Raw genomic sequence first — 72,089 nt, 5'->3', positions numbered from 1 at the left:
TGTAATCTTCTTGCTTTTACAGGATGCCATGATGGTAGCTTCTGATGTGTCTTATTAACCCAAGCTGATCTCCGAGGTTTCAAGACAGTTTATTTTTATTAGTTTAGTAGCACTGACAGTAAACCTTACAATATTGTTGTTTTTACAGAATGCCGTGATGGTAGCTTCTGATGTGTCTTATTAACCCAAGCTGATCTCTGAGGTTTCAAGACAGTTTATTTTTATTAGTTTAGTAGCACTGACAGTAAACCTTACAATATTGTTGTTTTTACAGAATGCCGTGATGGTAGCTTCTGATGTGTCTTATTAACCCAAGCTGATCTCCGAGGTTTCAAGACAGTTTATTTTTATTAGTTTAGTAGCACTGACAGTAAACCTTACAATATTGTTGTTTTTACAGAATGCCGTGATGGTAGCTTCTGATGTGTCTTATTAACCCAAGCTGATCTCCGAGGTTTCAAGACAGTTTATTTTTATTAGTTTAGTAGCACTGACAGTAAACCTTACAATATTGTTGTTTTTACAGAATGCCGTGATGGTAGCTTCTGATGTGTCTTATAAACCCAAGCTGATCTCCGAGGTTTCAAGACGTGACCCAAATCTTAATCGTGACAGCGACGCCCAGCTGAATGCACATGTAGCTGAGGATGGAAGTTTTGATTTAAAGGACATTGCTCGATCTGTGCTTACCAGAGAGATAGACAATGCAAGAAAGATGGCCGACACTCACTAATGTATCCACTATGGGCTAAAAGGGCCGTTTTACATGTGCCTGGATCATGAAAAACAGATGCATAAAAATATCGTTCTGTGGTTATCAACAGCAGTGTTTCTATATGCATGACACAGTTTTTGGTAACCATGTCAAAAATTATATACATGAAGAACAACCCTTATTCCATTTATGCCTATGGAATGATACTTTACTTGGGGTGAGTGGAAGGGGTGTGGGGGTGTTGGAAGGAATTTCCATTAAAATAGATATACCAGTAGGGTGCCTTTATTTCTTAAGTATTTATAGTATGCTACTAACAAAGGTTAGAGAAAACAATCGTCACATATTTTTGACTTTTTTGTTTTGTTTTGTCCCTCTCTCTCCCCCCCCCCCCCCCCACTCCTCATTCACACATTTTAATAATTTTAAGAAATGTCCCCACAAAGAATATGACAGTGTGAAGGATGAGGCGCCCTGAACGGACTCAGTTTTCACATGCTATCTTATTTCACAGTCTAGTTGATTCCATATGGAAGTGCCTAGTACAAAAAATATATGATCAATTTACTAAACAACAAAAATATTGTGAACAAAGAATTTTTAAAAGATACATGTGTATATGTTACAGTCAATCTGTGAAACCAGTCATTACGCGTAATGCCTAAACAAATCGGTCATTTCGTGAAGCGCCTGTGACCACCAGGTAATACGCGAAATGACTGAAAATTCCATGCATTTCACAAAATGACGACTGAAAATCATGGCCAGCCATTAAGCAAAATGACTAAAGTGCTATCTATAATACCACACCACTCAAGTCCTAATGTAACGCTTTATTTAAACTCAAATCAAATTATTTCAGAAGTTGTACATGAAGATGAAGTTGAATGTTACCAAGTAGTCCGTGTCAAATCATGAAAGTAACATATTGGTATAGAAAGGTCACTTGTTTTTGCACACAAGGCTACCATGACAACAGCTGGAACATTGAATTTTGGTTTTGAAACATTTGCATCAATTGGACTCACATCTCTTAGGACCAGCACAGTTACACCTAACATATACCTGTCCACCACAGTTGGATTCGTGATTAACAGCTTGGTGTAAGGTCGCTGACTTTGTACGGTTTACATCAGCATCAGTAAGTAAACGCTGGGGGGCACAAATCAAATTGATTGCGTGTAAACTTCTCTTTTAAAAAAATCCCTGCTTTCACACAAATTGCATACATATCGTTCTCATCGTGGTCTATGATTATTCCGAGAATATTTCGTGGGTCACCGCGTCCCCTATCCACAAGAGGGATAGGTACAGCTATGTTGTCTCCCACTTGTCCATTTCTTAGCTCCAGTCTACTCCTCTTGTTCATATGCTCAACCGGAGTCATCTGGGAGGAACTCGCACCATTTCTCTCATTTAAGATATTGTATATGCGAGCCTTGAGTAAATCAGCCGGGACAGCAACTGGAGCCGGACTCATCAGAGGTGGACCACCATATTCTGGTGTTGAATCTGAAACTAAATCAATCGTGGCTGAGAGCACTAGCATATCAGGATCAGGTTCACTGTCCCACTCATCTGGTTCCTGGCTAGGTTTTGGCATGACTTCATGACTGCTGCTTGGTACTGGTTCCTGACAGGTGTTTGGTACTGATTTGTGTATATCATCAGCATGAGGTGCAGTGATATGTTCTAAATGAATGAATGAATGAATGAATGTTTAACGACACCCCAGCACGAAAAATACATCGGCTATTGGGTGTCAAACTATGGTAATGCAAATAAATAAAGTGATGCTCAACATCAATATAAAAATTCAAGGTTTAAACAAAAACAGTGTAAAGAACTGTGCAAAAATACAAATACAAATATCACAGAATTTTACGGACACCGAATTTTACTCAAAACTTCAATTTGTGCTGTATTGGCCATTCTCAAAGAGAATGTTACACCCCTGCACCACGGTGAGGTCACAGCACGCGCAGGGGTGATATGTTCTAGGACGGTGGGTAAACTGGATACGGCACATATAAGATCATCCTCACTTTGCATCCGTACAGCTACCTCTGTTGGCAAAGACATTGGCTTCACATCCAAACATGGCAGCATATGGTGATCGCTGGATTCCAGAATGATAACTTGAATTCTTCTGGAATTGAACAAATTTTATGCCCACTGACCAATCATTTGTGCCATTATCTCCCATCCTGCATGGATATCCTTGTTTAATTTTCAGGGCTAAACTTTAACATCTTCAGTTCATGGCCAGAGAGAAAGGGAAATTAACATTTTGTAAATAAAATTGACCATAGATATTTTGTAGATATAAAAATGTTCCTTAATTTGCATAAATCCATTATGTCTAAAAACTTCTTGAAGATAAACTTTTTGGTCATATCACAAATACCAAGTAAGCTATTTTAGTGTTTTTAAAGTTTTGTCTGTAGATAATATCAAATTTTAAATGGGTATTTTCTTAATTTACATAAATCCAAGATGGCTGCCAAGATTCCAGAAGACAACCTTTTTGGTCCATTTAACATGTACTCAGCAAGCTATTTTAGTTATTTTAAAGTACAAAATATATTTCTTGTGTGTGGGAACCTTTTTGTAATCAAGGAATAATTATCCTCTAAATTTTTAGGTCTAAAGTCTGTTATGGAAGAACAGGCAGACTGTATAATTATTAAAACAGTAATAATCTTGACAGACACACACAATCATCATCATCTAGAAAAGCAATTAATATAATATTTTTAATAGGTTTTTTACCCAGAAGGCAGCTTTCCACATGTATCAACCATATGCAACAAACAACCTACCATAAGTACAAAACAAGACTAGGTGACAATTAAAACAGTTTAAATTCTAAAAATATTCTAAACATTGTAGCTTTAAGTATCAACAGAGAAATATTGTAGTATTAGAATTTATCAATGAATCACCACATCGCTAGTAGATGGGCATTGAATGTATTGAACTTTGTGTGTGTGTGTGTGTGTTTGTGTGTGTGTGTGTGTGTGTGTATATGGCGGGAAAACGACGCCTCCTATTGAAAGAGGGTTTTTAACAGATATTTTTAAACACCGTTGTGACGAGTGCGATGGGGTCGCTCCGAAAGTGATCGAAGGGTTTTTTCCGCTGGATTTATTTATAAACGTGTTGCAACACGTCTTTTGTTGACGAAAACCGCTCGAAACCGGTTCCAGTCGTTTTAGCCAATCGCAATCGCGCATTTCAACGAACGCGTTTGAATGTAGCCTACCTTATCGGTTTTATTCCACCCAGCAGCTAGTATAAAGCTTCCTCTTGCATATAGTAATTGTCATTTGTGTAAATGCATTCGAGATGAGCAAACAGTATTCGTGGATCATTGTGGCACACCCACGACGTGAACCATCTGAGAGAGTGATATCGGAGGATTCCCAGTGGTATAAAAGCAAGTCTGAAGCTGTCGACTCACTCAAACGTGTTATAGCTCGTGGTGTTGACATTCCAGATTGTTGGGGAGGACCATACTATTTTATAGTAAGTCTATCTGCGTACGTTGTAAATTATGACAGACTTGATTAACGAAACTGTGAGTTATTTTTCCCTTCTTAAGGATGGAACTATAAAACGAAGACGGCTGTATTGATTCAAGCATCACTCGAACAGGCAATACTCCAGAAAGGACTCATCAAACCTAAACCTAACAACATCATTTGGTGTTACACTGAATGGCAGCCACTTTACGATGCTATTCGTGAAACAATGCCCCAAGTCCAGTTTGTGAAAGGTATCCCCTACAACCTACAGGACGACAACTTCTTTGATGCACGCAACAACAATGTTTTAGTTCTGGATGATCACATGACCGAGGCCAAAGATGATAAACGTATTTCTCAGTTATTTACAAGAACTTCGCATCACAAGAATGTAGCTAACTTCCTGCTGTTACAAAACCTGTTTCCAAGAGGCAAGGAGTCACGTGATATTGCTCTCAACTCTCACTACGTGACCTTGTTTAATTCGCCCATTGATAGACATCAAGTAAACTTGTTTGCGAGAAGAATCTATCCAAATAACAGTGATCGTTTTATGTCGGTTTATGAGACTGCTGTTCAGAGACCTTATGGGAATCTAACCATAGACTTGCGACCATCAACTCACGACAATGAGAGACTTAAACCCAATGTTTTAGATTGCCCATCAGAAATCCAAAGAAGGCAGCTCACTCTACCTACAGACCATGAAAATAGTTATAACATTAATGCTTTAAATAACGTGTCGTCGCCGCCCTATAGTCAGATACATTCAGACACCCGACCCGTGGACACTGTTAATCCCGTGGATTCTGAAACCAAAAGCAATTTGGAAGTGGAATATACAGCCGAAGACGCGGGTGAATCCAGTAAGAAGCAGATCCCTTTGTTATGGCTACTGCTTGTACCGACTGCGGCGTTTTATTTGGCAATATGACGGATCTACAACGCCATATTAAAACATGGTGCCCAGAAAACGGATTTATGCCCTCCAGAAAACGCGCTAAGATTCATGACATTTTTGACACGCAGAAAGGAGGAGAAAAGCACATGTATGATAAAAGAGAACAAGAACTGACTGTAGAATGGCAGAATGTTGGCTTACAGCGAGTATGGGGTCGTATTCGTACCATGCATATAGAAGACATGAAAAGCAGACGTAAGAAATATATACAGCAAGGGAAGACACAAGAGTGGATAGACAGAAAACTGCAGCGACTGTGGGAAAACGATTGCTCAAAACACTGACTGTTGTTATTGAATTTACAAAGTATTTTTCAGAAGCACATTTATTTCGATCTATAATGGATAGTTTAAACAAAACTGACCCTCACACAGATCAAATGCTAATAAAGGACAAAATCAAGCTACTGCTGAAGCCCATCATGAAAGAAATAATACCGTATGTAGACCTGACGGAAGAAAGTGAATCGGAATCTGATCATTCAGATGTTTCTGAAATGAGTGAGCAGGAATAGAATACTTAAGTTTAAGCAATACATTTTTATGTTCACATTTGCACTGAGCATAGATCAGACCGGACATTAAAACCCCCAAACTTAGCAGTATGGCTGTGAAGAGGAAGCGATCAAACCTGATTCACATAATCAAATCACATCCAATCACGATGAAAAGTGAACAGAAGAAACCAGTCGTTTTGTTTGTGAAAAGACGGGCAGACCTTGGACCACCTGGGAAGAAGTTACTTGCAAAATACTAACACAATATGAACGTTTGTTGATGTACATGATCAAATGTAACATGTCTTTTGTGCTGTTTTTACAAATGCTCTGCAATAAATAATACGTACTACTTAAATGCATTTTTTTGTGAATTCTGTTATCGAATGCAGATTCTTAAACCTGAGTACAGACGTTCTACAGCATGCGTTCAACCAATTGCGAGGGTCCCCTCCCGTTAAAAAAAAAGAAAAAGTTCAGGGTTATATTTTCAAGTACCATGATTTTCATTTTTTTTTAAAATAATAATAATAATAATATTAATAATAATAATTATTATTATTATTATTATTATTATTATTATTATTTTAGTATTCTCTACACGTTGTGTGATACAGACGTTCTTAGTAACTCCGATTTCTCTGTAAACAAAATTGTAATCAGAACAGAAACTACCCACTCACTAGGGAAATGTACTTTACGTTTCTAGGTTAACACTTTCTAAATGTATTTTCTTTCCTTTAGAGTATAAAACATCAGTCGAACAGAAATATAGCAAATAGCCACGCACGGTAGACTAAACCGAATACGTTTTAGTGTTAAGTATGACCTAAAAATTCCGTGAGCAATGTGACAAACTTAATGATACAACAGTTTTCTCTTACCAAACGCTACACACATTTGGACAATGTATTATTTTGCCTTCGAGGATTTAAAAAAAAAAATTGGACCCTCCACTGCATTCATTTAAAGGTATTTTGCTCTGTTCAGAAATGTATTGCGAGTTATGGTCTTTAATGTGTCAAAAGACTATAATTTAGTCATTAATTTGTTTTATATAGGCAACCATTCCTAGTACACTTTAATGTACTTTGTAATAATATATAAAAATCACTAATATCTATAAGTTAAAATATTCTTTAAAGTAAGCTAGTGTCACGCATTCTGAATTTCTAGGTTACCACAAGTATTTCATCCTTTAAAAGTAAGACACAGTAAATTGCGAACAAAATACTGTTTGTATATAAATGTAGCAGAGTCTCGCTTGACACGCTCAACAGAATAGGTTTTATGTTTGAAGTATTAGTACTGTGGTCAATACGTACTTGCAAAAGAAACATACTCTCCTGATTGAAATTATATTACTTAAGGTCATAGATGACACCTGTTATTTCTATAGGTAAACCATCTCTCACAGACTTCACTAAATCTGGAGTTTCTATGGTATCGCGTTGAAATAGTCTCGCATGGTTGAAAATTCAGAATGTGTTTTATATTTGGAAAGTAAGCGTTTAATCCAAAAGTACTTTGACAAAGAAATATACTCCCATCACTGAAATTAAAAAAAATATTTGAGATTCAGATATCAGCTGTGATTTCTATAGTGAATAGAAACTTAACCATGACATAGCAATTTTTAAATGTATGTTAATAGTCCACAGAACGGCAACAAAATGTCAAGTCAGTAACTCGTGGGTACCGGTTTAAAGTTAAATCTCATTGGTCAATAGTAACCTGTCAATAATTTTGAAGTTGATAGTTATTGTTAACCGTTTCCAACAAAACTGGGGAACGCAAGTATTTTCACAGCACAGTATATAATTTTCAGTATCTTAAACAAATAAGGAAAAACTAGTATTTGCCATTCTTAATTTTAACATTAGATTGTCGTGTAGATATCCTTTCAAGAAAATTATTTTAATCAACTACTGTGCTGTATTTGGATTTTATACGGGCTTACCTAATGTTGTTTCAATTTGGATTACCTACTGTTGTTTCAATTTGGATTACCTACTGTTGTTTCAGTTTGGAATACATACTGTATTATCTGTTTATTATTATATCGGATTACTCTAGTTATATCACAAATAATGCCAATAAAGAAGTAACGATTTAAATTAATCTTGCAGTGTATAAGTAATGTGTATTATAAAGGTAGGAGTTACAGGGTCAGCTCTGGGTGAGAAAACAATTTTGCCAAATGATATTTAAATTAAAATTACATAAACCTTTTTCACCATTTTTAAAAACCATTTTAAATATAAAAAAATTTAAAGTATTTACCAATTTAAATAAATTTTTAATGTTTTAAAAATTATTTATGAATTTAAACAAAAACATTTAATGTTTCAAAAATTATTTTTCAATTTAAATAAAATATGTTAATGTTTCAAAAATTATTTTTCAATTTAAATAACATTTGTTAATGTTTTAAACAAATATTTTACCAATTCACAGTTGCCAGAATTGTCTGCTTTTCACTATGGTGCATTACTTTGCCGTATCCACCCATGATTACCTACTGCGGTGATTTTATATTTGGAATACCTACTCTGAATATGTACCAGGAAACACCCTAATTCATGCAAATAAAAAAATTAAAGTATTTCTTACAGTGTTTTGTTAGATATATAAAGAGGTATAACCAGAATTACCTGTGGGTACACAATTATACTGCTATCTAGTAAACTAGTATAAGACTAATGTTTAAAAATATAACAAACCAGCGTTTTGTGACACAATCTATTTATTTCAAAACGTTTGTATAACAACATATAAAGTGGATACATGATTGTGTACAATATTTAAATTCCACTATTTGCAATTTGAAATTCTACTGGTGACGAATCGATAATTTGACTAACAGGTCTAACATCTACGTAGTAATGTTGAAACACACTCGTTTGGTATGGGGGCATAGTAAACAGATCCAAAGCACTGGGTAAACCTTCCACAAAGTCTGTCTGTAAGGAGTGACATATTGTTTGTTGTTGTTGACGTTTATACAAATATATCTTTTTCACTAATAGCTGATTTGTACTTCGATGCGGGAGCTCGTTTTTTCTGTACTGTCATGCGTCTGACTTTTTTGCTTCTGACAATTCGATCACCAGATTTATGTTTTATGGTACGTTCCTGTTCAGCTTCGGCCTTTTCTACCACATCTTGTGTTTGTGACGTCACTTCTATTTTAGGTTTGTTCTTGTTGTCCACGTCACTGTTTACATGTCTCGGAATCATTGGAATCATATAAGAAAACCACTTATCCTTGTAATTCCCAACTCCAGATCCAACCTGCTTATTTGACTGCACAACATTCTTTGTTCTTTTATAAAAATACTTTAACCATTTATTCACATCAGGAACGTAAAGTTTTCAATCCATGGTAATTTACTCTAAAAACGGATAATGTCGTAATAGTAGTGTCACACTCGTGCTCTCTTTGATAAATGAGACTGGAGTGGCGGATGCAGCCTTTATATGTATTTCAACATAGGAACTCTCTGTCACTACAACAGGAATGTTCCACATTGTATTAAACTCATACCGTGGACCGTCTCGTAAATCAACACGTCTCAGTAGAGGTACAAAACTATCGCCTACTAGACTGCTGTCACACAAATTACACAACACGTCTGCTTGCAAATCGATCATACTTTGAATATCAGTTTCTCCAAAATTCAAATCCACAAGCGACACAATCCATACACCTTCAAACGTTAACCTCTGATTTAACTTTACTCGAAAATCATAGGGGTTATTGTCAGGAAACACTGATTTAGAGTCAGTACTCTTCAATATAATGTACTTCTCCATGTCTCACACAGTTTTCAGTTCTCCTCCTTCTACGTACGAATCGAAGCTAGGTGGCCACCCTAACCACCGAACCAAATAGTACACTTTTCCCTTTTCCTTCTTCTTTTTTAACACTTTTTCGATTTTCCACAGAATGTCTTGATTCTTATTCACTTTCTGAAGTTCGGCTGTGTAAAATATACCTTTCAGCACTTCGTCATGAAAATCACGCAGTCTATAAACTGGAATACTTTGTCGTCTACTTCTAGAATGTATTTTGAACAACTCTTCTGTCCACCTCAAGTCCTGCTCCTTAGTGAATGGTTTACGCAAATAGCTGATTCTCATTAAATCACCCACTTTAAATACAAATTTTGCTAATGGTTTCTTTACTTTAAGTTTCTTAACCATGGGTTCGACGTACAGATGACTCCAACTTTAATTTCGTTCGCTTTATTTACATCAACCGGTGCCCACAGTCCCAGGGACGAGTGAACTGTATTGTTATAATTGTGTACTAGATCTGCTAAAATGTCTATGTATTTTTGTGTACTGTTGTAAGTCGTAAAACGCGCGATAAGCCCCCGCCGCGTCCTAATACTTCTTTCTGCGAAATTACTTTTGATATCTTCATTCTGCGTGACAATCAGTTTAATGTTTTCTTTTGATAGAAACTGCTTGAATACACCTGCGAACTCTGTACCTTTGTCTACACGAACTTTCTTGGGTATACGTTCGTCTTTTAAAATTATTTTGAATCCTTCTAACACCGTCTCCGGTTTCTTGTTTACAGGGGTATGGCCCACAGGTATCTCGAAAGAATGTCAATAGCTATAAGCAAGTACCTAACTCCATCGTTGACTTTTGAATGGCGGCTGACGTCCATTAAATCCATGTCAAACATCTCATCTTTTTTGTTAACCCGTACTCGGAGACGCTTGAATGAACGGTTCACTGGTTTGTAAAGACTGTACGCATCTTCGTCGTTCAACCACTGTGTTACCGCTTTTAACTTGTACGTTTGTAAACCACGTCTCTTCAGAGAGTCGTGAAACTTCTTTGGTCCGTAGAAAGCTCCAGCGTCTCTCGGTTTTGTATAATATTTTTCAAGTCCTTTCTTGTTACGTTCATTCTTTTCAGTGTTAGGGTTCACTCTGGATGACATGACTGAACTAATGTATTCTGTGTCATTAATTTATACGCTCAGACGATCTTCTAAACGTAGTATTTTAAGTACTTGTTCTTTTAAAATGTTCATCCACTCTACAGTTTTAACGTTCATATCCAAATAGTCTTTGCATTGATACTGACACAAAACAAATTCTGGAGTGTTTAATAAAACTGGATCTGCATAAACAAGACGTAACCACCTGTCAGCAACGACATCTTCGTTCAGTTCAACCCATGCAGTTGTGTAATAGCGTTCGAGCATATCCTCGTGATTCAGTGTTTTACAGGTGTGAGTTTTCTCCTCGTCGAACATGCATCCCATACACATTTCTTTACAGAATCGCTGAACCAGTTTACACACTTAGGCATAACTCAGAGTTAACAAATTTTCCAAGCATTTTCTGTTATCAACTGTATCTACTTCATCCACAAGCACACGAGTTGGTCGTATTTTCTTGATTATTATTAGCTTGGTACTGGTAGTCAAATCGCAGAAGGATCGTTTGGCATCCATCTCACATTCAGTACGACTCTTAAACCAACAAGTTGATTTTTTCACTATTGATTCATTAAAACTGCATTCTGATCGTAAAACATATTTCCAGCTGAAGTAAACAGCCTGTTTCTTGTCGTTATAGTTCATCTTTGAACGCAATCGTTACAAATAATAAATAATTACACTTCTCTTTATGTTATAAAATATATTCAAATGCATTGTTTAAAAAGACTGGTTGCGATTGGTTAATAATAATAATAATAACAAATAAACCGGTTTCAACTGGTTTTCTATTCAAAAAATATTATTTCATCATTGCTAACAATAAACCTTTCAAAGCATATTTAGACAAAGGTCTTTGCACCCATCACCCTTGTCACAACTAAAAACCCAAGCCAACACAAAAGACTGACTCAAAATATTTATAAATAACACCACTTTAGTTCCCATTGAAAACGCGGATGTTCCCGCCCAAAATTTGAAAAATTGCCAGTCTTCCTCTCAACACAATAGGTGCATTTCTTTTGTTCCAAAATCAATTATTCGCTCCACTGAACCGGAAAACTCCATTACCCGTCCACTGAACCGGAAAAACCAATTATACGCTCCACTGAACCGGAAAGACAATAGGTGCACATCCATTGTTCCGGATTGGGGACCCATTGTTCCGGAGGTGCATATCCATTGTACTGGAGGCAGATCCATTGTATTTCCATTGTTGTCCCCGCTACGTACAAAATATACTACTATCATCATCAGCAATGCACCCGGGGGAAGCTGAACAAAAGAATATCGGCCTCCCCAACCCAAACCCCCAATACTTGCTGCTGGTAATAACTTGGTACTTGGTGATGCCTCGACCAGAAGCGGTCAGGCCCTTTATAAGGGCTCGATGGGCAACCTAGGGAGACACCACAGCATCGTAAAGGTCTAAAATTAACGAGCTACTCTCGATTCACTAATATCAAAACCTATATTAGCTCGGCCATTTACCTTTCGACCGACCGTTCAAAATTGCGACAAAATTTCCTCAACAAAATTGCGCACCACTTTCTCTTTGGCATTAAACCGACCTCGGTGGCGTCGTGGTAGGCCATCGGTCTACAGGCTGGTAGGTACTGGGTTCGGATCCCAGTCGAGGCATGGGATTTTTAATCCAGATACCGACTCCAAACCCTGAGTGAGTGCTCCGCAAGGCTCAATGGGTAGGTGTAAACCAGTTACACCGACCAGTGATCCATAACTGGTTCAACAAAAGCCATGGTTTGTGCTATCCTGCCTGTGGGAAGTGCAAATAAAAGATCCCTTGCTGCTAATCGGAAGAGTAGCCCATGTAGTAGCGACAGCGGGTTTCCTCTCAAAATCTGTGTGGTCCTTAACCATGTCTGACGCCATATAACCGTAAATAAAATGTGTTGAGTGCGTCGTTAAATAAAACATTTCTTTCTTTCTTTCTTTGGCATTAACGGCTCCATTCAAATTCCATAGCACCACCACCACCCCAACCCGCCTGCTACCGATTCAATGGGGCTGCTGGTGCTCCCTTGCACCTGCCAGTGCAGGCGGTCCCTCCTTCCCCTCCCCCCACCTTTCCTGTCATGGTTGGAAGAGCCCACGACAGGCGTGCGCTACAACAGCTTGCTCTGAATATGCACGTAAAACCCTATGACATGACATGAAATAGGTTTGAGAATAAACCAGCGAACCATTACAACTAATCAGGGATGAAAAGAAGCTGCTAGATAACAAGACATCGATAATATAGCAGATTTTGTGTTATTTGTTTAAGAATAAACCAGAGAAACATTAAAGGGACATACCCTAGTTTTTAAACACTAAGGCATATTTTTCACTATTATAGCCGTTTATGATCACTGAAATCATACTTTATTTACTTAGATTTTATCGTTTAGATTATCAGTTTTCGTACATTCTAAGTGTTTTTGGTCTTCCTGGTGTTTTTAATATCACAAAATGCATTTATCATATTTTTAAAAACGCACGTGCGTTCGAGAAGTAACAGTTATGGAGTAGAGGTTTAGTCTATTTTTAGAGGGTATTTCACCATTTCAAAGTCACAGACTCGTGTTTCACTCACTTGTAACTTTATCCAAATGTGTTATAGGTTTGTAGCTTAAATAAACCTAGTGTTAGTCTTCACGGGTTGAAACTAGGGTCTGTCCCTTTAATTACCAGAACCTTTTGTTAGTAATATTCAAGTGTTATTAAGCATATTTTCTATAAGATTCTTTAATCTTTGTTAGTAATATTCAAGTGTTATTAAGCATATTTTCTATAAGATTCTTTAATCTGAAACTATAGCAAAAGTTGAATATTAAGTTATTGTATAACAATAAATAATCGTATAATCAATAATATTATAATTATTCTTGTTCTTAAAATGTGATTTTATCACTATTTAAGACCAAACGCCTGTATACAAATGTCAACAATAAGACTTAAATCACTATAGGGTGTATACTACCAAATCAAATCCCATAGACGACAATAGTAACATATGTGGCTAAAACTCCTACCTGCAACGTATCAACCGACATAAACGCCACGGATATAAATACTACCACCCCTTACACTTAAAGTGAATCAGAAAAAAATGGGGGTCAAGCTGCTCGTTTCTGAGATAACGGGTAGCGTCTATGACTACCCTAGTTTCGCACAAAAATTCGAGTACTTTTTTTTTACAGGTACCCCATACATGTTTCAAGCACAAGGCTACTTGACACATTGGTACTAGATGAAATAAAATTGCAATTTTTTTTTTACCCAGATGAAACTATTATTTTTTACAACCAACACACTCACATTTATAACCAATCACAGGACTTGTGGTGTTCAATTCTCTATCAAAAGTTCGGTGCACCTCGAACTTTGACCCAGCCGGAAGTTATTTGGTTTAGTACTACCTTTAGTCATTTTGCGTAATGGCTGGCCATGATTTTCAGTCGTTTTGTGGGAAAACCACCCATCTTTTTGGATCAGAATTTAGAGAAAAACACAAGTTCCTTCCCACTCAGATCTTTTTTTATAGCTTTAACTACCCCTCTCCATCAGGTCAGGTCAGGTCAGGTCAGGTCATAGGGTTTTACGTGCACATTCAGAACAAGCTGTTGTAGCGCACGCCTGTCATGGGCACAAGAGCCGGCCTTGGCGGCCTCTCCATCATAAAATGTTCCTTTCATAAGTTGTATCTCCACTCACCTAAGAAAGATCCTGAAAAGCAAAAGACTTTAACAAACTGAGCCATATTATGGCTCAGTTTTTTTTAAAGTAATTTGTCTTTGTCACTTGATTGATCTACCTGTAACCTTTTTGTAGTTTAGCCAAATAATCTCACTGAAATCCGATAGAACTAGTCAAAACACCACAGTTACCATGCTCAGTATTGTTGTAACTTGATTATGTCAAATGTTAATTTGTTGATTTATTTAATTGTTCATAATAAAAATCGGTATATTTGATGTAATTTCGTTTGTTTGTATGCAATGCACATATCTATAATTGTTTTGGAGATGCTATATTGCAATTCTAATAGCTGTAAGATAAAATTGTCATCGTTGATATAGCCCATATAAAGATTCAACTGTGATAATACCCAATATTATTTTACCAATTAAAACGTTTTGTATGTAACTGTTGAGTGGCTGTAACAATGAATTAATTGACAACTAGTAATACACTGAGAAGGCGTGGACAAATGGATTAGTTCATAGTTGTGAACGTTTTACCTCCGACACGGTAAGTGTCTCTCTGTTGAAAACAATACCAGTGATGCGGTTAGTAACGTTACTAACCGCATCACTGGTATTGCAACTAAGTTGCAGTTGTTTTAACATAAATAAATAGCAGTGATAATTAATGTTAACTTAAAATACGGCGGTTCAAATGTAACATACAAGATACAGTAAAAACTAATCATATTTGATTATCTTTATTAAATTTATTCTGGGACATAATTGCCTTGTCCAAGTCTATCTTTCACTGTCATCAAAGGCTTTAAGCTAACGCATGCGCACATAGAAATAGCAATGGACTATTCCACTACTGCATGGATTTTTTGTATGTTCTGTCAACGGAGTTTTGTTGTCAGTATTTTTTAAAGTGATTTTGTAAAATTACATCTGAAATCCTGACCTCAAGACTTAAATGATGCAATAATGGTCCCAGGATTACTGCAATAAACACTTGAACACATTGCTATGGGCACTACGATGAGTCTTGTTGCAATGTACATCGCCTCTTTTAGTAACGGCTTCTTTTAATATTAGCTTTTAACCAATATAGGACATCCTGCTTTGTTCTCTGTGCAATTACAATTGTTTCTGGTAAAAATATTAAAGGTTTGTGGAACATTTTATGATGAAATTTTCTAGATGTTTTTGGTTTTCGTATGCAATTAACCGATGTCCGTCTTTATAAAGCTATTCAAATATGCGACATATTGATTTAATGCTAAACAGTCCTGTGCAACCGAATAATATGCAAATAACCGATTTATGCTATAAAGTGGATTCGAATTGACTTGTCATTTTTGTATACACATGTATGTACCCTAAAATCTTGGAAACGGTCTACGGTCAATATCATCTAACTCCACCTCTCGTTCCAGCCAGTGCACCACAACTGGTATCCGAGTGCACCACAACAAGGGATCCGAGTGTGCTGCTGTATGCAGCAGAATCATAGAAGGTCACAAAAGGCATCTGTCAGATGCTGGAAGTTTTCCAGAACAAGTGCCTCAGGAGGATTTTGCGCATCTACTGGCCAAACAAAATCACCAACAAGGAACTCCAAGAAAGGTCAGGCATGCAGCTCATCTCTCTTGAGGTTAAATGCCGCAGATGGAAATGGATTGAACATGTCTGCAGAATGCCACTGACATCCATCCGAAGAGTGGCCATGCGCTGGACCCCTGGTGGCAAGAGAGTGAGGGGGAGACCCAAGGAGACCTGGAGAAGATCGGTGGAGCAGGAGATGAAGGCTCTTGGGTGGAGTTGGGGCCAGGTGACGAAGCTTGCAACAGACACACAACATTGGCGTTCTTTGGTGTCGGCCGTATGTGTGACTGCACACGAAGAGGATTAAGTAAGTAAGTACAAGGGATCTTTTACATGCACTATGCCACAGACAGCTCATTGGGCTCATCGAGTGCTTTACCATACGGCTAAGACTGAGGTACATGTATGTACTACAAAAAACCTGAAAACTGAGAGAAATAAATGGTTAAACATTTTATTCTTGTTGCAGAATATCTGTTTTCCTTATATTCCTTGTACCATACATGTATAGGTATCAGCTTCAACAATGATTATGAGTAAAATTGTACATGTGCAAAAATATAACAAAAAGATAATAAATATACATGTGATACAATAGAGCTAAACAAACAAAACAATGTAAAATAAATATATTGCACTATTTAATATTGTAACATGGTTGCAGTTTAACAAAAAATAAACCTGATGATATATATTGCACATTAATCAAAATTAGCTCTGCTACAAAAACACCTGAAATATATTAAGCTCTTGTAATTTATAACACTTGTTTGCCAGCAACAAGTGGTGGGTTACCAAATGTTAGTAAAACCACCCATTTTAATAATTCTACTTGTAACACATCAAACTATATTCATTTTCATTAAAACAAAAGTATTATTTCGTGATATAAACATTCCAAGAGACTCCAACTATCAATATCATAAACTGAAAGATACATCATGTACATGTCATGTAACTGATGAGATAACTTCAAAGTAAGAATCCCGCGGAATAAAATGTCTTGCCTTAACAGAGACGAACATGCATAGATGCCAGTATAAACCAAGTTTCATTGGTCTAAGACAAATTATAGGATGTGATAAATGAATCTGGCATGGTGCTTATAAAACTTTGAGAGTCTAGACTCTAGACTCTATTAGTGTCTGAGATAGCTAAATGCTAAAATATAGTAATTCAAAATATATCTTGATTTTGTTTTAAAAATGAATATGCCCTGAAATGAACATATATAGTTTGTGAGAAATGGAGCTAAACATTGTCGTCACCATTGAAAAATAACACATCTCTTTCTCTCATCCTTCGCCGGCGAGTGGGCGGGATGTAGCCCAGTGGTAAAATGCATGCCTGATGTGCTGTCAGTCTAGGATCGATCCCCATCGGTGGGCCCATTGGACTATTTCTCATTCCAGCCAGTGCACCATGACTAGTGTATCAAAGGCCATGATATGTGCTATCCTGTCTGTGGGATGGTGCACATAAAAGATCCCTTACTACTAATGAAAAAAATGTAGTGGGTTTCCTCTCTATGACTGTCAAAAATAACCATATGTTTAACATCCAATAGCCGATGATTAATAAAATTGTAAAGTCACTGAATGGATGAGATAAAATGACTCCCATCATATGCAATCATATGGGATAGAAAAAGTACACTCTTGGTGGTGGAAATTGTGGTCCTGAAACTCTGCAACTCTGTAGGGAGAAATTTCCACCATCTTAGTATACGTTTTCTATTCCACAGACCGCATATGATGGGAGATAACAACAAAATAATACTTGTACAAAGTTAATAATCTGATGTAATTACCCAAACTATCATTTCAACAATGGGTCAGTTTGCAGGTGGTAGCATTCAAGTACTGTAATGAACATAGAATAATAAATGAGTTACCTGTAATTATCAAATTTATGTTGAATAATTTTCACCTGTCACAGGATTTAGCGAGGGACAAATGAAAATTATTTTGCTAGGGACATAAATATGATAACTTATTTATTATTCGATATTTATTACTATAAAAATAATTACTGGAATGCCAACACCATGTTGCAAATAAGACATACTTTGTATTAAAAATGGGTACTGACTGTGCTATTCCATTTATTATATCTTAGCTATTTTTTGTTTGCTAAAAACCTTTTATTTTTGATATCCATTTATGTACATGGATACAGAAATGATGTAACCTAATTACATACTATTCCGAGTCTTACTATGGCCCTATTTTAGTCATATTTACAGGTAATTTTGAAAAAACTAAGTTCTATTTATTCTATTCCAAAAAATCTATACTGAATTGTATTAAAATAATATTTTATAAAAAATTTAACAATAAAAACGGGTGTAAATGCAAATCATTTCAACTACGTGATGTCATTCTATATGTTTGCCAAATCATGATGTCATATTTAGTACAGACATGGTACATCTGATATTATTTTTTAAAAACCATAATAATAGTAATATGACGTTTTGCCATCATTTAGCAAACACAACACTAATATTACAGTGTACATTTATTGCATAACACTGAACAGAGATGTTAATCATCTTCCCTCGCATTGCTTGTATCACTGTAATTATGAAAATCAAACATTATGTTTCACAGAAGTATCTTCTTTTTAATGTAATTCCTCCTTCCACATCTGAAAGCCATTCAAAACACAGTCAATTACATTCTGTGCAAAATGTAAACACAGTGTAAAGATGTTTTCAAATCTTTGTTGTTAAAGAAACCATCAAATTTACTTTCTGTTTCAAAACAGAAATCATCAACTTTACTTTCTGTTTCAAAACAGAAATCATCAACTTTACTTTCTGTTTCAAAAAGAAATCATCAACTTTACTTTCTGTTTCAAAAAAGAAATCATCAAATTTACTTTCTGTTTCAAAAACCATTCATCAACTTTACTTTTTGTTTCAAAAAGAAATCATCAACTTTACTTTCTGTTTCAAAAACCATTCATCAACTTTACTTTCTGTTTCAAAACAGAAATCATCAAATTTACTTTCTGTTTCAAAAAAATAAATCATTAAATTTACTGTCTATTTAAAAAAATCTCATCATCAGTGGAAAGTTCGTTCTTGCAAGGAACCACCATCAGATAAAAGAGCTTGTTTTGTTAAGCAGTGTGAATCTTACAAAAATATATCCATGCACTTATATCCAAAATACTTGTAACAATGGTCTTTCACTGTATAACACAGGATGATGATGACCTGTTCAAATCTCTTCCATTAAACAAATCATAATCGTCAGCGTCTACCATCAACACAGGAAGATCAAAGATTTCATTCAACCTTCCTTATAAGAAACTTCAGCAAAACACAACAGACTTTCACTGTAGAACATGGGACGATGACTTTTTCCAATCTCTTCCATTCAACAGAGCGGCAATCTCAGTATCTATCATCAACACAGGAAGATCAAATGTTTATTTGTCATTCCTCCAGCAAAACCGAAACCATGGACTTTCACTTTATAACACAAGATGATGATTTTTTCAAATCTCTTCTGTTCAACAAATCATCGTTCTCACAGGAAGATTGACGGTTTATTTGTCATTGATCTTTCCTTATCTGAAGCTTCAGCAAACCACAACAAAGGGCTTTCACTGTGTAACACAAGGTGATGACCGTTTCAAATGTCTTCCGTTCAATAAACCATCATTCTCAGTGTCTACCATCAACACAGGAAGATCAAAACGTTTATTTATCATTTCTCCAGCAAAACACATCATTGGACTTTCATTGAATAAGCTTTATTTCTTATTTCTCCTTCCTTACACAAAACCTTCAGCAAAACCCAACCACAAACTTTCATTGAATAACACAAGACGATGACTTTTTCAAATCTCTTCCGTTCAACAAATCATCGTTCTCGCTGCCTGTGTCGAAGCAGTCATCACCGTAGGAGAATGCGTCGAGACAGTCAAGGTCGTCGTCCGTGGGGACCTGGTAGTATCCACTCTGCAGTGCGTTGCTGTACGTCCGACCAGTGAACTTGGCACGCACAGTCTCCGGCCAGCTGGCCAGGTGTGAGGCGAACGTGGCTGATTTGCTCATCACCTTGCTCATCTTCACGTCCTCCATCGAATGGTGGTGGTGGTGTGCGGGGGACTGGGGGCTCGGGAGCACGGCCAGCTTCTGGCTGAAGGGGCCCGAGCGGTGGTGGTGGTGGTGGTGAACGTGGTTGCAGTTCAGGAGGTAACCAATGATCGGTATCGGCATCGGAACTGAAAACGGATCCGGTTCCGGGTCGCGGAAATCCTAGATTACAAGAAAGTGGATGTAAAATAATTTAGAAAATCAAACAATGTTTTTTAATCTCTTTAAATTGTACAACTTGTAAGCTTAATAATAATAATACAGAATAATTCAATGTCCATTACATTCATTACAATATAATGTCATCCCAGTGGTCTAGACATAGCAAAATAAAATATGAACTAACATTATTATTAGTAAGTATGCTTTAAATTTAATTATAAGGATTGTCTGTAATTTCTATTCATCTAGATATGAAAAAACCCCCATCATCTGCAAACTTAATCCATTCACACAGTTTGCAGATGATTTTAATGTTTATACCCTGATGAATGTAAAAGAAATAACAGACAATCGTTAAATAATACATAATTAAATATTGGATAACATGAACAGAATAAACTATACATACTATATATGTATGGGCATGAAATGTGTTGGAGACTTAGCATGATACACAAACAAGAAGGATGGAAGGAAATGTTTTATTTAACGACGCACTCAACACATTTTATTTGCGGTTATATGGTGTTGGACATATGGTTAAGGACCACACAGATATTGAAAACCCGCAGTCGCCACTTTGTGGGCTACTCTTTTCGATTAGCAGCAAGGGATCTTTTATATGCACCATCTCATAGACAGGATAGAACATACTACGGCCTTTGATGTCCCAGTCGTGGTACACTGGCTGGAGTGAGAAATAGCCCAATGGGTCCACTGACAGGGATCGATCCCAAACCGACCACGCATCAATCGAGTGCTTTACCACTGGGCTACGTCTCGCCCCACACTAACAAGAATTCCGCAGAATGAAATATCTTGTGTTCATGAACTTATTCGATTAATAAAAAAACAAGCATTCTGAGAGTGCTGCTGATGTAATACACGTCACCATACATGTCAACTCTTACGGATCACCAGTAAGACTTACGCATTTTTTAGCATTTGACAGTCTTTGACAAATTCCTTACGGGTAACACGCATTTTCAGGTTTTCATTTTTTTTCATTATTATTATTGTTACATGACTCATTATCATCTAAGCAAGTCATCATTCGTGATCCTTCGTGATTTTCGTGAATCTGGAAACGGCCATTTTGTTGTATTTATTTTGGACGAGAGGTGCCACTTAGCGGATATATGTGCACTAATCAAAGTCTCAATTGATCTTTTGCGCATGCCATGCTGTGCGGGAAAGCAACTGTAAATTCACACCACATGCGAATTTTGAGCGGGATGGAACCTCCAACCAAGAAGCGCAAGCAATATGCCGGAACGTATCAGTCGTCTTGGAATGGTCTATTCCAAGGCGTTATAATGAACAGCAAGCTAGGAAGCAACCACGCATGGTGCACCGTCTGTTGTCGTGACATCAAAGTGGCCGCCTCTGGGGTTTACGAGGTGCTTGCACGAGTGACAGTTGAAATGTCCACAAGTGACCAGTGTTGGGGATCCAATAAAATTAAACTTGTTAATAGTCTCGATTTTCATTTTCATGTTGCCTTGAATTTAAAATCATCAGTTCCCCGTCTTTTTGCACCTCGCTTACGGATTTGTTATGGATTTTTGTCCACAAGTCTTACAGGTGTTGATCAGTAAAGGTTGGCATCTATGCACGTCACCTACCAAGCCCAGACCACTACAAATAGTACTGCTATTTCCTTTAGCAGTTAAAAACACACCCAAAATAGGGCATGGTTATATATAAATAAAAGTTGATTTGAATCTTCAAGCATTAAACAAGATGAACATTTGCCACAAGTAAAGTATTTCGTACCTGCAGAAGCTGATACTGTAGCAGCTCATTCATTAAACTCTGACTCTTTCGGTCTTTGAACGTGAGGGGAGATCGCCCGTCCTAAAAACAAAATATATTATAATTATTTTCTTCAACAGCTACTACAATCAAATCGGTCTATGAAACCCACTTTATAAAAAAAGTAAAGTAAAGTTTGTTTTATTTAACGACGCCACAAGAGCACATTGATTTTTTATCTTATCATCGGCTATTGGACGTCAAACATATGGTCATTTTGACACTGGTTTTTTTTTTAGAGGAAACCCGCTGTCGCCACATAGGCTACTCTTTTACGACAGGCAGTAAGGGATCTTTTATTTGTGCTTCCCACAGGCAGGATAGCACAAACCATGGCCTTTGTTGAACCAGTTATGGATCACTGGTCGGTACAAGTGGTTTACACCAACCCATTGAGCCTTGCGGAGCACTCACTCAGGGTTTGGAGTCGGTATCTGGATTAAAAATCCCATGCCTCGACTGGGATCCGAACCCAGTCCCTACCAGCCTGTAGACCGATGGCCTAACCACGACGCCACCGAGGCCGGTCCCACTTTATAAAGTGACTATCCTAAAGGCTGCACTACACAATACAATTGTACTGCACCAAGTTTATCATGAGTATGTTTTTATAAAACAAATTGGTATGTTAACATTGGATGAGTATACACAAGTTACTTGTCGATCGGATTAATGGTAGTAGTGAGCCAATTGTAAACATGCATGCTTACCTTGACTGGCACAATAATAGCAACTATCTGTTTACATATTTCATTACTGTAGTTTTCGGCTGCCACTAGTGGTAACTTGCTTTGTAAATAGTTACTTATCTACTTGATGAGACCATACTGGATGTTTCATGAAATTTTAGATGTATCTTAAATATGGTAAGTGCATTATTGGACGATTCACTTTTAATAATGTTGGTTTACCACATCCCACAGGCATGCATTCATGAGAACATTCAATGCTCCATTTACAGTTTGTGGTACTTTGAACTTTGACCATGTGCCATGCTATTTGTTAACAGTACAACCTACAAGCAGCTTTTGTAAAAGAAATTCAAACATGAAATTGTCGTGTAACTCAGCAAGTGAACCGACACAGAACGACTCTCTACCTTGTCCATGGTGAATTCCGATGCTCCGTAATCGAGAAGTAGGTTGACGAGTTCCTTGCCTCCTTCCAGGGCATACGCATAGTGCAGAGCCGTTCTGAAAGACTGGAGGAAAGTCGTAGTGTTAAATCACAGAACAGTTTGTTTTCAAAACATTGATAATCAATGTAACAAGTAAAAAAAAAGAAGAAAGAAATGTTTTATTTAACAACGCCCTCAACACATTTTATTTATGGTTAAATGGCATCGGACATATGGTTAAGGACCACAAAGATATTGAGAGAGGAAACCCACTGTCGCCACTTAATGGGCTACTCTTTTTGATTAGCAGCAAGGGATCTTTTATATGCACCATCCCACAGACAGGATAGCACATACAACGGCCTTTGATATACCAGTTGTGGTGCACTGGCTGGAGCAAAAAATAGCCCAATGGGCCCACCGACGGGGATTGATCCCAGACCAACCGCGCATCAAGCGAATGCTTTACCACTGGGCTACACACACACACCCCCCCCACCTCCCAATGTAACAAGTATTCCACAGAATTAAATATCTCGCCTACCAGAAACTTATTCACTGCCGTTGACAGTTGCATCCATAGATATTATCTCAATGTATCTTTATTTTATTTTTTTATAAAATATATTTTTTTAAATTGCAATACCACAATTTGCTGTCTATCATATTGTTAATGTGATACTGTATCTAGAGAGTCAGAAAGGAAACCTATAGGTTACTCCTACTGGTGGTACAAAACCAATTAACTACCGGCTGGGTCAAAGTTCGAGGTGCACCCAACCTTTGATAGAGAAGTGAAAACCATAAGTCCTGTGATTGGTGATAAATGTGATTAAAAAAAACCCCAGTTTCATCAGGGCAAAAAATGTATGCAATTTTATTTCATCTAGTACCACAGTGTCAAGTAGCCTTGTGCTTGAAACATGTATGGGGTACCTGTAAAAAAAAAAGTACTCGAATTTTGTGCGGAACTAGGGTAGTCATAGACGCTACCGTTATCTCTGAAGTGAGCAGCTTGACCCCTACTTTTTTCGGATTCACTTTAAAGGTGAGGGGTAGTAGTATTTATATCTGTGGCATTTATGCTGATTGATTGGCGTTTAAGCCACATATGTTACTATTGTCATCTATGGGATTTGATTTTGTAGTATGCACCCTATAGGATAGCAGACAATGTCTTTTATAACCAATTTTCAACTGACAGAAAACACATACCACAGCCTTTGATACACCAGTTATGAAGCACTGGCCTTACTGCTGAGTCTGCACTTTTTTGACATGACAAGACCAGGAAAAAAAATCTCCCTTGAAAGAGACAGACATTTATACATGAAACAAGAAGGCGTATCATATAAATCATGATCAAAAAGAAAAACTTATCCCACTGGTTAGTGCGTCACTGTTTATGAGGGTTTAGTAAGTCTGGAACATAAAACTAGCTCATTCACAGCTGAGACCTTTTACAGATAGTGATATTAGGAGTCATGTGTATTTCGAGATTATATGGACTATTTTATAATCGAGATCACTCTCACAAAAGCAGTAACTATAATACTCTTAACAAATACGTCTTCCAGTACTGGAAGGGCACATAACTCTAGATAGATGCCCACCTGATCTCTCACAGAGTCAAGTCGCTGCTTCAGTTGATAGACGAGAGTTTCTGCCAGCAGTTCCGTTATCTCATAGTTACCATGGAGAACAGCTTTATGAAGTGCTGGCTGACCATCACCCTGAAATATTAAAAATAGCTTTATGAAGTTCAATCAGAGCATCTCTGAAATATTAAAAACAGCTTTATGAAGTTCAATCAGAGTATATCTCTAAACAATCTAATTAAAATTAGCTCCACTATTACATGTTGATCTAACAGCAGCCAGTTGGAGCTCATGTCCACCAATCAAAACCTTACTTGCAGAATCATGCCAGTGATTTAAAAATAATTTGAAAACATTCCGAATTATCCTGAGGGTATATATGTTTCGTGTGAATTACGGATGCCTTAAAACATGTTTTATTTTAATAAATAAATAATTTGGAATATAAAACTGAAGACTGATTTAGTTTTTAGTTTTTTTAATAAATAAATAATTTGTAATGTAAAATTGAAGACTGATAACCCATCCCGTACGTATTGGTATGGTTCGCTGTACTGCGGCCACTAAAATAGACTTGGCCGATATTTTTAGAATTTGTATGCTCCCAAATAACGTTATAAAAGGCGAAGTGTGATTGGTCAATATTTAAATTATTATTTACAGATGAAATGTTACTTGGACATTGGAGACTACGCAGTGTTGTTAGCAATCGGATTAAAGTTAGTTCTACGGGTCTAAATAAGGCATTCATAATTCACATGAAACATGTCGTATTCCCTCAGGATAAGTTGGAATGTTTTCAAATTATTTTCAAATCACTAGCATGATTCTGCAAGTAAGGTTTTGATTGGTGGACATGAGCTCCAACTGGCTGCTGTTAGATCCACATGTAATAGTGGAGCTAATTTTAATTAGATTGCTCTCTGAAATATTAAAAACAGCTTTCTGAAGTGCTGGCTGGCTATCTCCCTGAAATATTAAAAACAGCTTTATGAAGTTCAATCAGAGCATCTCTCTGAAATATTAAAAACAGCTTTATGAACTTGAATTGGAGCATCTTTCTGAAATATTAAAAACAACTTTATGAAGTTCAATCAGAGCATCTCTCTGAAATATTAAAAACAGGTTTATGAAGTGCTGGCTGGCCATCTCCCTGAAATATTAAAAACAGCTTTATGAAGTTCAATCAGAGCATCTCTCTGAAATATTAAAAACAGCTTTATGAAGTGCTGGCTTGCCATCCCCCCGAAATATTAAAAACAGCTTTATGAAGTTCAATCAGTGCATCTCTCTGAAATATTAAAAACAGCTTTCTGAAGTACTGGCTGACCATCTCCCTGAAATATTAAAAACAGCTTTATGAAGTGCTGGCTCACCATCACCCATGGTTATCAGTGATCAAACTGATGAGAAAACACTGTTAGCAACAAGCCACATTGTGTTTGTGGAGCCAAACATATTTTCTTTTAGTAAAACAAATACAGAATAGCATCATAAAACATGTCAATTGTTGAATGAGCTCTGTTAGTGAATATGTAGTTTGATTACATCGTGCAACGGAATTTAATTATCATTGATAATAAGTTTCTTGAACAGAAAGAAATGGTCCGAGAGTTAATGTAAAGCCCTGTATTTAATATTTAAAACAATTTTGCTAGTGACAAGTGCTGAGGGTGATCTTTCTAATCGCTCTGTACAGCAGCAAGTAACCTGTTATGCCAGCAGAACAGACTAAATACTCACTGTGGTTCTCGAATCTGCCAGACAATGTTCAAGACAAGACCTCTTGGCGGTGAAGAACAGCAGTGACTTAACAGCCTCAAAGTCACATCGATCTACAGCTTCGTGGAAATGATGGATCTGGGTCTGCAAGGGCACGGCATATGGCATACTCATTTAAGTCTTTATCTAAAGCAATCACGGGTTATAAACATAAATGTCTCAAGTTAAAAACCCCCACCCCAAAACCCCCAAATAAAACAGGTGAAATGTTTATCTCAGAAAAGTATTTTATATCTTAATACAGTGGACTCTGTCCAAATCGGCATCTGTCTAAACCGGCATACTGGGTTAACCGGCACAGTTTTAAAGTCTGGTCCAGCTATCATTAATTTATTAGGAATAAAACTCTGTCTACACCGGATTCTGTCTATTCCGGACGTTGGATGCAAATTCAAGAACAAAAGAACGGTTTCTGTAGTAATTAGCTCTGTCTACACCGGCATGCGATCATACCTCTACTGTCTGTCAGTGGTCACCTTTTAAACAATGATGGCAGTTCCCCAGTAATTAGGACACCAAAGAAAGTGTTATGAAATAATTGCACCTCTTTGAAGGCTTAATAAACAATGAACCACACCTGTAGGTAGCAAGATAAATCGGATTATTATTTGTATGTTTTCATACCTGCATTGTATCATACCGATCTGTTGTTTTGTTAAAACTAGTACCTGCATAAATACAAATGACCCTTCCCAGCCCGCTTCTCACTGACAACCCGTCATATTTTGTTTATCTTAATTTTGATTGATTTCTTAAAAATGCAAATATCTTTCAGGTTTATACCAATCACTAAAACAAGAATTGCTTGACCTTGCTTTCACCGATGTCTTACACATAGTACATAACGTTTGGTTAATGTGACGTTTTATTTACCTTGGTAGTTTCTGATCAGTATATCGCAAGAACTGTAACTCTAGACGAACTCTGTGTACACCAGCACTCTTGTCTAAACTGGCATATTTTATTAGTCCCAAGTGAAAGAGGTTTAGACTGAGTCCACTGTACTTCGTTCCATTCATGTGTATTATAAATAATATATATATATATATATTTTTTATTTTTTTCATTTAGGAACATTAGAACAACAGAAATATATTAACATACAGATACACACCAAAAAACAGAGAGGTAATTTTAGTCCTAAAAAAGATTGTGGTCGTCAGAAATGTCTTAATAATGGCAATATACTCTGGACCATGTTTTTGTTTTTTTCAATGTGATCTGTACAACAGCTAATATAAAGTTAAACATACATAGTAGGCTGGCAGCATCTGGTAAAATGCATACTGTGAAGACATCTCAGCCTGCGACTCGATGAATTCCTACAAACATGGAGAAATTGTAATTAACAACAATTTGTCAACAGATAATAGCATACAAATGATATTTCATGAAAAATAAATTCAAATGAATAATAACTAACAAATCGTATTTCAAATACTTGTTTTTTTTCAAATAGATAATAACTAACAAATCGTATTTCAAATACTTGTTTTTTCAAATACATGTAGATAATAACTAACAAATCGTATTTCAAATACTTGTTTTTTCAAATAGATAATAACTAACAAATCGTATTTCAAATACTTGTTTTTTCAAATAGATAATAACTAACAAATCGTATTTCAAATACTTGTTTTTTCAAATACATGTAGATAATAACTAACAAATCGTATTTCAAATACTTGTTTTTTCAAATACATGTAGATAATAACTAACAAATCGTATTTCAAATACTTGTTTTTTCAAATAGATAATAACTAACAAATCGTATTTCAAATACTTGTTTTTTCAAATAGATAATAACTAACAAATCGTATTTCAAATACTTGTTTTTTCAAATACATGTAGATAATAACTAACAAATCGTATTTCAAATACTTGTTTTTTCAAATAGATAATAACTAACAAATTGTATTTCAAATACTTGTTTTTTTCAAATAGATAATAACTAACAAATCGTATTTCAAATACTTGTTTTTTCAAATACATGTAGATAATAACTACCAAATCGTATTTCAAATACTTGTTTTTTCAAATACATGTAGATAATAACTAACAAATCGTATTTCAAATACTTGTTTTTTCAAATACATGTAGATAATAACTAACAAATCGTATTTCAAATACTTGTTTTTTCAAATAGATAATAACTAACAAATCGTATTTCAAATACTTGTTTTTTCAAATAGATAATAACTAACAAATCGTATTTCAAATACTTGTTTTTTCAAATACATGTAGATAATAACTAACAAATCGTATTTCAAATACTTGTTTTTTCAAATACATGTAGATAATAACTAACAAATCGTATTTCAAATACTTGTTTTTTCAAATAGATAATAACTAACAAATCGTATTTCAAATACTTGTTTTTTCAAATAGATAATAACTAACAAATCGTATTTCAAATACTTGTTTTTTCAAATAGATAATAACTAACAAATCGTATTTCAAATACTTGTTTTTTCAAATAGATAATAACTAACATAATAACTAACAAATCATATTTCAAATACTTGTTTTTTCAAATACATGTAGATAATAACTAACAAATCGTATTTCAAATACTTGTTTTTTCAAATAGATAATAACTAACAAATCGTATTTCAAATACTTGTTTTTTCAAATAGATAATAACTAACAAATCGTATTTCAAATACTTGTTTTTTCAAATAGATAATAACTAACAAATCGTATTTCAAATACTTGTTTTTTCAAATAGATAATAACTAACAATCGTATTTCAAATACTTGTTTTTTCAAATAGATAATAACTAACAAATCGTATTTTAAATACTTGTTTTTTCAAATAGATAATAACTAACAAATCGTATTTCATCCATTTTCTTTTCCAAATAAATAATAATTAATAAATCATATTTCATACAACTTGTTTTTTTCAAATTTTACTAAATAACAAAATCTGGATGTTACCTATATTATAAATCTAAATATATTGAGAAAACAAAAATTTATTCAACCCCTGAAACTCTCCCCCTGCACACATGTATGAATGTGGCTGGAAATTATGCACATTTGACGAACTTCATTTTCTGCAAACTAGCACCATTATTTCTTGCCAAATATCATTTGCTTTTAATCATTTAATCCTAGATGTGCAAAGTGATTTATATTTATTTATAACTGTCACGTAACTGCGACATACCTCTGCTGATGAAACTGGAGTAGGGATATAATTGTAACCATGTAACGCTAAAATCTTCCGGTTTTTGCCATCTTCTTGAAATATCCATTTAAGAACAATCTGAAAAAAAACACACATTTCAATGCACTAAAATGTGAACCACTTTGAATACAATATTTAAAAACATATATTATTTTATAAAGTGAAACCCCTCTCAACTAGGACCAAATAAAAAGTCTTGTTAAATGGGTATCATCACGGTTATGTTCTGTACTGATATTTAAAAAGGGACCATGAAAAATGTAAAGTTTTGAAAGAATTCCACTTTCACTGTATAAAGTTCTGATTTTCATTCCTGTGCAATGAACATTTTCTTACTTTTGCTTTTTTGTTAATCCACTGGGCTATTTCTCGTTCCAGCCAGTGCTCCACAACTGGTGTAACAAAGGTCGTGGTATGTACTATCCTGTCTGTGGGATGGTGAACATAAAAGATCCCTTGCTGCTAATCGAAAAGAGTAGCTTATGAAGTGGTGACAGCGGGTTTCCTTCTTCAATATCTGTGTGGTCCTTAACCATATGTTCAATGCCATATAACCATAAATAAAATGTGTTGAGTGCGTCGTTAAATGAAACATTTCCTTCCTTCTTTTGATAATCCATTAAAAATGTCCCTAATTATTCTCCAACTGGAACTTTCTTTATTTACCATTATAAAATCATTTTTGAAGCTCAGAAATAACTTTATATCAGTATTTGAAGACTTGTTTACTCACTCTGTCAATAACATCAGCAATGTGACCACATGATTGTAAATATGCATACTGGCGCAGGCAGATGTTGTTCTGAAATATTAAAACATGCTACATGTAAATCAAACCACATATAAATAATATTCATAAAATGATTTACTTTACTGAAGTTTGACTTACTTTCAATGTAGTACGACTTACTTTCAATGTGTTTCTTTACTTCATTACTTTAAATGGATTTTGAATTACTTTCAATGTTGTTTGACTTACTTTAATTTTAGTGTGACTTGATTTAACTATAGTTTGACTTATTTTAAATATAGTTTGACTTACTTTAAATATAGTTTTATTTTCTTTCAATGTTTTTAAAATACTTTAAATATAGTTAGATTTACTTTAAATGTATTTTGACTTGATTTTAAATGCAGTTTGACTTACTTTCAATGTAGTCTGACTTACGTTCAATGTCGTCCGACTTACGTTCTATGTCGTCCGACTTACGTTCAATGTCATCCGACTTACGTTCTATGTAGTGTGACTTACGTTCTATGTATTTTGACTTACGTTCTGACTTACGTTCAATGTAGTCTGACTTACATTCAATGTCGTCTGACTTATGTTCAATTGACTTATGTTCAATGTCGTCCGACTTACGTTCAATGTCGTCCGACTTACGTTCAATGTCGTCCAATTTATGTTCAATGTAGTTTGACTTACGTTCAGTGTTGTCCGACTTACGTTCAATGTAGTTTGACTTATGTTCAATGTCGTCCGACTTACTTTCAATGTTGTCTGACTTACTGTAGTCCGACTTACATTCAATGTTGTCTGACTTACGTTCAAAGTCGTCTGACTTACGTTCAATGTCGTCCGACTTACGTTCAATGTCGTCTGACTTATGTTCAATGTTGTCTGACTTACGTTCAATGTTGTCTGACTTACGTTCAATGTTGTCCGACTTACGTTCAATGTCGTCCGACTTAAGTTCAATGTTGTCTGACTTACGTTCAATGTTGTCTGACTTATGTTCAATGTTGTCTGACTTAAGTTCAATGTTGTCTGACTTACTGTAGTCCGACTTACATTCAATGTTGTCTGACTTACGTTCAAAGTCGTCTGACTTACGTTCAATGTTGTCTGACTTATGTTCAATGTTGTCTGACTTAAGTTCAATGTTGTCTGACTTACTGTAGTCCGACTTACATTCAATGTTGTCTGACTTACGTTCAAAGTCGTCTGACTTACGTTCAATGTCGTCCGAGTCATCTGACTTACGTTCAATGTCGTCCGACTTACGTTCAATGTAGTTTGACTTACGTTCAATGTCGTCCGACTTACTTTCAATGTAGTCTGACTTACGTTCAATGTCGTCCGACTTACATTCAATGTTGTCTGACTTACGTTCAAAGTCGTCCGACTTACGTTCAATGTAGTTTGACTTACGTTCAATGTCGTCCGACTTACTTTGATTCGCTGAGTGACGAGGTAGGCAGAACCTTTCAGCAGAATATCTTCAATGACATCAGGACTGACATCTTGGTCAATACAGTGGAACAGCGAATTCATGCCCTGACAGAAAACCAGCACTGGGAATCATTTGACATTTTATCACTGATCATCCGCTATAACCAGTTTGCACCACACAATCAACTTTCGATTACACAATTAGTTAGAATTATATGAGCACAACAAGTATTGGAATTATAAGGACCATGCACCCAATGTCATGTTCACTGGGATACAAATTGGTAATTTTACCTTTAATTAACTATTGAATATCTTTTGATTTCATGTACACATGAAAACAAACACCAACTCCAAAATATCTACATCAAGTCCATTATCTAAACTGGATGAATACAGTTAAACGTTTTCTCACACAATCAAATTTTTATAAATCAGTCATTACTTTGGTATAGCCAAACCAATCAATTTTCAATTATAATGGATCATTGGTACATAACTACAAAAAACAACCACGAGACACTTATATGAATGTAAATCAGTGTATGATGAAAACTCTGCAAAAGTCGCAATTTAGAGTAACACAGGTATGACTGAAGCAAGTCCACATTGGAAGGTGTAAAGCAAAATTTCTAGGGGGGGTTCCAGGGTATGCTCCCCCCTAATATTTTGAAAATTAGATGTCCTGAAAAGCAATTTCATGCATTCTACCAGTAAAATTCATCTCTGCCTTAAGATTTACTACCAATAATATTTTTGATTCCCTCCTGCTCTGCTGTGCCTGTACCAAAATGGCTTTTTTCCTAATATTAGAATCTTGTTTTCTAAAAATGTCTCTTTTTTTGCATGAAGGGACATCATTGTGTAATCGTATTTGAGATGTTTCTCAACTGTTACCTTGTAGTAGAGATGGTCCACTGTAAGCGGGCCCGTTGGAACGATCATCTTTAAAAGATCTGCTCTGATTGGTGGATCAGATGCCAAGGCCACAAAATACAGCGGAATATCATTCTGAAACATGAAAACAAAAATATAGATATTTTTGTTTATTATACCTTACCAAAAAACAAAAACAAAAACCAACGAAAAAATAATTTGAAAATGAATAAGATTACTATATATATATTTTAATATTGGGATTTTTCTTTAAAAGTTTTTAAAATATGTTACCTAATATTCCACTAAAAAAAATCATCTTTCATGATATATTTTATAATCAGGATTATGTAATTCTATTACTGATTGTAATCAATTGCTGGATGCCTACCTCCCCGTCTCCCCTCATTGCGAGGTCGACGCGGGCGTTGTGAGACAGCAATATCCGGACCATGTCAGCATTCCCTTGCTGCAGTGCATACAGGAGGGGTGGTGCGCCACGGTCACCCTACACAACACAAACAACAAAATATGTAAATATCACTGTCAAACAACCTTTTTCACTTCTGTAAAATGGTTAATACCAATTTGAGAATCATTTTAAAATTGTTCCTAATACCGACTCATCCTGTACATTGCCAAATTAGCCAATTGCTAATTTTTATACAAAGTGGCTACAACCTTTAGTCTTTGGCTAGTAAAAGAGTCTTTAAATTAGCCACATTTTAATAATTTTCAAGGAAATACTCTACATATTAAAAAATTGGTTAAACCAATATTTGTTCCAGTGTGAGCTCTAACCGTACAATCTTCAATCTATGACTCCAAAATATTGGTTTAAAAAACATATTCTGACCATATATAACTGCAAGAATAAAAGAAAACAATAAGCAAATAACACATTTATATGCTTCAATAATTTAATTTTGTTAAACATAAAAAGTTTTAAAGGGACACGCCCTAGTTGTTAACCATTACACGGGTTTTTCCCACTATTAAACCCATTTTCTCACAAATAAAATTGCACTTTACTTACATTTTATTATTTAGAATAAAAATTTCCATTCACCTGAAGTGTTTTTTGGTAATCCTGGTAATCCTGGTGTTTGTAATACCACAAAATGTATTTTTCGTATTTCTTAAAAAGCACATGCGTCTGAGAAAAAAACGTTGAGCAGACATGGTCTAATCTATTTTTAGAGGGGATCTTCCCGTTTCAACGTCACAGACGTTGGTATACCACATGACCATTATCATTTTTGTTCGGTTTGTTTTCTCGTGCACGGTTCGCGCAATCAACATCCAATTTGTTGTCGTTTGCTTGTCATTCATTTGTGAGGTTTTTCTTCACAGTCGTGAACATTTTCATTAACAATAAAGTTCAGACAAGTAAGTATCTCAATACAAAACGTTACAAACCCTTAAAACCAATAATTTTGCCAAGTCTTACAATATCTGGAGAGGGGATACAACCTTGGGGGGTGGGGATGGGGGTGGGGGGGGGCACAAGCTATATTGTTACCTTTATTTAAATAGAGTAGGGAGGGGATCTAAGTTCCTCCCCACTTCTGGTTCCTACAGACTGTACTATACTACTACTACCACTACCACTACTAACAACAATAATAAACGGTGCATCTAATTGCTAATATCAATAGGTTAGCCACTAGTACCCAATGCCGAATAGCAAATGTAGGCTAATTGTGGTTTATATATAAAATTTATTATTTCAAACACTGTAGTATAGTCAACATGGTCAGTGACAGACTATCATTGTCGTCTTATTCCGATTCAAGTATCATGATTGCTACAGCAGCCACTAACTCAACAGAAGCACCGATGTTGGTAAAGTAACTTCCTGTTCCAAACTAATTCCTTTCGCTGTCCAGGACAGAACAGTTGGAACATGTCCAGGAGAGGTGAAAGGAGCGCACCCTAAGTCTGTGTGCACTCTGGGAAATTTGTCGTGACATCGGCATTTCTGTGCTTTGAGTGACATCTACCGGTGACATCAGAATACTAACTTTCAAAATTATTTCAAGTAATTGGGTCAAGGGGATTCCCATGGTATTTATCGATATAAAACCTGCTTTTTCACTCTACTTTATAAAAACCTGATCTAAGTGTGTTACAGTTTTGTAGATTAACCAAAATTAGAATTAGAAACTAGGGCGTGCGACTTTAAAATAAATTCTTCACATCTTTTTAAAATTTCTATTAAAATACAAATTAGTAACATGTGTCTAAAAATACTGGGCCAAATTTACGCAGCCTGTTTTTCTGAAACGCATGTGTTTAAGAAATGTAAATGTACGTAGTTACATGTGTGTAAGTCATAAACAGGTGTTTAAGAAATGTAAATGTACGTAGTTACATGTGTGTAAGTCATAAACAGGTGTTTAAGAAATGTAAATGTACGTAGTTACATGTGTGTAAGACAAACAGGTGTTTAAGAAATGTAAATGTGCGTAGTTACATGTGTGTGAGTCATAAACAGCTGTTTAAGAAATGTAAATGTGCATAGTTACATGTGTGTGAGTCATAAACAGCTGTTTAAGAAATGTAAATGTGCGTAGTTACATGTGTGTGAGACAAACAGGTGTTTAAGAAATGTAAATGTGCGTAGTTACACGTGTGTAAGTCATAAACAGGTGTTTAAGAAATGTAAATGTGCGTAGTTACACATGTGTAAGTCATAAACAGGTGTTTAAGAAATGTAAATGTACGTAGTTACACACATGTAAGTCATAAACAGGTGTTTAAGAAATGTAAATGTACGTAGTTACACGTGTGTAAGTCATAAACAGGTGTTTAAGAAATGTAAATGTACGTAGTTACACGCGTGTAAGTCATAAACAGGTGTTTAAGAAATGTAAATGTACGTAGTTACACGCGTGTAAGACATAAACAGGTGTTTAAGAAATGTAAATGTACGTAGTAACACGCGTGTAAGACATAAACAGGTGTTTAAGAAATGTAAATGTACACACATGTAAGTCATAAACAGGTGTTTAAGAAATGTAAATGTACGTAGTTACACGTGTGTAAGACATAAACAGGTGTTTAAGAAATGTAAATGTACGTAGTTACACGTGTGTAAGACATAAACAGGTGTTCAAGAAATGTAAATGTACGTAGTTACACGCGTGTAAGACATAAACAGGTGTTTAAGAAATGTAAATGTACGTAGTTACACGCATGTAATACATAAACTGGTGTTTAAGAAATGTAAATGTACGTAGTAACACGCGTGTAGGACATAAACAGGTGTTTAAGAAATGTAAATGTACACACATGTAAGTCATAAACAGGTGTTTAAGAAATGTAAATGTATGTAGTTACACACATGTAAGTCATAAATAGGTGTTTAAGAAATGTAAATGTACGTAGTTACACGGGTGTAAGACATAAACAGGTGTTTAAGAAATGTAAATGTACGTAGTTACACGGGTGTAAGTCATAAACAGGTGTTTAAGAAATGTAAATGTACGTAGTTACACGGGTGTAAGTCATAAACAGGTGTTTAAGAAATGTAAATGTACGTAGTTACACGCGTATCAGACATAAACAGGTGTTTAAGAAATGTAAATGTACGTAGTTACACGCGTGTAAGACATAAACAGGTGTTTAAGAAATGTAAATGTACGTAGTAACACGCGTGTAAGACATAAACAGGTGTTTAAGAAATGTAAATGTACGTAGTAACACGCGTGTAAGACATAAACAGGTGTTTAAGAAATGTAAATGTACGTAGTAACACGCGTGTAAGACATAAACAGGTGTTTAAGAAATGTAAATGTACGTAGTAACACGCGTGTAGGACATAAACAGGTGTTTAAGAAATGTAAATGTACGTAGTAACACGCATGTAGGACATAAACAGGTGTTTAAGAAATGTAAATGTACACACATGTAAGTCATAAACAGGTGTTTAAGAAATGTAAATGTACGTAGTTACACGTGTGTAAGACATAAACAGGTGTTTAAGAAATGTAAATGTACGTAGTTACACGTGTGTAAGACATAAACAGGTGTTTAAGAAATGTAAATGCACGTAGTTACACGTATGTAAGACATAAACAGGTGCTTAAGAAATGTAAATGTACGTAGTTACACGCGTGTAAGACATAAACAGGTGTTTAATCATTGTACGTAGTTACAGGTGTGTAAGTCATAAACAGGTGTTTAATCATTGTACGTAGTTACACGTGTGTAAGACATAAACAGGTGTTTAATCATTGTACGTAGTTACACGTGTGTAAGACATAAACAGGTGTTTAATCATTGTACGTAGTTACACGTGTGTAAGACATAAGCAGGTGTTTAATCATTGTACGTAGTTATACGTGTGTAAGACATAAACAGGCTTTGTAATTTTGGCCCATTATGTTTTCTGTTTATATTGCAATAACTGCTCACAATGGGGTTTTCTTGTATAATAAAAGTGTGATATTCTCAATGGTGATTGTATCAATAATTATTTCAGAATCTAAATCATTCAGTCTTTGTACTAAACTATAGCTGTTTTATAAAATTAAAATCACTTACCAAGTTTCTGAAGTTAATATTTATTTTCTTCTTTAATGACAGCAGTTTCTGAACAAACATTGTATCTCCCGCCAAAACACCATGGGCAAAATCCTGCAAGATATTATTAGTACAACAAATAAAACACTGTCCAAAATAAAGTAACATGAGAAACAGGAATCAGTATTCTTAATCAAAGGATACAGAATCCTGTTCATATTAACTTTATCAACTTTTTGTAAATTAGTAAATATAGCACTGTAACTAGTAGGGTAAAAAGGGACTTTTGTACCCCCAGAAAAATATAAAACCCTGCCCTTTTTAGTTCAAAGGTGTTCTTTTTGTCTACTATTTTAGCTGAATGTAAAAACAAATGTTATTCAGACAGAAAATTAAAAACAATTAAAACGTTTTATAAATTAATAACTTAGTTACCATGGACGCCCTGATTCCACTGATTACCCGGATGATGCTCTCTGTTCCGATGTCAAAGGTCAGCTGCAGCAGTGACTTCCCATTCTGAAAAGATAACATGGGACATATACTGTTTCATCTCCATTTACAATCATAACACAGAGATGTACACAATGTGTAGTAAAGCACTTGTTAAAACAGGTCACCCTAGTTTTAAAGCAGTGTGGAATTCTTTCAGGTATTAAGCCTGTTTTATTGTTAACTTAAGCATTGCTTATAGCTTTTTGCTTTCGGTAAGTATCAATTTTTGCAAAATTCAATGTATTTCTGGTAATTTGTTTGCAGGATCTCAAATGCAACTTATGCGAACCAGAACTTTAAAGATATGTACCTGAGAAATTAAGGTCAGCAGCTTTCCAGGTGATTGACCCGATATTGATTATCGTGTATTATTAGTGTGTTTTTATAATTACCCACTTACTTGCAATTACTGCTGGTGGTAAACAGTTTTCAATCGACCTTCTTTCCACAACCCACTACTTATCTCAACAGTTTACCACCTACTGCACCTGCTCTACACCTTCATAACAAACTGATCGGGGCTTTCAGAACATGAAACCTTTGATTTTTTTATTTGTGTTATGAACTACAATTAAAACCAGGTCATTCAACAGGGCTTGAAATTTTCAATGGTTTTGAAAAGTTAAAGTTTGTTTTGTTTAATGACACCACTAGAGCATATTGGTTCATTAATTATTGGCTACCAGTATTAGATGTCAAATATTTGGTAATTGTTGACTCGTAGTCTTTGATGGAACTTGCTATATTTTTCGATTACAATTACTATCATGGAACTTACAAAACAGCCTGCATGCTTTTGCATTGCTGCCTCCAAAATTAACTGAATAATTGACATGTATAGCCATTTCCCTCTATTCTAGCACATTTTCCATAGCCTAGGCCACATCCCATTTACGTCTCTCCTTAACCACTACAGAGTTGTCAGTTTTTGACCGATTAATGTCATACTCTCCAAATCCCTGTAAAAGTGTTCAACATTTAGCCTCACTGATACATTGCCAAAGAATGGACCAGCCAATATTTAATAGTGATATACAGAGAATAATATATGAGTGTCCATTAGATACCATTTATCCCCAAAAAAGTGAGTTTGATACGTTTTTAAACAACGAGTTGTGAGATAAATGGTGTCTAACGGACACGAATGTATTATTCTATTTCTTACATATCCTCGAAAACTAGGTTTTAAGCAAATTTTAACATCTTTTTTGACTAAAAGATATTTACAACCATTTGCACTTGTAGCCGACTTATGCGTCACAGACACGATTGTCAGGTTAACTATACGTCACAATCTTAATTGATTTCCATCGTGTTGTTTTTCATTGGATATATGGCACTCATGACCTGGTCATCACCTAGGAGAAGCCAGTTGTACATCTTTAAATTGTTAACACACGTGTGTAAACAGGGTATGTGTTATCATAAATAACGCATGGTGTTCAAAAATAAATAAGAAAAAAACTAAAGAAAGCAATGTTTTATTAAATGATGCACTCAACACATTTGAATTGTGATTATCTGGTGTTGGACATATGGCTAAGGACCACAGAGACAATTAGAGAGAAAACCTGCTGTCGCAACTCAATAGGCTATCTTTTTCAAATAGCAACATGGGATCTTTTATATGCATTGCCACTGGCTATGTTCCCGTCCCAATAAATAAGACGACAAAACCTTGTGTTACCTTCTCGACGTCAACGCGACACCACTGATTGATCAGCTTCCTCACGTTCATCGCATCATCCCCTTCAACAGCCTCCCAGATTCCAGGCTGAAATAGCAGTTTAAAAAAACACATTTAATATAAATTTCAATTATCAAGTAATGTAATTCTGAATAAACATGAAAAAACCAAGCAAATAAGCAACACCCCCCCCCCCCCCCCCCTCCCCAAAAAAAACCTTTAAGTATTAAACAAGTACTTCTATTTTATACCTGGGATTTAAAAAAATTAAGTGTCTCTGCTGTTGACGTTAGTTAATATGTCTGGTCAGCATACAATATGTGTTTATGATTTTTACTGTTAACCAATAACCACAGCATTATATATTTTTAGATGCCATTCAAATATAACAAGATTTACATCAAGGCTAACAACTTTGAAAATTATGGTTACTGAGTACAGTATGGCCTTGGCACAAAAATGGCAGAAAATGTTCAGTCTTCAACATGATGTCCACAAGCACATACTGGGCTGTGTTACTTACATAAGTGTCAATGCAAGTTTGGTACAGGTATGGAATGGTAGTCCTGGGCCCCATATCACGAAGCAATTTTAATGCTAAGATCACCTTATGCACTTAAGGCTCCTGTCCTATGAAGATGTGACACTAGACAAGATCTCACCACATATTTCATGAAGACATCCTTCACATGTTTTGGGACGTCAGAGCACAGAGTGATAACCTCCAGTGGGTATTCACCATTCTGGAAAGAAAGAAAGAAAAATATATAATTGAATTAAAATTTCAATTTTATTTATTACTTGCTCAAAGTGACTTTGTATAACAATGTGTTTATAACTAATAAAAATTATAAATTTGAAAACTATCTACCAGGGAATTGTCCAGGGTTTTTTGACAGGGTCCTGGGACTGGGAAAATTAGTATGATTTAATCATAAGTGGGATGTGATTTTAGGACACAGATTGACGCAATTACAAAAGTAATTCATGGAAATAAATACACAATCTGAATACCAAATTTAATTCACTACCAGTACAGTAGAATACTCCCTAAAACCATCATCATGTACCTTTCTCCATATTGTTGTATTTTTCACAGAATATATTTGGACATAGAAACTGTATTGAATTGCATGGAGTAATTAATGGTGGTATGCAACCCGAACATAAAGTGACGCAAAAAGCCATGTTGATGACATAATTACCTTGTTTGCATGATAAATGTCTGCGTTACAGCGAAGGAATGCCTCAAGTTGATGATATAATTACCTTGTTTGCATGATAAACGTCTGCGTTACAGCGAAGATCGAACACCTCAAGTTGATGACATAATTACCTTGTTTGCATGATAAACATCTGCGTTACAGCGAAGGAACGCCTCAAGTTGATGACATAATTACCTTGTTTGCATGATAAACGTCTGCGTTACAGCGAAGGAACGCCTCAAGTTGATGACATAATTACCTTGTTTGCATGATAAACGTCTGCGTTACAGCGAAGGAACGCCTCAATGACATCGGGGTGTAGCTCTCCCGTCTTCAGGTACAGCATCAGAGCATTGTTACCATCCTGACAAACAGAAACAATTACGCATCTCAGTTGGAGAAGAGAAAACGAAACGGATTACGTCGTTCCCATCCAGTGTAACAAAAGATGACCATTACAAGACATGCTGTCACAAACCTGCAGGCAGATTTTCACTCACAATTGTATGTCAAAATTACACTGTTCAGAGCTGAGCTATTAAGCAAATGTTGTCTTCCTTTTTAAAGGTTAGGAGTTTACTTTATAATTATAATTATTTGTTGCTGGTTTTTTTGTGTGTTTTTTTCAATCAGTCATGATTTCTTGGCACACTTTCTGGGAAACATGGCAGATCTACTTGTATAAACATAAATTACTGATATGATGTGAAAGTTAAGAGAGATACTTAAGATATAATAATTAAAACAAAATGGGCAAAATTTACAAAGCCTGTTTTTCACATTCACATACCACTATAGACCTCAAACTTAACAGCATTTGCCATAGATACAATATGAATTACCATTGATTAGCGGCTCGACAAATGGCAACTTTTTGCCGATGGATAAAAATGATTGCCGTTGTTTAAAGGGACTAGTTTTGGTTTTATATTTGTTGCAAAAGATATTGGTTTAAAATTACCATAGACAGACTCAAAATTGTTGTCAGTGAGCATTTGACCTGTGGCAAAAGCATTTCAAATTGTTGTGGATGCACACACACACACACACACACACACACACACACCACCCCCAATCAAACCTTTTTTTTTTTAAACTATTAAATTTGATAAAATCATACATACATAGTGTGGGTTCCCCCACCCCGTAATATAAAATCCTGGCTACGCCAGTGTGAATTACATATATTTACAATGTTTCAACACAAGTGTTTAAGAAATCTAGGCTTTATAAATTTGGCCCAGTGTATTTACACCAAACAGCTACAACTATAGATGATCTACACAAGAAGTGTAAGCTAGATACTAACGAGAGACAAACAAGCATTAAAACAATGCTCAAAATGAACATATATCATGCACAGTAGATACAACACCGATCAGTGGTCTTACTTCGTTTTGAACACCGATGTTCGCACCAAGATTTCTCAGCAGGTAGATCATGCGGGCCCCGCGAGAGAATTCCTTGGGGGTCTTCACGAGGCCTGACACCGCCGCGAGGAACACATTATCCGGGAGCTACACAAAACAGTGGGATATAGAACCATTAACAATTACTACAAACAATGACAATCTCACCACAAACAAAATACATGTGCTTAATCACAAGATCAATGTTGTAATCTCTACTTATCACACTGTATTTAAGTATTTAGATTTTAAATTCATTTCATTTCATTTCATTTATATTTATTTTCATGCTTCTATCCAATTAAAGTTCAAGCATGCTGTCCTGGGCACACACATCACCTATCTGGGCTGTCTGTCCAGGACATAGAGTTAAGGGTCAGTTTGTTAGTAGTTAGTTAGAGAGAAGTCAGTGTAGTGGCCTTACACCAACTCAGTAAGTCGTTAAAACTCTCTCTGAGTGGGAGCCGGTACCAGGAGACGAACCCGGTCCTTACCTGCCTTAAGTCAGGCAGATTAAGCACTAAGGCCGGTAGATTTTAAAGTCGCAGACCCTAATTTCAACCCATGAAAATAGACACTAAGTTTGGTTAATCTATAACACAATTGGATAAAATTACAATAGAGTACAACAAGAGTCTGTGACGTTGAAACGGGGAAATACCCTAAAACATAGACTAAAACTCAACTCCATAATCGTGACTTCTCATGCAGAGGTACATGTGTTTTTTAAAATATGAAAATTGCATTTTGTGGTAAATACCAGAATGCCCGAAACGCTTCCTATGTATAGAGATGAATAATCTACACAATGAAAATCTAAGTAAATGTAATGTCTGATTTCAGTTATAAAAAACAGCATCAAAAGTGAAAAATATGCTGTAATGTTTAAAAATTAGGGTGTATCACTTTAAACTAGTTCATCCCATTTAAAAAGACTAAACTTCTTCCATGATACATCGTTATTCAATTTATGTTGGCTAATTGATTCTTCACCCAAGTTTACATAAAAATTCACTTCTCACCATTACATGTATTAATTCAGACTCACTAAAAGCCAGATAACAGCACAAACCTGTTAGTTTTATTAAAACAGGGATGTGTTCAGAGGGCGAGCAATTGCAATCATTTGCCAGACTGCTTTTTGCACCTAATGTTAGATTAATGTTGTGTAATAAAAGATTGTTTGACACAGTGCTTGGCGTTCTGTACATGTACCGGTAGTTATGTTTGCAAAGCCCGAATTCATTTGTGGAGTCAATCTTTGATTCTCAAATTTCAATTAGGAAGCAAATACATGAATTAGAAATTGAGAAGCAGGTCTAGACAACAGCATCGAAATTAGACTTCTTATTAGACTTGTGCAACCTTCATTTCTTGAAATAGCAACGCAGAAGACTTGAACAAACATGGAACACTGATAAAAGCTTGTGATTTATATCACCATGTGAGTTTTACCATTATTCATTATAGAGTTGCTTGCCAATTCATCATTCCACGTTTGATGCAAACAGACCGTACGTCTGTTTTTTGCAATTTCAACAATGTTATCAGTTGACAAACAACCTGAATGTCCTCTTGCAATTTTCATTAATTTCTCGTTTTCAATTAATCTCTGATTACACGTCTCTGACTTTGCATTGTTGTCACTTAGTACAGAATTATGTGACTTGTATGAGAATCATACCACTTGTTATATAAACTCAACATGAAAAACTTCTGATCATGTTACAAATCAATGCCTTATACATACTAGAGTCAGAGCTCAGTAAATGCTTTGGTATACCGACACCAACTACACGAATAACAGTATTTATACATGTATACAAGAGTCAAAGCTGAGTAAATGTTTTGGCACACCGACACCAACTATACGAATAACAGTATTTATACATGTATACTAGAGTCAAAGCTGAGTAAATGTTTTGGCACACTGACACCAACTACACGAATAACAGTATTTATACATGTATACTAGAGTCAAAGCTGAGTAAATGTTTTGGCACACCGACACCAACTACACGAATAACAGTATTTATACATGTATACTAGAGTCAAAGCTGAGTAAATGTTTTGGCACACCGACACCAACTACACGAATAACAGTATTTATACATGTATACTTGAGTCAAAGCTGAGTAAATGTTTTGGCACACAGACACCAACTACACGAATAACAGTATTTATACATGTATACTAGAGTCAAAGCTGAGTAAATGCTTTGGCACACCGACACCAACTACACGAATAACAGTATTTATACATGTATGTATACTAGAGTCAAAGCTGAGTAAATGTTTTCGCACACCGACACCAACTACACGAATAACAGTATTTATACATGTATACTAGAGTCAAAGCTGAGTAAATGTTTTCGCACACCGACACCAACTACACGAATAACAGTATTTATACATGTATGTATACTAGAGTCAAAGCTGAGTAAATGTTTTCGCACACCGACACCAACTACACGAATAACAGTATTTATACATGTATACTAGAGTCAAAGCTGAGTAAATGTTTTGGCACACCGACACCAACTACACGAATAACAGTATTTATACATGTATACTAGAGTCAAAGCTGAGTAAATGTTTTCGCACACCGACACCAACTACACGAATAACAGTATTTATACATGTATACTAGTCAAAGCTGAGTAAATGTTTTCGCACACCGACACCAACTACACGAATAACAGTATTTATACATGTATACTAGAGTCAAAGCTGAGTAAATGTTTTCGCACACCGACACCAACTACACGAATAACAGTATTTATACATGTATACTAGAGTCAAAGCTGAGTAAATGTTTTGGCACACCGACACCAACTACACGAATAACAGTATTTATACATGTATACTAGAGTCAAAGCTGAGTAAATGTTTTGGCACACCGACACCAACTACACGAATAACAGTATTTATACATGTATACTAGAGTCAAAGTTGAGTAAATGTTTTGGCACACCGACACCAACTACACGAATAACAGTATTTACACATACAGTAAAACTCCTCTAAACCGGACACCCTAGGAACCAAGTAAAAAGTCTGGTTTTAAGAGGTATCCGGTTTAGAGAGGTTCTCTTATGTACAGATATTAAAAAAGGGACCATTAAAAATGTCCGGTTTTCAGGGAATTCCAGTTCAAAGAGTGTCCGGTTTTGAGAGGTTCCACTGTACATTTATAACGTCATGTAGTTACCAGGAATAGAAAGTCTGATGATTCCTCAGAACATTTTTAAAAACTACATTGTCAGTGTTTCTGCCAGAAAGAAATTTCTGGATATGGCGCTATGGAATTGAATGCTCCCACAATCAACAGGGGGCATGTGGGGCCTCCCCACCCAAACAAAATGGGTTAAGAAAAGATAAAGAGTCATTAATTTTGTCAAAAGGTTAACTTTAAAAAATAAAATCTGCACAAAATATTGAATATGGCGTCATAACCATTTTACCGTCTGGCAGAAAGCCTGATTGTACGGCTACTTGGTGTCTAACACATGTTTATTCTGACACTTCATCAAGAGAGAAAGAGAAGAAACCTGCTACCACACAGATGACCTGGCTACTCCTACCAACTAGTATTGAATATGGCAGGAAAGAATAGGCTCTTTCCCACAGAAAGGACAGTACAAAGCACAGCGTTAGATGTAACAGTTGTTGGACACTAGTGGAGACGGGGGAAAAAGACAAGAGTTCATCGAGGGAACTTGATCCCTTGACCCTGCACACCTCAGATTATTGTCGCACAACAAACTTAACTCAATTTATTTATTTAAGATCTATCTTTTGGCCTTTTAAACTAAAACTAAATACAAGTTTCATCAATGTGAAACTTTAACACCGCTGTTAGAAAAGTAATACTATATATCGCTGTATTACTTCATAATGGAAAAACAATAAAATGAAACTTTCACAGGAGCATAAAGTACCGTTAAACAATCTTGGAATGATTGACCTATTTGGACGAAGTTTGTGACGTGGACTTTCGGTTCATAAATGTATTTCTCTGCCACAGTGTGGTCTCACTGGAGAAAATGTAATTAGCTGAGGTGTTCTATGTGTTAAATAAGTTCTGTCCAACAACACATCTATTATACAGGTATGTATTTTACCTTAGGTAAGACTTGCTAATTATATACTCTAAATAGAGGTCGTGACGTATACATACATGTATATAAAGAATCCTGCACTAAACTATTAACACACGGTTATTACTTGGTTTACTGCAAGATGAATCATATATTTCTGAAAGTAATTTAATAAAATGTTGTACAACACAGATAGTCAGTGTCTTTGTCCCTCTCCCTCCCTCCCACAGAGTCGATCTCGCCATTAATGGGGAGTTATCGCTAGAGACTAGTTCAAGGAGAGACATTTTTAACCTCCCTTAGGATGTGATTTTTTTTAAAGTACTACAAAAGGATTGAATATCAATCTCAGTATAGTAATATCTTAAATAGCTCCCCATAATCTCTTAATCGAGCAATTAATCACTCCCCTAATTTTTTTGTCACAATAAGGCCAGGCCGCCTGCTCCCCTCTTACTACTGTAAATCGTGAAAAAAATGTGTGAGTATAAATATTGCGTCGTTCGCATCCATCCAGTTAGAAGTGTGCTTAAAGTGATGTCTCGATTTTCTAGTAAACCATAAAGGAAAACACAAACAAAATACAGTCATAATTCAATTTATTATAAAAAGATTCACTCAACAGGCACAGCCTATACACGAGCTCTCCTTGATGGCGACTAATCGTTAATTGTTTTATGTAACTTCAATCAATGGCGACTAATCGTTTATTGTTTTATCTACCAAAGGGTGTTAACAGTTAACAACTGAAGCTGTGAGTTGTGATTCTAATACAGGTGAAGTGGGTAGGGCCTAATCCCCTCTATAGACTCTGTACCAGGCACAATTGCTTGATGTAGGATAACAGAATATTGATTTACAGACAGCAACTTTATAACAATTACAGTGAGCTGCTTTTATCCACTTTTTTTTTGAGCTGTCAATGGTCATTCGCGAAATTTACACGTCGAGAACATGCGCTAAGGTATACATTCGCGAAAAAAACACGTCGCAATATTAATACGGTTTACAGTATCTTGTGCTGAAATAACTAAGCTATCATATTTTTAAAATGTGCTGATGTCCTTATAGATTGGGGTTGTTAACTTCCACAAATCGTAAGAACTGTGCAATAAATCTTTTTTATTTCCTCATGCATATTCTATATGACTTCCGATTGGTTAGTGTTACATCATGTGTGATTCCGTTTGAGATCATATTGCACTGCTCTGTGGTTTTGCAAATCCATAAATATTGCACTATTACCTGTGTAAAACGGGAAATCCCTTTAGCATAGACTAATAAGTGCTACTGGTTTGATGGACAGAATTATGGAGTTGTACACTACAGATTTCCAATGTCTTTGTCTCTTCATAGCATCTTACAGATAAATTAATGACATCAGGTTTCACGTATATAACATCCTGGTGCCAAATATTTCTGCTTGCTAGATTGCAAAGTGCTCGATTGCTTGTATATAATTTGTGTAATTTTTTTTTTTATTAAAGTGATTGAAGTATTAAAACAATAATGGCAATGCGATGAAACCAATATATACCACAGTTTGTTACTGTCTTAACTACACTAAAGCACATTGATGTATTAATCATCGCCTATTGGATATAAAACAGTTGGTAATTCTGACATATAGTCTTAGTGAGGAAACTCACTACATTTTTCCATTAGTAGCAAGAGATCTTTTATGTGCACCATCTCTGACAGGATAGCACATTCCACAGCTTTTGATATACTAGTTGTGGTGCACTGGCTGGCACAAGACAGGAATCAGTCCCAGACTGACTGTACACCTGAATGCGTATTTTACCACTGGGCTACGTCGCACCCCTAAAACCAATTATGGCACTGTGATAAGACGAGTATCTGATCTGATTTATATCCTACCCCCCCACCCCTTACAATCAGTCCATATGTATACAAGAATAAACACATTTATGTAGTGTATATATGCGATAAATATCTAGGTAGACATCTACTGACCAGTGTTTTGTTGTGTTGAAGTCTCTCTTCCAGGGTGCGGAATGGTGGCAGTCCACTCAACTCTCCTGCAGGGTGGGAACACGACTCATCATACAGCACCGACAGCAGTACATCCGCATCCAGCGCAACCACCGCTTCACTGACAGCATCCTGCAACAACATCGGCAAACGTTAATACCCACTCCTATCACAAAGACAAACTAGAAAATTAATTAAGATACCAAAATATGATCATGTGAATTTTTAGTATTAACACAGACATACATACATCTGTAATTAACTGTCACATGTACTATTACTAGGGAAAATAAATTTGATTTACCGTGGAGGGTCTCTTAACAACCACAATCCTTGTTTAAAATAACAGAAAAATGTATTTAAAATGTCCCAGAATGCACCTACATGTAAGAGCATCTACAATTAAATGTTTCACCTACCATAAAGTGATTTCATGAATAAAGAAATAATTTGTGATGTAACATTAAAGACTATCAGGTACCGGTAATCTTTTTTTCTTTTTTTTTTAATTGAATTTAAAATTTAAAAAGTTTTAATTTAATACACTTTTAAACATACATTGAAATGATTATTAATAAAAATAAAATTTAGCTAAATGCAAAAGTAATACTATACAATGAAACCAACTCTAGTGACCACTTGTATTAAGCAGCCACCTCTGTTAAGAGGCCACATTTTTATTTTCCTATATCATCTAATATATCATAAACTGACTTGTATTAACCAGTCACCTGTCTTTAAAGACCACTTATGGTACTCCCTTTGGTGGATGCTTAATACAGGTTTCAATGTACTGATATTACCTTTTCGACTTTCTCAAGGCATGACAAAACTTAAACAGTGTTTAAGCTCCCTCCCTTATTATTACTAATGTTCTTCTGTTGCCAATATCAGAACAGAATAGAACTTTTATTTATTCTGTGATATCAGATGAACATACATGTACATGTGCACATATAACAATAAATACAAATAGTCAAGACTTCAAATTAATAAAAATATACAAAAAGATGAGCAGATCAAATATATTTGTATGTATTCCCCACCCCACCCCCTTTTCAAAATGTTCTGCAATATGGGCCCGCCTTTAAGTGTCAATCACATAGCCATCTGTGGGTCGTATCGACACACTACTTGTTAATAAATGTGAGTTGTCGGGTTGGTTAACAGGTGAATTGAAGCCGAATGAGATAAAACACACGGCTGTCTGCACCGTGAGCCACTTCTGTGAGTTCCGGATTGATCACCCATCATGCCAACACATATAGTTTGGTGATTAACACCATTAGTTCACCTACACGTAACGAGAGAAGGGACAGACAGGATAAATTACTGCTGAAATTACGATCTTGATGCAATTCATGATCACTCGCAGGACTCCCATGTAATATGTAATTTGTCATCTGTGTTTGGTCAAGCACAAAACGTAACGCATCAATTTACGTCAAGTAACATGGATCGATATCGGCTTTATTGGCATGTGACATCAGCTTCATACACATAACTGTACATGTATGTGACTGCGAACTGTCACATTACGTTTGCTGTCTGCACTTTAATTAGACAAGATTATTGAAGTCGTGCCTGCATGTAGGCATCAGAGTTAATTAACAAGATCACTGGACGACCCAGACATACTCTAAGACGGATTCTAGAAGCACATGTACATCTGCCTCATTTTTTTCACATCCATTCAAACTTTCTCAGGTTATTATCTCCATTAAAAGTGTGTTTTGTTTAGTATAATTTTATTAATCACATGCATTTATTAATCATCGGTTATTAGTTCTCAAACACTTGGTAATTTTGACTCGAAGTCTTCAAAGAAAACCCGCTACATTTTTTCATTAGCAGCAAGGGATTTTTATATAGAGAATAACTAGTTAATGAAGTTGGATATCTGCATTATCCTGTGAAGGTAAGAATGGGAAATTCCGCGAGGCTTTGTCTCACGGAATTTCTCATTCGGGCTAAACAGGATAAAGCAGATATCTGACATCATTAACTTGTTATTATCTTTATCCTGCAGACCATAAACATTAAGGGGAAAAGCTATTATTTCTGTTATTTCAGCCACATTGTACGATGACCTAGAGGTCAAATGAGCAACTTTGTAACGTAGGCTATATGTGTGACGTCACAAGCCATATCCTGCTAGTAGCAGGATTTGACTTTATCCGTCATCATATTCTGTCAATAGACAGGACAGCACATACCATGGCCTCTGATATACCAGTCATGGGGCACTGGTTGAGATGGGGGGAAAACCAATCAGAGAATGGGCCCACCGAGGTTTGATCCTGTGACCAAAGCACTTCAGGCGAGTACTTCACCAATCAAGCTAGATCCCACCCCACCTCGTATTAAGTAAAGAAAAGGAATGCACTTCCCAAAAGGAGGACACCACATACCACAGCCTTTCAAATACAGGCACCAGTGATGAACTGAATGGAAGAGGAAATACTGCAATGATCAAGGCTAAGCACCTGAGATGAGTGCTCTACTAACTGAGCTAGATCCCATCAGTGAAGAAAGAAAGAAAGGAATGTTTTATTTAACGACGCACTCAACACATTTTATTTACAGTTATATGGCATCAAACATATGGTGAAGGACCACACAGTTAATGAGAAAGAAAAAAAGAAATGTTTTATTTAACGACGCACTCAACACATTTTATTTACGGTTATATGGCATCAAACATATGGTGAAGGACCACACAGTTAATGAGAAAGAAAAAAAGAAATGTTTTATTTAACGACACACTCAACACATTTTATTTACAGTTATATGGTGTCAAACATATGGTTAAGGACCACACAGATTTTGAGAGGAAATCTGCTGTCACCACTTCATGAGCTACTCTTTTTGATTAACAGCAAGGGATCTTGTATTTGTGCTTCCCACAGGCAGGATAGCACAAACCATGGCCTTTGTTGAACCAGTTATGGATCACTGGTCAGTGCAAGTGGTTTACACCTACCCATTGAGCCTTGCGGAGCACTCACTCAGGGTTTGGAGTTGGTACCTGGATTAAAAATCACATGCCTCGACTGGGATCCGAACCCAGTACCAGCAGCTTGTTGACCGATGGCCTAACCACAATGCCACCGAGGCCGGTCAGATAATGAGAGAGGAAACCTGCTGTTACCACTTCATGGGCTACTCTTTTTGATTAGCAGCAAAGGATCTTTTATATGCACCATCCCACAGACAAGGTAGTACATACCACAGCCTTTGATATACCAGTCGTGGTGCTCCAGCTGGAACGAGAAATAGCCCAATGGGCCCACTGGCAGGGATCGATCCCATACAGACCATGCACTGAGCTACGCCCCGACCCTTACCTCTTATTAAGTGAAGAAATGGAAGGAACTTCCCAAAACCAGGAAACAACACATACCACAGCCTTTCAAATACAACCATGAGTCATGAATCACCAACTGGAACAGGAAATAAGGAAGTGAGACTGTAAACAGCACATACCACAGCCTTTCAAATACAACCATGAGTCATGAATCACCAACTGGAACAGGAAATAAGGAAGTGAGACTGTAAACAACACATACCACAGCCTTTCAAATACAACCATGAGTCATGAATCACCAACTGGAACAGGAAATAAGGAAGTGAGACTGTAAACAACACTGAAACAGGAAATACGGAAATGAGACTGTAAACAACACATACCACAGCCTTTCAAATACAACCATGAGTCATGAATCACCAACTGGAACAGGAAATAAGGAAGTGAGACTGTAAACAACACTGAAACAGGAAATACGGAAATGAGACTGTAAACAACACATACCACAGCCTTTCAAATACAACCATGAGTCATGAATCACCAACTGGAACAGGAAATAAGGAAGTGAGACTGTAAACAACACTGAAACAGGAAATACGGAAATGAGAGAAAACAACACATACCACAGCCTTTCAAATACAACCATGAGTCATGAATCACCAACTGGAACAGGAAATAAGGAAGTGAGACTGTAAACAACACTGAAACAGGAAATACGGAAATGAGACTGTAAACAACACATACCACAGTCTTTCAAATACAACCATGAGTCATGAATCACCAACTGGAACAGGAAATACGGAAATGAGACTGTAAACAGCACATACCACAGCCTTTCAAATACAACCATGAGTCATGAATCACCAACTGGAACAGGAAATACGGAAATGAGACTGTAAACAGCACATACCACAGCCTTTCAAATACAACCATGAGTCATGAATCACCAACTGGAACAGGAAATACGGAAATGAGACTGTAAACAGCACATACCACAGCCTTTCAAATACAACCATGAGTCATGAATCACCAACTGGAACAGGAAATACGGAAATGAGACTGTAAACAGCACATACCACAGCCTTTCAAATACAACCATGAGTCATGAATCACCAACTGGAACAGGAAATACGGAAATGAGACTGTAAACAGCACATACCACAGCCTTTCAAATACAACCATGAGTCATGAATCACCAACTGGAACAGGAAATACGGAAATGAGACTGTAAACAGCACATACCACAGCCTTTCAAATACAACCATGAGTCATGAATCACCAACTGGAACAGGAAATACGGAAATGAGACTGTACACACACATACCACAGCCTTTCAAATACAACCATGAGTCATGAATCACCAACTGGAACAGGAAATACGGAAATGAGACTGTAAACAGCACATACCACAGCCTTTCAAATACAACCATGAGTCATGAATCACCAACTGGAACAGGAAATACGGAAATGAGACTGTCCACCATGGGAATCAATCAAAGACTTATCATACCCTAGCATCAGAAAGACGTCATGCTTTGAACAAGCAGATGATCGTTAGTGTGCTGAGTATCAATAAACGATGATCGATTGGTATACAGAGAAATAAAATGTGTCTCATCGGCTAGTTACTCAGGAGCTTCGTTCTGACATCAGTCCACCCACAGAAAGCAAAGTGCTATTATATACTAAACAACTAAAGAAATGCAACTTGTTACTATTTTCTATACTAAACAAGTAAAGAAATGCAAGTTGTTATTATATATTGGACAACAAAAAAATGCCAATATTAATGTAGTTTTTTTTCTAAAGATAATTAAAATTATTTAGTTTAAATCCAATTAGGTTTTTGCGTCTTATTTAGCAAATTAATTATTATGGAAAAAAATGTTTCTTTTGTTGTTCACTGAACCCTCATTATGTATGGAAGTGAACAATGTTACAGACATTCAATCTCACATAGTTAAATGGGGTGGGAAGTAGCACAGTGATAAAGTGTTGGCCTGATGCGTGGTCACTCTAGGATCGATCCCCATCAGTGGACCCATTGGGATATTTATCATTTCAGCCAGATCACCATGACTGGTATATCAAACGACATGGTGTGTGATATCCTGCCTGTGGGATGGTGCCTATAAAATATCCCTATTTTCTCTAAGAGTAAAATGTAAAAATTACCAAATGTTTGACAACCAATAGCCTATGATTAACATATCAATGTCCTCTAGTAACATCATTAAACAAAACAGACTTTTAACTTTCACTTAACTGACATTCAATCCTACATTACATACTTATACAGACATTATTACGGTAAAAATAGTCTGAAATTACCAAATGTTTGACAACCAATAGCCTATGATTAACATATCAATGTCCTCTAGTAACATCATTAAACAAAACAGACTTTTAACTTTCACTTAACTGACATTCAATCCTACATTACATACTTATACAGACATTATTACGGTAAAAATAGTCTGAAATTGTATCCACATTACCAAGTGTTCCCTTATTACTTTCTCTCAGTATACAACAGTTTAAAAAATAACAGTGTTCTCTTTACTGTCTGCCAGGATTTGGTCCCGAGGGAGCTGGCTGGTTATTATTTCTACAATTTCCAATAGGCCCACGAGTGTTAATAACCAACACAGGACAATATTCCAATGTATAATAAAACTGAATAATTTAAACACCGGTAATATAGCATGGTATACTTTATGTCCATTATGCAATGGAAACCTGCATGTCAGGATATTAATACTGGTGGACAATTTAGTTAAGTGGAACTTGTCATAAATACAGTAATCGCATACAGGACAATGGTTAGCATACTGCACTGATACACAGTCCAACCTGTGTTAAGCAGCCACTAAATGAAGTATCAAAAAGTGACCTTTAAAGGCAGTAGTAATACAGGTCAGTTTGTACCATATTAGATTATTTGGGAAAATAAACATTTCGCCTCTTAACACAGGTGGCTGCTTAATAGAGGTGGACACCAGAGCAGGTTTGACTGTAAATGCATATTGTAGATGTACAATACTAGCGAAACACAATATATAATAGTACTGCCTTCGTGACCAATTTAAAATACTCATTTAGTGTCATATTATAAATGAATCCAACTTTTTCCTAAACTGATTTCGCGTAATGTTAATACAGGACAACACAGCCTGATAAAGCAAGTGGTGGTAGTATATACATGTACCTATAGTTGGTGGTGGTGGGGTAGGAGAGGTGACTTAAGAGTCTCATTAAGATCACTGAGGATATCTTATTTTTTTAAATAGCATACATCAGAACCCAAAGATATAATTAATTGTATGACATTTGTAATACAGACAGTGTCTAAAACAATTAAGCACTGTCTGTTATTTCTTTTAGATTTATAGGGGTATGAATATACACAAAACAATTTGTTAACTGTAATATACTAAATACAACTTGAATAAGGAAGGATGGAATGCTTTATTTAACAACACACTCAACAAATTTTAATTATAGCTATATGGTGTCAGACATACGGTTAAGGACTACACAGATAATGACAGTTGCTACCCACTGCTTCCACTCCATGGGCTACTCTTTCCGATTAGCAGCAAGTGATATTTTATATGCACAATTCCACCCATAGACATGATAGGACATACCACAGCCGTTGTTACACCAGTTTTGGAGCACTGTCTGGGGCGGGAAATAGCTCAATGGGCCTGCCGACTGGAGTTGATCCCAGACCGACCATGCATAATGCGAGTACTCTACGACTGGCCTACGTTCCACACACACACACACCCGTGTGAATGAGATATTTTAAATTTATAACCTATTACAATAAACCATGGCTGACTGGTCTCTATTTTGGGTGCTTGTAAACTCAGGGCTCACAATGTAACAAATTTTGGTTTAGCCGATTTTCAGATATATTATAGTATCTCACTGAAAATGATTAAAATGTGGTTAATTGAAGGAATAATATATCAGCCAAAGACTAAATCGTAAATGTTGTAGCCACTTTGTATAAAAATTATCAATTGGCTACTTCGGCAATGTACAGGGTGAGCCCTGGAACTCAACAAAAACCTGTATAATGTGGCAAGAATATACTGTAACAATACACGTGTACCTGCACACTTCACCTACAACAAAAGCCTGTATAATGTGGCAAGAATATACTGTAACAATACACGTGTACCTGCACACTTCACCTACAACAAAAACCTGTATAATGTGGTAAGAATATACTGTAACAATACACGTGTACCTGCACACTTCACCTACAACAAAAACCTGTATAATGTGGTAAGAATATACTGTAACAATACACGTGTACCTGCACACTTCACCTACAACAAAAACCTGTATAATGTGGTAAGAATATACTGTAACAATACACGTGTACCTGCACACTTCACCTACAACAAAAACCTGTATAATGTGGCAAGAATATACTGTAACAATACACGTGTACCTGCACACTTCACCTACAACAAAAACCTGTATAATGTGGCAAGAATATACTGTAACAATACACGTGTACCTGCACACTTCACCTACAACAAAAACCTGTATAATGTGGCAAGAATATACTGTAACAATACACGTGTACCTGCACACTTCACCTACAACAAAAACCTGTATAATGTGGCAAGAATATACTGTAACAATACACGTGTACCTGCACACTTCACCTACAACAAAAACCTGTATAATGTGGCAAGAATATACTGTAACAATACACGTGTACCTGCACACTTCACCTACAACAAAAACCTGTATAATGTGGCAAGAATATACTGTAACAATACACGTGTACCTGCACACTTCACCTACAACAAAAACCTGTATAATGTGGCAAGAATATACTGTAACAATACACGTGTACCTGCACACTTCACCTACAACAAAAACCTGTATAATGTGGCAAGAATATACTGTAACAATACACGTGTACCTGCACACTTCACCTACAACAAAAACCTGTATAATGTGGCAAGAATATACTGTAACAATACACGTGTACCTGCACACTTCACCTACAACAAAAACCTGTATAATGTGGCAAGAATATACTGTAACAATACACGTGTACCTGCACACTTCACCTACAACAAAAACCTGTATAATGTGGTAAGAATATACTGTAACAATACACGTGTACCTGCACACTTCACCTACAACAAAAACCTGTATAATGTGGTAAGAATATACTGTAACAATACACGTGTACCTGCACACTTCACCTACAACAAAAACCTGTATAATGTGGCAAGAATATACTGTAACAATACACGTGTACCTGCACACTTCACCTACAACAAAAACCTGTATAATGTGGCAAGAATATACTGTAACAATACACGTGTACCTGCACACTTCACCTACAACAAAAACCTGTATAATGTGGCAAGAATATACTGTAACAATACACGTGTACCTGCACACTTCACCTACAACAAAAACCTGTATAATGTGGCAAGAATATACTGTAACAATACACGTGTACCTGCACACTTCACCTACAACAAAAACCTGTATAATGTGGCAAGAATATACTGTAACAATACACGTGTACCTGCACACTTCACCTACAACAAAAGCCTGTATAATGTGGCAAGAATATACTGTAACAATACACGTGTACCTGCACACTTCACCTACAACAAAAGCCTGTATAATGTGGCAAGAATATACTGTAACAATACACGTGTACCTGCACACTTCACCTACAACAAAAGCCTGTATAATGTGGCAAGAATATACTGTAACAATACACGTGTACCTGCACACTTCACCTACAACAAAAGCCTGTATAATGTGGCAAGAATATACTGTAACAATACACGTGTACCTGCACACTTCACCTACAACAAAAGCCTGTATAATGTGGCAAGAATATACTGTAACAATACACGTGTACCTGCACACTTCACCTACAACAAAAACCTGTATAATGTGGCAAGAATATACTGTAACAATACACGTGTACCTGCACACTTCACCTACAACAAAAACCTGTATAATGTGGCAAGAATATACTGTAACAATACACGTGTACCTGCACACTTCACCTACAACAAAAACCTGTATAATGTGGCAAGAATATACTGTAACAATACACGTGTACCTGCACACTTCACCTACAACAAAAACCTGTATAATGTGGCAAGAATATACTGTAACAATACACGTGTACCTGCACACTTCACCTACAACAAAAACCTGTATAATGTGGCAAGAATATACTGTAACAATACACGTGTACCTGCACACTTCACCTACAACAAAAACCTGTATAATGTGGTAAGAATATACTGTAACAATACACGTGTACCTGCACACTTCACCTACAACAAAAACCTGTATAATGTGGTAAGAATATACTGTAACAATACACGTGTACCTGCACACTTCACCTACAACAAAAACCTGTATAATGTGGTAAGAATATACTGTAACAATACACGTGTACCTGCACACTTCACCTACAACAAAAGCCTGTATAATGTGGCAAGAATATACTGTAACAATACACGTGTACCTGCACACTTCACCTACAACAAAAACCTGTATAATGTGGCAAGAATATACTGTAACAATACACGTGTACCTGCACACTTCACCTACAACAAAAACCTGTATAATGTGGTAAGAATATACTGTAACAATACACGTGTACCTGCACACTTCACCTACAACAAAAACCTGTATAATGTGGTAAGAATATACTGTAACAATACACGTGTACCTGCACACTTCACCTACAACAAAAACCTGTATAATGTGGTAAGAATATACTGTAACAATACACGTGTACCTGCACACTTCACCTACAACAAAAACCTGTATAATGTGGTAAGAATATACTGTAACAATACTCATGTACCTGTACACACTTCACCTACAACAAAAACCTGCATAATGTGGTAAGAATATATTGCAGCAATACACATGTACCTGTACACACTTCACCTACCGGGTACTACAAAAACCTGCATAATGTGGTAAGAATATACTGCAGCAATACACATGAACCTGTACACACTTCACCTACTATAAAAACCTGCATAATGTGGTAAGAATATACTGCAGCAATACACATGAACCTGTACACACTTCACCTACAACAAAAACCTGCATAATGTGGCAAGAATATACTGCAGCAATACACATATACCTGTACACACTTCACCTACAACAAAAACCCGTATAATGTGGCAAGAATATACTGCAACAATACACATATACTTGTACACACTTCACCTACAACAAAAACTTGTATAATGTGGTAAGAATATACTGTAACAATACACATGTACCTGTACACACTTCATCTACTACATAAACCTGTATAATGTGGTAAGAGTATACTGTAACAATACACATGTACCTGTACACACTTCACCTACAACAATAATTTTGCAGAATTAAATGTTTTTGGTCACACAAAACCCCTAAGATATAATTAAGGGGATTCTATCCAGAGGGGATTTTGTCTGATGTGATTCTGTCCAGAGGGGATTTTGATTGATAGATTCTGACTGGAGGGGATTTTGTCTGATGGGATTCTGTCTGGAGGAGATTTGATCTAATGGGATTTCATCTGGCGGGGATTTTGTCTGAGGGAATTCCACCTTAAAGGTAGGGTCAACTCCAACAAGAGCCTTATGTGTTGGAAAGATGCATACCCGGACCACCAACACATACTGACACTTTAGCAAATGAAAAACGCGTAATTTTAGAGTTAATGAAAAACCATGATTATTCCTGCTAACTGAGGGCAGCCATTTTGTTTCGTTTTTGTGACGTCCGGTGGGATAGCTTGGGGCGAAGTGACGTCAGCTCCTGACCATCTCCTGTATGTACAGTGTAAACAAAAGCAGTAATTTTCGACAAGGCACTTCTCTTTGATCAACCTGACTTGTAAAACAGCATAAATGACGTAATAATATAATAAACTATTTAACTAAATATATTTCAAGTTGCATTAACGGAAAAAAATGGGGTTATAGTGTTTTTTCTCTGTTTAATAATCCAAAGGAAAAAATTTACACTATTACACCTATTGATATGCTACGTTGGAGCAAAAACGACAACCCACGATACCCAAGTGATAATTTTCTTTTCTTTGGGACTACGTAATTGGTCAGTTCTCTGTTTTTAGATGGAAAAAATCTACTTAATCAATAGTTTTACAGAACTATTTACAGTAATAAACCATGTCCATTACAATTTTAGGGGCGACAGGTAATATTCCACAATACCGGTATGTATTTTTGTGTCTAGACAGCGTCAATTAATCGGCTCGTCTGGTTACCAATCAAATACACACCTGCCAATCAGGAATCAAAGGTAGAAGCAACTAACAGCATAGACCAATTAACTAAGAAAACACTCCGTGTATCATTTCAGTACGTAGGTTAATGCATGGGCAAAACATTGTTAATTGTTTCGACTTGTTGTGTAGCCACTTTGACAATGGTATTTTATTTTGTATTGAAAAATAATATATATAGTGCTGGATATACTTACTGTTGGCTTACTGGGATGCGTATTATTACAGAACATTGCAATGTATGACTATTTATCATCCCGCAAAAACCAGGAAGATTGTGTTTCTCTAGTTCTAAGGCTCATTCCTGATGTGACGCGTTAAGTATTACGTAACCACCAGCTCGCCAGAGGGCGTACTCACTGAGATGGTACAAAATGGCTGCGCCCGTTATATATAATAGTCGTCACATTTAACCGTTTTATTAATTAACTATACGATTATACGTGTTGATATTAAGCAATAATGTGCATTATATATCGTTGAATATGCATACCAGGCCAAATGCGTTAATTGTCCTCTCCTTTAAGGGGATTTTGTCTTGATGTGATTCTGTCTGGAGGAGATTTTTATCTGAGGGAATTCCACCGGGGGGGGGGGGGGGGGGGGATTTAATCTGATGGGATTCTGTCAGGAAAGGATTAGATATGATGTGATGTGATTCCATCTGGAGATAATTTTATCTTAGAGAATTCCAGATGGAGGGGATTTTGTCAGAGAGGATTTTATCTGATGAGATTTCATCATGAAGGGACATTATCTTGAATTTGCTGACAGGATTGATAAACTGAAGAAAAAAATGTAAAGATGAGGAGAAAAAACTTTAAAAAGTGGATTTTACCGAACAAAAATATTCAAATTATTAAGCAGATAATAGCTAGCCTTTTTATAAATCAGATTAATTTTTACTTTACTGAAAGTGCACAGTACTTCATGCTGCCTACTTACATGTACACAATATACTGCGGATGATCATGAGTAACAAGTGAAAACTACCCTTTCTTGCGCTTGTGTGGCATGTCATAACAATTACCATATAAATGAATGATTAACCTGTACATGTATCGACATGTATGTGCAGTAATTTCCCATGGGATTGGAACGAAGCTATCACAAAATCAGTAGGATAATGTCAGCACTGTGGGGTTGTAATAATTTTCACAACTGTCACAATTGCATGCGAATCATCAGTGAAGAACTCATTCACCACTGGTGATATCAAACAAAAACAAATTAACTTCAATATAAATAATTTCCATGTGCATACAGTCAAGTAGGAAAAGTGTTCCCACGGGAGCTGGGAAGCTACATATATGCAGACAGCTGCTGAGTTGTTTTGAAAAATAACAGCACATTTGAGTGTCAATCATGAACACTGAGCATAATTCAACTATAAAAACTTAGTTTCAAGAATATTATTTATTACCGCCACATTTACGTTTTGGGATCAGCGAACAGGTGCGAGAGAAACTAGGAATATCGTACCTAAAACTGTGGTATTGTTTGTGTTATGTTCTAGTCCGCTTATAGTTATACATGTACCATAAGTTGACAACCGAAGTTAAGAAATGATATTAAATATGTTGATAAAAAGAATTGACTTAAATTATAAATAGGTAAAGATATAACATTATACGGTTATCATGCTAGCAATGGTCTAAGCCTGGAAATAAAAACAGACTATCTGTTTAACAACATCTCGGCGCCTTTTTAAATCATGACTATTTGGTATTAAACTGCACACACATTGGTTATTTCAAAACATGGTTGAGAGAAACAGAGAAAACCCGCTGCTGACACATGGATTACTCCCTGTGCTTATCTTATGGTTTGAAAATAGATGATGAGCAATGAACTGCTCTCCAGGAAAGAGCATTTGTGTGCAGTGTCAAATTCACAGTAATTTTGAGTAAATAAATTAGTAATATCAACATGTAACAAGGCAAGCAGTTTTTTTGCCCACACAGATATTGATTTGCACGAGCGCACGTAAGCGAGAACTATAATTGATCTGCACGAGCGCACGTAAGCGAGAACTATAATTGATTGCATCAAACCATAAGGGACGTAGCCCAGCGATAAAACGCTCGCCTGATGTGCGGTTGTCTAGGATCGATCTCCATCGGTGGGCCCACTGGACTATTTCTCGTTCCAGCCAGTGCACCACGACTGGTATATCGAAGGCCATGGTATATGCTATCCTATCTGTGGAAAGGTGCAAATAAAAGATCCCTTGCTACTAATGGAAAAATGTAGTGGGTTTCCTCTCTAAAGAGTTTACATCAAAATGACTAAATGTTTGACATCCAAAAGACAATGATTAATAAATGAATGTGCTCAAGTGGTGTTGTTAAACAAAACAAACTTTATCTTTAACAGACCATAAGGGCTGCACATTCTACTGATAAAGGAGCAAGGGGTCTTTTATATGTACAGGACATAGACAGGACAGCAGATACCACGTCTTTTGATGTGTAGTACGGGTCAGGGGGGAGGGGGTAAGAAAAAGAAAGAAAGGTTTTATTTAACAACGCACACAACGCACTCAACACACTTAATTTACAGTTATATGGTGTCAGACATATTGTTAAGGACCACACAGATATTGAGAAAGGAAACCTGCTGTCGCCACTTCATGGGCTATTCTTTTCAATTAGCAGCAAGGGATCTTTCATATGCACTGTCCCACAGACAGGGTAGTACATACCACAGTCTTTGATATGCCAGTCGTGGTGCATTGCCTGGAATGAGAAATAGCCCAATGGGCCCACCGATGGGGATTGATCCCAGACTGACCATGCATCGAGCGAGCACTTTACCACTGAGCTACGTCCTGCCCTGGGGGAGGGGGGGGGGGGGGGGTTACTGGTTGGAAAGGGAAAAAACCCAGTCCTTAGAAGGTGATCAATCTTGCCACCTAAAGTATTCATGACAGGCGAGCGCTCTACCACTGAGCTACATCCAGGCCCATCTAAAGCTATAATATGGCAGGAGAGATTATAACACAAGTTTTCAAACATGTACCTACGTATGTGTATTTCAGTTCACCGGCATTTCAATGACACACATGCAAGTCAATCATACATGCATGTAGATCTTCAGATTTAATTGCATTATTTGGTTAATTCAGTAATACAAAGCCATACATGTTACAATTAAGAAAATAATTAGTACATGTAGGTCTTCGTGCATTTTTCTGTGCTCACACAGCACATTCAATCAACGTTCATTACAACACCCACACAAGTACACATCATTAAAGGGACATTCCTGAGTTTGCTGCAATTTTAAAGATGTTATCGACTAACAGAGACTTTTTAACGATTTTAACTACATATCAAATATATTTTTCTGCATAAAATATTAGTGGCTGTATATTAAACGTGTTTCTGATTGTTCTAGTGTTTGTACTAGGTCAAACTTCACTTTATTTTATTTTTATTTTATTTTATTTTTTTTGTGTACGAAATTATTTGAAGACCAAATCCAGTTTTGGCTGCTTACAAATATTAAGATGACCAGAAATACATTGAATGTACAGACACTGATATTCTGAACAAGAAAATATATTTAATATGTAAGTTTAATCGAAGAAATATTTTATTAGTCAATAACATCTTAAAAAATTCTGCCAGAGGGTACAAAGAGTAAATTACGTTCCCTAAAATCTTGGATATCAATAAATATATATGCATAATTTGTAGATAGATGATAACCAGAAAACGTGTGTTTAAAATTTGTCAAAGTGCATGATGATGAGAATTCTATTAACATGCCCACATCTCACGAAAGGTTTAGGTGCGTCCATCTCTAGACCGTCTCTGGCATGGCCAGGGGTCTGACTTCAGAGAGAATAAAGTGCACGAAATACTGTATCTAATTACAAAACATTGCAAACGCATTCAACGGTTATATAACCACCTTGTAAAGACACTTACATGTATTGTCTGGTTTGATTTTATAACATGCCCTCAAATATTTTTCTGGCAGAAAGCCTAATAATTTAATTTTAACATTAGTAATCCATTCCACTCATCATTTATAAACCACAGGAGACAACACACATGGAAATCACCATCATTACGACATCCAGTGTTTCTGTTCAAATAACTGGAAATGATGGGAAACGGACAGCTGGCCATCATAGATTGTAATTTCAATGCCAACACTTCCACGTTCTTCACTTTTGTCATCAATACAGGGAGTGTGTACCTAGATTTCTTAGCATAATTATCTATGCTCCACATTGACCATCTAATGTGTTCATATACAACTTATATATATAAAAATCCCGATATAGTCTGAGTGCATCAAAATGGAATCAATGAATTGGCCTGTACATGTATAACTCAATTAATTTAAACACATTTCTTTCGTTCCACGACACCACTATACTGTCTAGCATATTGATTTATTAATCATCGGCTTCTGGGTATCAGAAACATTCGGTAATTTTTGACATGTACATGTAGTATTAGGCTGGATTGTTACACAAGTTCACTTTCTATGTGTCATAATTCACATTTCACGATTAATGTGTGAACAAGTCATTTTCAAAGTGCATGCTCCATGGCTGTTCACATGTCACCTTCATGGTATAGGTCACGCATGAATAAACAAATGAACATGCTTATTCTTTGTAACATACATAGGCAAAGTACAGGGCTTCTAGATTATGGTAGCCCCACTCCCATGGCTAGTGATATTCAATGTTGGGCTAGTAAATAACTACTATTGCCATGCCCAACGGCTAATGAATTATTTTTGGTCAAATGTTGCAGTTAAGTCTTATTTTGTAAATATGAATATGCTGCCCCCATCCCACCTCCCAATGTTAGTGTTTTTGAGCTCTATCTACCTCTTTAGGTGTTATATCCGATTATTACTATTATTTAGTAAAATTGTATTAACTTAAAGTAAAGTAGGGCTAGTAAATTTTTAATTGTGGCTAGTACATTTTTAAAATCACTGATCCCATGGCTAGTGGATTTTATGAAGATTCTAGAAGCCCTGAAGTAACAGAACATTTTAAAACACATATGCAGGGATCACTCATATTGGAAAGAATTTTTGGTTATAAAAAAAAAGGAAGGCTAATTTAAAAAAAATGTTACTAGCCAAAGACTAAATGTTGTAGCCACTTTGTATACAAATTAGCAAATGGCTAATTTGTCAATGGACAGGATGAGCCCTGCATGCATCTATACATACATGTATGTGAAAACTGGCTAATGCAAAATTCTTTCCAGTGCGAGCCATTCAGTAGTAGATCCAGGGGGTCCGGACCCCCAGCCCTTTTTGAAAACTGACCATAACCTTTAAAGGAAAATGTGATTATATTAACTGTTCTAAATGCTGTAAGGACCCCCCCCCCCCCTTTCAGAAATTCTGCATCTGCACCTGCCACGCATCATTCATCTTGACGTCACACTACAAAAGACTTGCTCGCATAAATTAATCCAACAAAATGAGAGTACATGTAAAATTAGGAATAAATATGAATTCTCCACTCTTCTTGATGGGTAAAAATAATAACATGTTATGCCCACAGGGCATTGGCTTTATTCTGTTGAGGATGACCAGGGAATTACACCACATCGCTAACTTGTTATTCTCTCTACATATCATGTCCTGATGTACACACGAGTACAATAAAGCATTATGAAGATCTCACTTATAGAACTATAATAGTGCTAACAAAAAGTTAGACCATTATAAAACTTATAACAGGTACAAGTAGTAGAGCTGGATGGTATACTATATATATATATACCGTTCGATATCGGTATAATGTCAATACCGATTTACTGTCCCGAGCAAATCTCAAAATACTGAAATTTCGGTATTGAAAAATGTTTCCTGCCATTTATGGTAGTAAACCACTAACAATAAACCTGACAAACGCAAAATGGATGAAAAGAAGAGTGGGTGGACATCGTTCATCCTCTGAATCGACAGAAAAACAGGTATATGTCCTTTGTGTCAACGGAAAGTATGAAATTAGTTGGTGAGCCTCAACTCGGTCATGCATTTAAAGCAGAATATACCGAAAATATGGCTCGATATCGGTAATGAATACTGTAACAATACTGAGGTACATCACACAAAAAATACTGATACAGATACCGAACCTGCAATTTCAATACCGCCCACCTCTAACAAGAATATGACTGGCATGTTGAGGGTGAGCAATCGTGAACAATTAGACTGGTACCATCGTCTTATATATGATATCAGGCTTTCTGCCAGAGGGTACGAAAGATAAAGGGCTAACTCTACATGAGTAGAACATTTCAAAAAATTATCTAATCAAATTTTTTTTTTTTTAGAAAAACCTAGCACTGGGTAATTTTCAAACAAAATATCAATTACTGCATGAAATGTTTTCACCAAATTAAAATACAATTTGCCAGTTGTTTTCAAAATTCACAACTGGCAAATTTGGCGAGTGGCAGAGCTAGCCATGGGTAAAATTACAAACTCTAAAAAATTTTTATTAATGGATACATTTTACAAATGTTTAGATTGATTATAAAGAAAGAACTGCTGTTTAAAATTTGTTTTGTTTTTATTACATAATGTATAAATTATTTTCTGTCGGAAAGCCTGCACATCACATTCATTTAATGTTAAGTGCAAAAACACCTAGTCCAGCAAGCAACCATGATCGCTCAGCTTTCTGCACATGCCTCAGTTCATGAATACATTTCTATGTGTAGATTTTCAAAATGCACTGGCTGCAAGTTACATCTGTTACAGAGTGATTTACAATATCAGGTGAACAATGAACGATGCATAGATCTCAGTACATTGACACGGTTCGATAAACATTATTTCATCAATGTATACATTGTAGAGACTGGATCAATAAAGGCTTTCTCCACCACTCTTTGTCACTTTCTGTTGGGCAGGAAAGAAAGAAAAGTCTTCTATAACAGTAACAATGCACTCAACACTTTTATATTTTATGGTTATTTGCCATCAGACAAATGGTTAAGGACTTCATCAGTGTTTCTGTCAGAAAGAGATTTTTGGGTATGGCACTATGGAATTGAATGCAACAACAGTCAACAGTAAGAGGGGCTTCTCTCAGAAAGTAAATGGGTTAAGTTTAGGGTTAGGGTTAAGAAAATCATACATTAATGATGAGAGTAATTAATTTTGTCAAAAGGTTACCTTTAAAAAAAAAAATCTTCAAAATTATCTGGGTATGGTGCCATACCCATTTTACCTTCTGGCAGAAACCCTGTTCATAGATTATGAGAGAGGAAACCCACTGCCAACACTCCATGGGCTAATCTTTTTCATTAATTAGCAACAAGCAAGGTTACTGACAGAATATACGAGGGGTAAAATTATGTACACTAAAATCTTGGAAATTAATGGAAACATTTTTGTAATTTTTAGAAAGATTATAGTAAGATAACTGCTGTTTAATATTTGTCAAAGAACATGAATTAAATGCAGTATCTAAAATACAAAGGTTTCAATTCCATAATGAATAGTTGGGACATTTACGATCTGTTTTGTTTTTATTATATACAAGCATTCTGAAAATACTGCTAAAGCAATACATATGTCCCCTTCCTGGCACACCAAATTTTTGTCTTTCCAAAATTCAAGAGATGTAACTGTAAACTTAACCTTGATCTGTAACAGTAAATGATAAAGCTAAACACAAAATGTCAACTTAATATCTTGAGGCATTGAGAAAAAATAGTTTGTAAAACCAAACTTTGGGGTCAGAAATAGGTAAATTGACAGGAAAGTCCAATTTGACCTCTAACAATACATGATAAAGCTATACGTGTTCACAATTTCAGCTCAATATCTCAAGACATTGTGAAAAAAACCTCTAGAAAACTATATGTGAGCAGACGGACAGACAGACGGTGATGAAACTTATAGTCCACTAACTTTCACTAAAAGTAAATAGTCCACTAACTTCCACTCAAAGTAAATAGTCCACTAACTTCCACACAAAGTAAATAGTCCACTAACTTCCACACAAAGTAAATAGTCCACTAACTTCCACTAAAAGTAAATAGTCCACTAACTTCCACTAAAATTTCAGTTCAATATACTGAGGCATTGAGAAAGAAAAAAATCCAGAATATTTTTTGTTCTTAGACTTATCTCTTATGTTCAAGGGACATAACTGTGTCAAAAATAGGTAAATCACCACGAAAGTCAAACTTGATCTGTAATGTTCAGTACATGATAAAGTTATATACAAACTAATTTTAAACCAGCAACAAATAAACATTTATAACCACAATTATCACCTATGACAATGTAAATCACAGCTACGTCAATTGCTGTCATTAAGTTGGAGTCCTGTCAATGGTCTCAGAATTAAGCATGTGCAGAGGGAGGGTTTTGGGGTCACACACCCCCACACTAAGGCAAATGTTTTTGGGTTTTTTTAAATTTATTGGTAAGCATCATTGGTAAGCATCATTGGTAGTGATGGACATTGCCAATATTTTTTTATTGGGATCTACAGGAACCAAGGGCTCGAAATGGCCTGTGACCAGGTCACTAAATGCAACCAATGTCCTGTTTAGGCGACTTAAATGTTACAAAATAATGGCGTTAGTTGCCCAAATGATATTATTTGGGCGATCTTCTTTAGAGCTATAAAATATGGGCCACTATTAATATTTGTATTGCATATATTTATTCTACATTAAAATCTTGTTCGTGGTTCATTGTTCGCTTACCTTAATTTGCCAACATCCATTATTATTTTTGGGGGTCACCATATTTTCGAGCCCTGGGAACCTCATTTGTGATACATACCACGATATATTGAGAAGACCAATTTTCAATTACTATTCATAATGTATGTGCTCTAATTTCATGTACATTTTGTATAGTTCAATAAAATGATACACCAGTCAATTAACATTCGTTCCAAACAAGTGAAGCTAAATAGCAATTTTTGTTGGAAAAAATAATATGTGTGACTAACACAGGTACAAAATATATAAGCACAATATACTGGTACAGGTATGCTAAAACAATATTGCAATATGTATTGGTCACAATTTATATTGCGGCATACCAGTTATTAGGGCCTCCACGAGTCCAAAATATTGGATTTGAGTACTTGAGGGTCAAACTCGACCCATACCAGAGTACCCGCCATTTACACCAGATGATAATGGGACTAATATAAGGAATAACGTAAACTAGCATTCTATTTCATCTTAATTCCAATGCTGAACATGGATCCAAAGCATGTCATTGTATTGCATTTCAGACACTCAACTTTTGTTTTTACTGCATGTTTCATAGCTCTATAATAATAATAATGTAACCGGTGTCAAGCATGTGGCAAAATTACATAAAAAATAGAATTAAATTAGAGTGCTCTTCCATGCACGGGTACTCGACACCTGTGAACAGTAACGAGTCATAGACTCGGCCCGGACCCAAGTACTCGAGTAGACCCTACCAATTATACTGCGCATCTTTAAACACTGGACCCCCGGGTCCCACTATATACTTTGCTTGCAAATCTAGACCCTCACAGGGCTCACACTGGTACCATGGTTTGTTTAACCTATTTTCTGATACAGGGCTTGAAATAGCAGCCTACGAAACGATAAAAGCAGTCTATTTTTAGACCTGGCAGGTGAAGTTAAAATTTACTTGCAAAAAATTACAGGTCATGTTTCTAAGAGAAAGAAATGTTTTATTTAATGATGCACTCAACACATTTTATTTACGGTTATATGGCGTCAGACATATAGCTAAGGACCACACAAATTTTGAGAGGAAACCTGCTGTCGCCACTATATGGACTACTCTTTCCGATTAGCAGCAAGGGATCTTTTATTTGCGCTTCCCACAGGCAGGATAGCACAAACCATGGCCTTTGTTGAACCAGTTATGGATCACTGGTCGGTGCAAGTGGTTTACACCTACCCATTGAGCCTCAGGGTTTGGAGTCAGTATCTGGATTTAAAATCCCATGCCTCGACTGAGATCCGAACCCAGTACCTACCAGCCTGTAGACTGATGGCCTAACCACTACGCTACCGAAGCCGGTGTTTCTAAGAGACACATGTATGGTATGTGTAACGATCATCTCATCTTCTATTTAGCTGAAGCTGAGCTCACGATTCTGTCATATTTCAATTTTATAATGCTCTACAATACATCTCAGAAGTTCTAATTTTTTTACACAGTAACACACTAACCTAAACCCTCCACACACTGTCTTGTTTCCAGCAGGCCATGTAAAGTAATTTCTTGAAAATTATTAAAATGTGGTTAATTTAAGAAATGATTGACGTATGCATTCATAGTTATCAAATAAAAACATTTCAATGGCAATTTGACACTGAAAGCTGTCCAGCGTTCAGAAAACAAAAAATGTTTTCGGCCGTTGTCGGGTGCTTTTGTAACACAAAAATCAATCGGACAACCTCGCATGTTTTCCTAAAACCGGCTGGGTGAGGTGGTCCGACCGACTCATACGTTGATTGGATTTCACTTGCAAGGTTCATTCATCTAACGATTACCACATTACAATTGTCTGTACCTGAAAGATAATTACCAACAGGTGCTAAATAAACAACACGATAAGCGTTAAAGGGTCGACGAAAATATTAGATGTAAATTATTTTTTATATTTCTTCGGATAGACGTAGCCGTTCGAGCTAAATATGTTTAATTTTACAGTTCGGACCAATAAACTAGTTCGAGAGAAAGCTTCTGTTCGACCCTTGGGGTATTCGACCAATCAGCACCAAAATAAAGGGGTTTAATAGAGAGAAAAATTGGGACTTTGTTCTTGGTTCGAGAATACCGGTAGTTTCGACAGTTGGGCGTTGGAGCCAATGAGATTCTACTGTGTATATATATATATATATATATGTGTGTGTGTGTGTGTGGTGTGTGTGTGTCCCCACCCCCACCCACGTGTTGGCACCTTCCTACACCTTGATGTAGCCACTTTGTATAAAAATTAGCAATCGGCGAGCCCTGCCTTCCCATGCTAAAAATTCCTTTACACACAACTAGGTCTGTATGCTACATCGTGTCCGTTCAATACCGATTTACCACTAGACTATCAGACACTACTACTAGCTGGAAATTATAATATTTAACCGTAATCGTAGGCCTAATTAAATTTACAGGACAATCCATCATCGAACCTTTTACGTTCGACTGGATCATTCGCTGTAGTGTGTGTTTACATCCACGTTACGCCACTGGTACTATTTTAGTATTTACGGTAGTTTACTAAACAACGTTACCAATCGTCTTTGTAAATAGATTGTAAATGCACAAACTGATACCTCCATGATGAAAGCGTTCTTGCCCATCCAGTTGGAAATGATCAAACATCACATTGCTCCTGTCAGTAACATCCCTAACATCAGTCGAATTTACTCCATCTGATCTCTCCTGTCATCAGTTTTACTGCGCCATCTAGCGGGAATTCATCAACAGCAGCAGTAGCAGGAAGATGGTGAGGCCTTGTTAGGGATTTGGTAATGTGATGGGGGAAATTTTTACAAAAAACAACTAACTTTTTTCTTTTTTTTAAAATTATTATTATTATTATTATTTTATTATTATTTACTTTACTTTACTTTATTCTGCTTCAGATATGTCTGCGAAAAAAGGGATTTCAAGCTGAAAGGTATGGTGATGGGGTAGAGATTTTGTGAGCAGGTGCCTTTTCATCTCTGCGTTCATTAGGCCTACACAGATAACATATATGTTATGAAATATCGGTAAAAAATACTCACCAATGTTTTAAAGTCTGCTTCTGATGCGTTTCCAACTAATAAATTAATTATATATTCCGATTTGAAATTATTCCAGTTCTCAGCCATGCCAGATGAACAGTTCTAACCAAGCGTTCATAGGGGCTAGATGATCTAAAGGTGTATTTTGTGTAGCATATGTAGGCCTATATATATATATAATTATAATATGTATATATATGCTTTTTTAAATATTTGTATGTTGGATTCTTAGTAACTGTTTTAGAGGTTTTATTTATTAATTCTTTGAATACACACGTAGTGAATATAATATATCCGAAATGAAAATAAACATATTATCACCAAGGGGTCGTAAGTGGTACGTGACAACCACACCAACACTAAAAAATACACCGAGGTAGAGCCCCTCAACCCCACCCCCACCAACCATGACTGGGGGATTGAACATTTTCATTCAGGACATAGATCGATTTTACGTTTAAAATATCAGTGCAAAAGCCGACCCG

The 72,089-nt window shown here is 36.1% G+C and overlaps 2 protein-coding genes across 2 annotated transcripts in view; one reads left to right on the top strand and one right to left on the bottom strand.

Moving 5' to 3' along the window:
• Nucleotides 1–1,061, top strand: part of LOC121388412 — a 57,634-nt gene extending 56,573 nt beyond the window's left edge. Inside the window, exon 30 of the mRNA XM_041519720.1 lies at nt 527–1,061. Coding sequence (XP_041375654.1) covers nt 527–733 — 207 coding nt within the window. The 3' untranslated portion in view covers nt 734–1,061. The remainder of the gene's footprint in view (nt 1–526) is intronic.
• A 17,402-nt stretch (nt 1,062–18,463) lies between these two features.
• On the bottom strand, nt 18,464–71,272 carry LOC121388424. Its single transcript, XM_041519734.1, has 19 exons — nt 71,149–71,272; nt 48,183–48,332; nt 42,089–42,214; nt 40,957–41,061; nt 40,155–40,235; nt 39,493–39,579; nt 37,746–37,829; nt 37,332–37,424; nt 33,175–33,291; nt 32,805–32,918; nt 31,908–32,012; nt 30,468–30,536; nt 29,714–29,812; nt 27,795–27,863; nt 26,503–26,625; nt 24,775–24,894; nt 23,144–23,245; nt 22,006–22,086; nt 18,464–20,229 (listed from the first exon to the last, which is right to left on the bottom strand). Exons 1-19 carry the CDS (start codon nt 71,173–71,175, stop codon nt 19,780–19,782), a joined length of 2,202 nt encoding a protein of 733 aa, XP_041375668.1. The 5' UTR covers nt 71,176–71,272; the 3' UTR covers nt 18,464–19,779.
• Between the last annotated feature and the right edge of the window lie 817 nt (nt 71,273–72,089).

The sequence above is a fragment of the Gigantopelta aegis genome, chromosome 14 (genome assembly GCF_016097555.1).
Source record: "Gigantopelta aegis isolate Gae_Host chromosome 14, Gae_host_genome, whole genome shotgun sequence".
In the NCBI taxonomy this organism is placed as follows: Eukaryota; Metazoa; Mollusca; class Gastropoda; order Neomphalida; family Peltospiridae; genus Gigantopelta; species Gigantopelta aegis.
This window is presented reverse-complemented; position numbering and strand designations above follow the sequence as displayed.

Bases quoted from the DNA above. Each gene is read 5' to 3' on its own strand.
- LOC121388424 (XM_041519734.1), bottom strand. From the start codon at position 71,175: ATGGGCAAGAACGCTTTCATCATGGAG. The intron at 39,580-40,154 runs GTGAGATCTTGT...CTGCTATTTCAG, and splicing joins ATGTCTTCATGAAATATGTG to CCTGGAATCTGGGAGGCTGT. The intron at 37,425-37,745 runs GTAACTAAGTTA...AATATCTTGCAG, and splicing joins GTGGAATCAGGGCGTCCATG to GATTTTGCCCATGGTGTTTT.